Source organism: Helianthus annuus, chromosome 10 (genome assembly GCF_002127325.2).
Source record: "Helianthus annuus cultivar XRQ/B chromosome 10, HanXRQr2.0-SUNRISE, whole genome shotgun sequence".
Lineage (NCBI taxonomy): Eukaryota > Viridiplantae > Streptophyta > Magnoliopsida > Asterales > Asteraceae > Helianthus > Helianthus annuus.
Genome location: NC_035442.2, coordinates 29849585 through 29921673, shown reverse-complemented (window position 1 = coordinate 29921673; position 72089 = coordinate 29849585). Strand labels below are relative to the sequence as shown.

At 38.8% G+C, this 72089-nt stretch overlaps 2 protein-coding genes and 1 long non-coding RNA gene across 3 annotated transcripts; 1 reads left to right on the top strand and 2 right to left on the bottom strand.

Annotated features, from left to right (window-relative positions):
• Positions 1-23146: 23146 nt before the first annotated feature.
• Positions 23147-27379, bottom strand: LOC110884347 (boron transporter 1). The gene is made up of 10 exons (XM_022132053.2): positions 26876-27379; positions 26127-26209; positions 25840-26032; positions 25588-25726; positions 25340-25505; positions 24846-25186; positions 24672-24767; positions 24141-24598; positions 23778-24045; positions 23147-23587 (listed from the first exon to the last, which is right to left on the bottom strand). The coding sequence occupies exons 1-10, from the start codon at positions 26977-26979 to the stop codon at positions 23309-23311; spliced, it is 2127 nt and encodes a 708-aa protein (XP_021987745.1). The 5' UTR covers positions 26980-27379; the 3' UTR covers positions 23147-23308.
• A 3188-nt stretch (positions 27380-30567) lies between these two features.
• On the top strand, positions 30568-31211 carry LOC110881069. The gene is made up of 2 exons (XR_002559576.2): positions 30568-30762; positions 30851-31211. It is a non-coding gene; the product is annotated as an uncharacterized LOC110881069 (long non-coding RNA).
• An 18596-nt stretch (positions 31212-49807) lies between these two features.
• LOC110880906 lies at positions 49808-50560 on the bottom strand. Its single transcript, XM_022129334.1, has one exon. The coding sequence runs from the start codon at positions 50558-50560 to the stop codon at positions 49808-49810; it is 753 nt and encodes a 250-aa protein (XP_021985026.1).
• Positions 50561-72089: the final 21529 nt, after the last annotated feature.

Genomic DNA, 72089 nt, shown 5'->3' with positions numbered 1-72089 from the left:
AAACACCGTCCGACAGTTTGAAAGTTTAATAAATTTGTCAGTTTTAGATTTAACTTTCAAAAACTTGCAAATTTCGACCGTTTATGAAGATTTTGTCAATTCGATTTTTGTTCAGGTTTCAGGCAACGAAGACTCGAGTTCCAACATCGTACGATCGAAAATAAATTAGAAATAAAATCTTTTTGGCTTTTATAAAGTTTATATTAAAACACAGATTTTAGGTGTGTTTTTGAAATTAAAAGACAACAATTTTAATATCCTTTGAGTGTTATCAAACGACATCACCGCTAATGTCGTGCTGATATGCACCAAACGACGAAACTGTTTAAAAGAAACACAATAAAATTTAAGCAGTAAATAAATATATACAAACATTCTTTTTGCGAGTTTCGAGGGTAAGAGAATCATATCAGTGTACGGTCATGCCAAAACACTCTTGTTGTTCAGTTAGTTAACATTAAGATAAGCATCCTATAACAATTATCGGTATTGTTGTCCACTTAAGCTCAACTTATCAGATGTAATCATGTTTAGAGGATACGTTAAGGTATGATTTATACTTACCGACCGGTGTTCATCCACATCACGACACATTCCCGTATCAAGGTATGCACGAGAGTTCATCTTACCGGTGAGTATACCGATTATCATCTGTTTGACCGTATAAATTGTGAGATTCTCACTTATTTTGATTTGAAAACAAGCCCTATGTGATATAATCACTTATTGATGAGGAACTTGAGTTTCAATGCATGAGGGCACAGGAGCAAGTCCGTGAACAGGTCAGTACTTCCGTACAGCAGAGAGACGAACTTGACTCCCGGATAAATGTGATATTTTATCACTTATTTGATTTGGACATGTGATTGTTGATCACTTATTGAGGTCGAATGCAGTATGCAATATGTACACGTATGTATAGTATCATGGAAGATCTTAGACTTAGTCTATTTATAGAAGCAACCATGATACCCAGATGATAAGCAGCATAAAGACCGAATATCTCAGAACCTCGGCAATCTATCAAACGAAATTTCGGTACTAAGACCATATGCCAATGAGTGGTTCCCACCTGGTCTTCAGTCGATTTAAGATTTATATCACCCTGCACACTTTAAAATGATTGTGAGCCTACCGATACATCTTATATAGAGCTGCTTATCGTTTTTCATTTAAGGTTTAAAGAGGTTTGGATAGACCACTGATGTACTATCATTTTCTCTTTTGCTCGCCAGGAAACTCATTTTTGTTTTTCTATTGTTTTTGTGTTTTTGAAATTTTCCGATGTTTTTGGATTTTCATATTTTTGGATTTTGGATTTACTCCCCCTAAAATCAAAAAAACTAAGAGAAATTTAAAACACAAGGTATTTACAAAAATGATTTTCCGATGTTGGTTTTGACTCGTGTTTTACCTCAATGCCGTTTACCAAAATTAATTTTAATCAGAAATGATTTAATTGAATTTTGGAAAAATCAGTTGGCACGTCGGTAAGCAGTGCGGACCATGACAACATCGACGAGTTTCATAAAGAAACAATCACGTGTGAGGTGATATACGAGATCAACGTGTCAGGTCAAAGAGTGTTGTATGAGATGATAATTCATAAAGCAGCTTAAATATCGACAAGCATAGGAGAGATTTAGAAATTCAAAACCGTATCCTGCAACTGTTTCATGCTTTGCAAGGAATCTGAGTGCTCTCCCAAACTTGATATCCACCCGGTGTGGACTTCAAGGTCGAATCTGCAGCTACTGAGAAATCTCTTGACTGCAACAAGATCATAAACCTCCGGGTCCGGCTGGTCTTCCATATTGCACCAGCGAAGGTCTTTGACTTTCTCTTTCAGAAATGGTGTGCGGATGTTCAATCCATGCCAAGGCTTCTGCACACATTTCCTTGTATTCTTTCCTGAAGACCCGATCAAAAACCATAACAACCAACTTTTGGCATGTTCTTCATTTGGTCGAATTCTGCAACTTCATACAACCACATTCTTTCACCAACATCTCCTTCTTCTTTTCTTTTTCTTTCCTCTCTCTCCATCAATGGCAACAACATTCTCCTAGATATATCAATATTTCGGATCCTTATGTCGCCAAACTTGTGCATGGACGCTCCACTATCAACAATCCTAAGACTATCAATAGTTCCTCCTGGAACATCCTGCACACTCATTCAGAGATTAGTTGGAGAGGGGGACCCAAGCCTTTGTGGACTTGGGTCGTCCTTGATCATCAAGGAAAGTGATCTCAATCACTTGATGATTAGGAAAAAGAATTTGTGGTGTCCCCCTTGATTGAATTACCTGTTTTTGTTTCCAAGCTGTTTTTCCTTTACCAGTATTTGTATTAACTGTTTTTGCATTTACTGGTTTTACAGTTGTGGATTTTGCTTGTACAGGTTTTTCTTCTTTGATCTCAGATTTTAAGGCCTTCTCAATTACCTTTTGAGTCTTTTGTTTTAACTTCTTTTCCCTTTCTTTCAAGACACGTGGGTCTTGTTTCGGGGAAACAGGTCGTTTTTGGTAATTGGTTTCTTGGGGAGCACTCATTTTTGCCTTCAACTTTTGCAGATATGGGCAGTATCTTACAATGTGCCTAATTGTTCCACATTCAAAGCACATTCTCCGCTCTACAAGCCTCGGAGAAACATGTTGATGACCAGATGGAGAACCAGACACTGAACTTTGTGATCTAGATGTGCTTGGACCTAAGTCACATCCATTGGTGTGTTGGGTATAATTGTTTTGATCATTTCGTTTTAAAATTCTAACTTGTTTTACAAAATCAATGTTAGATTTATTTTGAAATGTTTCAAGTTTGTCCGTACCCTTTGATCCAACAAAGTTCACTTTCTGTTCTCTTTTCTTAGCTGGAGCCCTTTTGTTTTGCACCCTTTGAACCTTAGGTTGTCCAACCTTAGATTGTTGAATTTTAGGTTGTGCAGCCTTAGGTTGAGTAGCCTTGGACTGTTCAACCTTAGGTTGTTCAACCTTTGGTTGTTCAGTCTTAGGCTGCTGAATTTTTGGTGCTTGAGCATTCTTGTTCTGAGCTTTCTTTCCCTGTACTTGGCCCTTACCATTTCCAGAATTGACTTGTTGTTTTCGCTCAACTGGTAGTTTTTGGTTTCCGTATTGTTTTCTAACTTGTTCACACGGAATTTGATCACATTGGGTTACGGTTACTTTGCTACCCTTGTTTCCCAAAAACTTATCAGTACGTCCTTCAAAAATTTGTTCAATTAAATCTTGATTTACATTTTTAATTGAAAAATCTTTGTCAGAGTAGATCTTGCTATCTCCTTTGAGCGTATACAACAAGTTATTCCCTTCAGGGCTAACTACAAGGGATTCCATTGCCTTTGACTTTTCAGTCTTACTCGGTTTCACTGGAGGATCACACAAAATGTGATTCTCGATAGGAATATCTGTTGTAACCGAGTCAGACTGTTGCTTCACAATTTCATCAGATTCATCGTCCGAAGAATCAGCATCCTCAATAATGGGAGGACTCTGTTCCTTAACACACGATGTATCTGACACATTCTCAGATTTTGATTGCGCCGAGGATGATGTACCAGTTGTGAACCCGAGTCCTGCTGCAAAGTCATCTGGACCGAGTGGCACATTAGGTTCAAAACGGGGCATATCCTCGTCATTAGGCAATTTGGAATAATTGTGATTCATTGGGGGAGGACATGATTTGTAACCAATACATTTGGTATCCCCTTTTTTCCTTTGAACATCAATGATGTGATCCAATACAAAGCGGGAATTGGAATAGCTTTCCAATTTCTGCTTGATTGTCTCACATTCACATCGAGCTGTTGCTAACTCTACCATTTGCTTTTCAATTGTGTCAATAAGATTATTATTAGCATGTTGTTTCCGCAAAACAGCCTTTTGTAATTCAGAAACATCATATTTTAATGACGCAATTGTTTCTTTAAATTCCTTTTCATTTCTGGTTAAAAATAGGTTAGCTTCGGTTGCTTTAGAAAGGTCCACAATGAATTCTTGATTGTGTTTCTGTGTGATTTCAAACAAACTCTCCTTTTCTGCATATTCTAAACACTTTGCACATTCAACTGAAGCAGAAGTGGAGTCAGAGTTAGTATCACATACCTGAGAAGTTTGACCTTCTGCGTGAGCCATAGAGGCTGAATGAAAAGAAAAAGATCCATCTTCAGAGAAAAACTTAGCAAGCTTCTCGGAAGCTCCAGCAGATTTCTGGCAGAGAATAGATCTCCTCTTGCACAACGCTTCAGCTTCAGTCAAAAGCTCCTCAACTTCCAAATCCAAAGCATCACTTGACAAATCACCAGCATCACGTGATTCTCCATTCATGCTCCCACTATAACCCGAGCTATCTTCATCTTCCGAAGATTCACCAGCAGACACGGGTTCAACAACTTTTTCAACCACCTTAGCATAACATGCTGTTCCACCATTTCCTCCTTCTCCGAGCTGAAGACTCCAGTTGCATATCTCATCAGCTTGAACCACTAACCCTCTGTGGGAATTAGTGTTTGTGGATCCAGATGTATTTCCTCCCACGGGAACCATTTGTCTGTCAGAATTGTTGTTCTGTTGTTGTTGAGGCTGTCTCTGATTCCTGAAAGGATTCTGATTGCCTTGCTTAGATGGATTCTGACATTCCCGCTTGAAATGACCTTTTTCACCACAGTTGAAGCAGGTGACAGCATTCTTATCAAAACCATACTTGGTGTTGTTGGTGCTTTCCAAGTTGGTTCTACCCGTTCTCTCCATGAACTCTTTTGCTCTTCGAATAGCACTAGCAAGAGCCCATTTGATATCCATCATCTCAAACTCTTCTTTATCAACTTGTTGATAATCTTCATTGGTTAGATTGATATTTCCAATCTGACCTGCAACCAACCCACAGTAAGCACTAACCAAGGTGTTCAACATCTCCATATGCTCCTTGGCTACTTCCACAGTGACTTTTGAAAAGTTGGAAGTGTCTAATCTGACAGTGTTCGGCTTGGAGGTGGCTTGAAAGCTTGAAGAGCTTCCATAAAACCCTTGCTGTTGCGGTTGTGGCTGCTGTTGTTGAGAAGAAGAGTCTTGTCTTGAATACATCTGCGTGTATGCTGAAGGATCAAACTGGTTAGTTGTGGAAGATCCGGTGTTTGAGATGAAGGCTGTTTGAAGCTTCGCATGTTGAGAGGCTGGTCTTTCTCCACTGATACCTCCTGCAATTCCAAAGTACATTTCTGGATTTTGAGGAGTTTGTGTTCTTTTTGCCTTAAGCTTTTCTTCCACATCTTTGTTCTCTAGTTTCTGAATTAGCTCATAAACGGTGATTGTGTCCAGAACACCATTTTCTTTGAGAATTTCCAGATAACTGCTCCATTTTGCTGGTAAGCTGTCAGCAAATCTCTTCACCATTTCTTGTGGAGTGGCAGAGACTTTAAAGGCGAACATTTCGCTCAACAAGTGATGAAACCTTGTAGATAACTCTGCCAAAGTCTCATTCTCCAAACACGTGAATCCTTCAAACTCTTTCTTCAGTAATTCTTGCTTGATCTTTCTTGATTGAGCATTTCCTTCACATCGTAGCGTGAGCATATCCCACAAGCTTTTAGTGGTTGTGCAATAGACAAACTGGTGATAAATATCTCTGTGAAGAGCTTGTGTAAGAATCATGAATGCTTTCTTTTCTAACTCATATTTCTTCTTGTCATCATTAGACATCGTGCTGTAAGTTTCCGGATTAGATCCTGCAACTTCCAACTCGTTCTCAAATGGAGTAAAGAAACACATCCATAGATCTTGACCTTGCCCCTGAACATAGGTTCTCAGCCTTTCTTTCCACCATCCCCAATCATTGATGTGATTTAGCTTTGGCGGTTTTGTGCTAGTACCAGTTTCAATGTCGTTCTGCATCATTGCTTGAATACTGTTGCTTTGATTTGTGACCAAAGCCCATTGATTTGCAGTTATCATTGCAGCTTGAGGTGGGGCAATAGCTCGCATCCATGCAGCTTTGTCAAAATCTGATGTAGATTGCGTAGCTGACGATTGTGGAGTCAACGTTGTTGTAGTCCACGCAGATGGATCCCACTGACCGTTTGTTCCCATTTTATAAAAATTAATATATCAAGTGAAAATAAATTTAGGAAATTGATTTTCACAAACTATATTAAAACTTGAAAAATGACAACAGCCGAAGGATAAGGATCGAAAGACCTGAAATCACAAACTGTTAAATTCAAACAAATAAGGCTCGAAAGATTGGCCCGAAAGATAACACTGTTCGAAAGATCAACAGTATTCGAAGGATCACTGTTGAGATTCGAACAATAACCTCGAAAGATAGCTTTGAAAGATTCACCTACACGAAGGATCCTTATCTTTCGAAATAAACAGTAACTCGAAAGATGTATCTTTCGAAAAGATTCCTTGACTCGAAGGATACTCACTGACTTCGAAGGATTGTTCGAAGGATGGTTATCTTTCGAATCTCCTTAATCGAAAGATGATCTGTCGAGCTCGAAAGATATCTTTCGAACACACTCTGACACACTGACACAAGGTTGACGGGTAGGTGGGAAAGGTGATGGGTTGGTGCACAACTTTCGGCAGAAGGTATGTGCAGACACAACTTTTCACCAACTTTGAAAAGATTACCCAAAATGGACAACCCTATCCAGAAACACAGTCACCGGAATAATGACCGGAACTTAGCCGGAAATTACAAAGTTCCTTAAAAACAATTTTTAAGTTACCCAACCCAAACTTGAACACTCCCAAAAGGTTTAGAACACGTTTTCCAGTTTAAAAATGCAAGAAAAACTCCAAAAACGGGTGCTAAACCAAATGTCCAAAAACACCAAGAACTTGAACAAAAACCCGGTTTTAAACAAGGTAAAGAGCCAAGGCTCTGATGCCACTTGTAGGTCCCTTTTCGCGGAGGATCGAGAACAAACCTAAACCTTGTTATACAAACTCACTAGCGAGTGCGGAATCCAAGCTAGCGAGCAAACCGAGTTAGTAGCAAGTAGAGAAACAAACACAAAGATTCACCGATTAACACAACTTGTATTAATACGAATGAGGGGTTCGGTTACAAGCTCAATGTTTACAAATCTGTATTGCAAACTCTCTAAAGTGTGTGTGTGTTCCTGGACAGAATGCTCTCAGTCTCTCGAGTGTATCTTTCTGTCACTTGTGTCTCTTACTTATGAACACACATTGCATGGGTATATATATACCCAGCAAAGGTTGCCTGTCCGAAGGATCCGATAGATGATCGAAGGATCATCTATCGATGTCAAAGCTATCGAAGGATCCTTAGGCACCTCGAAGGATGGTGTATCCTTCGAGATCTATTAGTTTCCATCGAAGCATATCTTTCGAGCAGATCGAAGGATCTAAATCATCCTTCGATCTCTTATCCTTCGAGCCAGACAAAAACAACCATAATTCTAACTGTTTGTCCAAGTCAAAGCTATCATGTAACCGGGCCGACTTGTAATGTTTACTACCGGATTAATACAAAGTTTGTTTGTTATCATCTCTCTTATCTCTTCCATCTTTGAACATAAACATAAAATCACGGTTTCGGTCCTGAAACACGGACCTACAATTGGTATCAGAGCCATGGTGCCCGATTTAGTAAAACTAACCGTTTACTAAGTCACATGTGCTCTAGATCTGTGATTTTTGTGGGTTTTTGTTCAAGATGTAAAAAGGTGAAAATGAGAAAAACCCAGATCTGGACCCGGATATCCAGATCTGTGCTAAACCGGGTTTGGTTTTATGTTTTTCTCTAAAACATTCAAGTTATCATCATCAGAAACTGATTTTCGTGAAGTGTTTTCGTCAGATCTGCAGATGAACAGTCCTCCGTGTTCTTGATGTTCTTGACAGCTTCAAATTTCGAAAGATGCTGTTTGTCCATCGAAAGATTGAACAGTTTTTTTTCGAAGGATCAAACAGAATTCAAATTTCAAATTTTCATGCTTCGAAGGATCACTTTTGGGTATTATTTTGAAAGTCAAATCTGCTTGGGAAAAGTTGTTGTCAGATCATACTCTTTTGCCGAAAGTTGGTCACCTACCACATCAACTTTTCACCAACCTGTCGTACTTTCAGTCCTTGTGTCAGAACCATCGAAAGATAACTTTCGATCTCGAAAGATCATCCTTCGATCAAGGAGATTCGAAAGATGAACAGGAGTGCTCGAAAGATCATCAGTTCTTCGAAGGATCAGAAAGACTTCGAAGGATCAACTCTGAAGTGTACGAAGGATCAGCCATGTCCAACTTCGAAAGATGCTCGAAAGATATGTGACATGCGCTCGAAAGACTTACGAAAGATCATCTTTCGAAGCTGTCTTGGTGTTTATCTTTCGTTTGATGCAGATGTTTCGAAGGATCCAGATGTTGTGGAATTTTATGAGCTCAGACAGTTTGTTGGGGTTAATCATTTAATTCACTTGGAGTCGGGTCGGGTGTTCGCAAGGATTATTCAAACCGGGCTTCAAAATTTCAACATCAAAATTCGTACGGGTTTTGGGAACACGCGGGGTGATGCAGCATGATGAACACAAGAGATGATGAAAACTTGATGTTTGAAAAATTGTGGGGTAGTCACGGTTACTGATGCAATGGCAAAAATGGTAACGTGACTATTATGGGCCAAACACAACAGTTCCGCTTAGTGGAGGGAATTGGTGAATAGTTGACGACAGTTTCTTTGAAGTGGAAAGATTCTGTTAAGGTTTAGAGATTTTACCAAAGAAATGGGGGGATAAAAATTTTCATATGTTGAATTTCTTCGGTATTTCTTCGGTAAATTTCTAAACGCAATCATAGGTATGCTTAAAGATCAAGACTTGATGCAGTTGTTATAGAATGGAACCCTTATTAAATGCCGGTTGGAGTATTGGAAGATCAGCGGAAGATCGGTCAATTGAGTCCTTTGAGGAAATTGCACAACACTCAAACACGGATGCGCGTACTCTGAGGGGGAAGCTTTATACAATGAGCGTCGAGATACTACTTACCTGGATCATCGGTCAAGGGGGAATTTGTTTACACAGAAGATGATTACTTGACTGAAGATCGATGATTGCAATTGCATTTTCAGCATTCGACAGCAACGGACAAGGGGGAATTTGTTGATGCAGATTTTGTGTCCGATGCTTGTCGAATAGATTAGTTTTATTTTATGCTGAATTTGTAATAGTTAGTGAAACGGTCAAACGAACGTGTATAGACCCGCTCGTTTGAAGTGGTCAAACGAGAGGGTTGTTGGTTTGACTGTGTGTGTGTGTTGCTAGACAAAGTTGCTGTGTTGTTATTGGTGTCGAAGGATAAGGCATCGAAGGATTATGAATATCCTTCGATGAGCTCGAAAGATACCCATCGAAGGATGGACCTCGAAGGATATCATTCGAGGTATGTGTGTATCTTTCGAAGACTGTCTGATCGATAGATGATGTTTCGACCAGTCAGTCTGATCCTTCGACCTGCAGCCTGTGTTTTGGTATAAATACCAACACTTTGTCATTTGCAACACAAGAGTGAGAGCACAAGTGTGTGCAAGAGAGTGTGAGGAGGTCTGAGACCTCACCGGGAGAAATCACCACTTGGTTTCTCCCCGGATGTATACTTCTTTGGTATTAGTTCGGTTGTCATGTAACCGGGCCGACTTGTAATGTTTACTACCGGATTAATACAAAGTTTGTTTGTTATCATCTCTCTTATCTCTTCCATCTTTGAACATAAACATAAAATCACGGTTTCGGTCCTGAAACACGGACCTACACCAAAGAATTGAAAGCTTCGGGTCGAAACGTCAAAGAACCGAAGGTCAAAGAATCTAAAGTTCAAGAAACAAAAATGAAGCTTTCTCAGGGGCAGAAAGATCGACTGAGGAAAAAGAGAAAGAAAGCGAGAGAATATCTCGAAAAGATTTTGTCCTCGGGTTCACCCGACAGATCGAAGACGAGTGCTGATGAATCAACTCCCTCAACTGCAAAGACAAGCAAAAAGAATTCATCAGATACAAATTTGGGGACAAAAGAGGAGAAGAAAAAGAAGAAAGTGAAGTTTTCACTTCCTGGCGATGAATTTGTTTCTTCGAAAACAAAGGAGCCACATGTCGGCGAAGAATCTGACTTATTAAAGTCAGACAAGCCACAATCAGGCAATGATTCTGGAATGGTAAAGCCAGAGGAGCCATGTGTTGAGGTAAAGGTCGAGAATTCTAGTTTAACAATGGATGAGAAAAATTTTCCACCATTGTTGAACAAGAATTCAAAATCACCCAAGGCTGGTCAGGCTTGGGTGAAACTATTCAAATAGAAAAAACCTGACTTGCCGGAGCTCCCAGGTTTGTAAGAGTGGAGCATGAATCGGCATCTTTTTAAATCTGTTTTTGAAGATTTTGCAGGAATTGCCGGAGATCCCAGGTTGGTAAGCGTGGATCATGAATCGGCATCTTTCTTGAATTTTATTCGGTAACGTCAATCATAAAAACGGTAAAGAGGTTTGGTTGTGTTTGTGAATGTTTTACAAGTGGTACAGAGGATTCTGGACTGCATATGGTAAATCAAGGACATTAACTTGTACTTGGTTTTTCCTATTTTTGTGTAGAAAACAAGATGATGAAGTAACCCCGTACCTAAACTGTTTGGTAAACAAACTAAGTTTTCCGGAAAAGCCATTTTGATTAAAACAAACTTAAGTGTTTTGAAATCACAATGGGAAAATAGTTTGTTGTGAGGGGGAGTTCTGATTGTTTACGCCAAAGTGGATGGAGAATTGAAGTGATTCTCATCAGGTTGTCAAGTTTGTACAGTTTGTTTCAAATTTTCCTAGAAAATCAAAATTGAAACATATTTTGATTTTAGGGGGAGATAAATTTTAAAAAAATTAGAAAATTTGAAAATGTCAAAAACATTAAAAATTTAAAAATGAGTTTTGTTGTGAAAAAGAGGAAATGATAGTAAATCAGTGGACTATCACAGCATGCTAAAGAAATGTAATGTCAAATGTAATAAACGGTCTCACTGATGATGTGACGATAGGTTTTCGTACATTTAGTAGATTTATTCGGGATATAAACCTAAAATTTCAAACTTGTGAAATTCGTGGGGAACACTACTTGGATATATAGGTAACCCCTGAAATCTCGTTTGAAAGGTCTCGTATTCTGATATACTAGGTGTTTATACTCTATGATGTCTGGGGTATTATTCCGGGACTTCTGCTGAACGGTAGTTCTGACCTAGTCCTTGGCTAATACTTTCCACAAAATGCTTGAAATATAGCATAAAGCCCTCAGTTGATTAGACAATAAAATTGATAATCATCTGTTGTAGCTGAAAAGATCCTCTAAAGGGGACACACTGCTAAGTCGAAGCTGATATCTCTCTGCTGAACGGAAGTTCTGACCTGAGATCCCTCAGTTCTCGCATCTTTTCCCTAATTTATGTACAGACATCATTGTAGTGTTCATACCTGTAAGACTGAATATTGGGATTCTGGATACGGGAGTATATTCAAGAGGTGGGACACATGAATTGAACTAAGTTCATAAAATACCTAAATAGTATCCTGAATAGATTGAAAATTGTATGAAAATTTAAGAGGACAATTATATCGTCAATCTACGTGAATCGTTTAGAACTTAAAACGATTAAAAGCTTAACGGTGCTTGTGTTATGTCTCAAAAACTGATATGATCCTCTTGCACAAACTCACAAAAATATATTTGTTTTGCATTTAAATTTTCTGTTTTTGCATTTATGTTTCATATTTTCAAAAATCCAAAAAGATTTTCGACAACTGATGGTGAAGAGCTGATTTTCGAAATCTCAAAGGCTAAACTTGATGAACATACAGGTTGGTTAAGACATTTGAAATGTTTAAAATGATTCAGTAGGTTGAATCAGTAATTGAAATGTTTCAAATTTGTGAAGCAGTGGTTAATTGAAAACGGTATCACATGATTAAGTTGATTCATTAAATTGAATCACAATTATTCTGTTTTGTGATAGAGTGGTTGAGTTTTGCAGGTTTCTGATCCTATTGCTACAGATAGCCAGGAGATATATCAGAACCAGAGATGATGAACTGAACAGAGAGAAGCCAGGAGATAATTTCGATGGTGGTAACAAAATCCCAGACAACTATCCTAGCAGAGTGATAGGGGGAGTCTGATGAAGGTTATAGCCAAAGAAAGTTAGATCCAGGCAGAATTCTTGAAGAAGACCGAACTATATCCGAGAATGTCATGTTGAAGACTCTCACTGAAGATTCTGTCAACATTCAATCTGTTGATACGCAAAGCCAGGTGTCGATCCCAAAAGCACGGAAGCTTGACGAAAGGGGGAGCCTGAAGATTCTGAAGATAGAGAGAGAGAAGCCCAAAAGACTGATAAAGACTGAAGTCGTTGAAGACTCGACACTTTAGACTCGTCAACATCTGAGGGGGAGTCTGTTGGTGCAGTCATCTGTCGACTACGTCTAATGTCGAGTTCGGGTTGCGATGCGGATCTGGTCAAGCATGATGTCATCATGCTTAATGATGACATCATGTGACATCATCAAAAGTCTATTATGCAATGATCATCAACAAACAACTAACGACAAAATATATATAAAGTTGCAAAAGTCTTCATTCCAAGTTGATGTGATTAGACCAAATGATGGTCCAATGAGATGTGACCAACATGAGATCCAATGGGGAGATGTCTATCAAATGACTAATGAGTGAATAGTTAAGCCTTTGAAGTCAACATGGTGCATCGCTTATTCGGACATGTGGAGTCGCTTATACGTCAACCATGTGGAACCGCTTTTATGAACACATGGGAACCGCTTTTACGACAGGAGCTGAACCGCTTTTACGTCACAAGTTGCTGAACCGCCTTTATGTACATGTCTTTCAAGCGGTTCACAACTTGTATATATAGGTGATTGTTCATGTCATTTGTAACGGAGTTTAGAATTGATACCGAGGTGCTGCCGGTATTTCCTCTTACTGTAAACGCTGTAATATTAATATACAAGAGGATTAAAGTGTGATACAAGCTGTGTATACGTCCGTTTCTTTGTTTCCGCCGCTGAAACGGATTTGAGCTCTTCCGAACGACTCATTTAGGTCGAAGTCCGATCCTACAAAAAGGGTGTCCCCTAATTATCTTGTTTGACTGGTTAAATGTCGGGTCAAAGTAGTTTGACGAAAAGTCAAACTGGACAGAATTGACTAAAATGATTAAAATTAATAAACCAGAGGTTCTAAATTATGATATAACAATCTAATGACTCGGTAATGACTATATAAACATATTCTATCAGTCCTAATCCGACAATTAATCATCTAAGGGCAGATTATAACCAAAAGTCGCAAAAGCTTGACTTTTGCTATGACTTTCAGTTCTGACCCATTCAAGCTTATTTCTTCCATGTTTTAAGCTTCCATTAGGACCATATTACATTGTAATATAACTCTCGGAAGTTATATTGCATAGTGCCTAATCGTTTGTAATTTATGCTCTTGATCGTAATTATGCTCATTAATGCCTAAAACGCCCTTTTTGCATAAAACCGAGACTTTTAGCAATATGAATGAACTAAAACCTTTGCTACTGACATTTAGACATATCCCGAAAATTTGACATCAGTTTGAGGTCTAGAATGGGAATTATGCTCAATAGCGTAATTAAGGGACTTCTTAGTAATTAGAAAGCGTAATTAGCATAAGGCCCATCTAAACCCGATTTTTATAACCAAACCCTTTACCTACTGATGTTAAATAATATTTTGGGATTTTTAAAGATTTTTATTTATTTTTAAACTGAACTTAACATAGGATTATAGCTTAGTTCCGGCAATTACCGATTTTACCCTTTTCATGCATAAAAGGAGTTTTACATAATTTTTTTGAAGCCAAACTTTTTGCTACTGATCATAAATGATAAATGTATTATTTTGAACCTTATAAACTGACCAAAATATCAGATTTCCTATTTTTATCATATTAGCCCTTTAAATCGCATATTTAGCGTTTTTAACACCTAGTTTGTGCCAAAACTATATTTATCATTTAAAACTCATAACCTACTGATGTTTTAAAATAAATTACATAATATTACAGTAAGCTAATGTTTTAAACTCAGAAATCTATTTTTAACCCTTAAAAGCCTATGCAAAATTACCAAAATACCCTTATGGGACCTATTTTGGTTTAAATTGTTTTTCGGCATAAATGTTGATATACTACTGATATATTAACACATTATGAGCATAATAATGATTAAGACCTGTTTATAGCTTGTCCGGTTACCCGTTACGCATATACGCGTTCGGATCGGGTTACGTGACTAGTTTACATAAAATAGCCGAAACGGGCTTAACCTTTTCATTAAAACCTCATTTTCCAGAATGTGTTTAGTTTACTCTTAATATACAAGTATTCAAGCTTGTCGGGTCTAAATCACATTCTATTCCGGTTTCCGTTTAATCTACCGGTTAGGTCCGTAAGGTTTCTTTCTAGCTAGTCAGTCTAAGTCTTTGACTTAAGTAAAGACCCGTTAGCATCCTAATAGATAATTAAACCTTCTATACAGATTTATAGCTTCCGGTAAAAAGTATCTTTCAAGAACTTTAGGAATTTACTGCTACAACAGGTAAATACTTTTAACTTATTTTCCCTATACGGGCTTGGGATACGGTATATTAATACCGCTTGGTCGGGTGTGGGATTATTATGTCGGATTGTGATTTAATAAATCCGCATAACCCGTTTTAATCTGTATTGTTTGATAACATAAACATTTGGGGGTTAACGACCGTGTCCTGGATATCCTTGGCTCATTTAAGTTATTAATGGCCACGACCTATGCACGGGGTGCAGGCATGCACCTGACAGATGCAAATGCTATATATTTATTTACCCACAAGTTGGGGATAACTCCTCTGTGGGTTCTATAAGTGGTGAGTCAGTTAATCATGTCCGGTTTGTAAACCGGCCCCACATGTATGACAAGCATGTAAAACTGTATACAAGATTTTAATAAGATTGTCCCAAGTTATAAAAGGTTTTGTGCCTTGTGCACTTAAATCAATTTTCATAAACTCTTTTCAAAACGAGTCAGTTAAATTGTATTTACCAGTGTATACTGACGTATTTTCCTAAAGATTGAATTGACAGGTACTTATCGAAATAGGCTGGAGCTATAGGGTGTTGTAGAGGATCTTGCAAATCCCATAGATACCCGGAGTCTGTAGTTTTTGTTTCTTTGTACTTTATGATCCGCCTGTGGATCTTATTACATTCCAGTCTGTATTATTCTTGTACTCGAACATCGACAGACAGTATGGTTTGTAATAGTTTATTTACCAGCCTTCCGATGTGCTATATATTTGTGTATGTTGACAATGATGATATCAACTACGTCACGATACTCCCCACCGGGCCCACCGGTAATACGTAGAATTATTGGGGTGTGACAAGAAATTAGCCATAAAGTTGCAGTGCATCACCTGTGCAGTGCCTTCTATGAGGGTAACAGTAGCTAATGGTCACCCCATTTGTTGTGGACAAATCTGTAAGAAATTTAAATGGATGATGCAGGGTAGTTGGTTTGAAGCTGACATGTATTTGATTCCTTTGGAAAGTTATGACATGGTCTTAGGTATACAATGGTTATCAGCCTTGGGAGATATTTTGTGGAATTTTAAGAATTTAATCATGGAATTTCAGTTGGATGGTATTAAATAGGTCTTAAAAGGGGTAACCAATAGTGGGGTGAGTTTATGTTCTGTAGAGAAAATGGATCAAATGTTGGGCCATCCTGATCAATTGATTGAATCTCAAATGTTTAGCCTTCAGTTGTTAGCTGTTGAGGGCCAATCTGTGCATACTTCTCAGGTGTCTAATGTAATTGTTGACTCCAGGATTGTTGAGTTGTTAAAGCAATTTGAAGATGTTTTTCAAGAGCCTAAATCATTACCTCCAACTAGGGATTGTGACCATACAATTCTCCTGAAAGATGAGAATAAGGTCATTAATTTGAAGTCTTACAGATATCAGGCTCTTCAAAAGATGTCATTGAAAAAATGACAAATGAAATGTTGGAAACTGGTGTGATAAGGAATAGTTATAGTTCGTTTGCTGCACCAGTAGTGTTGGTCAAGAAAAAGGATGTCAGTTGGAGGATGTGTGTGGATTACAGACAACTAAATGAAGCCACAATCAAGAATAGTTTTCCAATTCCCTTAATTGATGAGTTGCTTGAAGAGTTACAAGCGGCAACTATATTTTCCAAGTTGGACTTGAGGTCTGGCTATCATCAGGTCAGGATGCATCCAAATGACATTCATAAAACTGCTTTTAGGACCCATCAGGGCCTATTTGAGTTTTTGGTGATGCCCTTTGGGCTAACCAATGCACCTGCTACCTTTCAATCCCTAATGAATCAGACTTTTAAGAAGTTTTTAAGGAAGTTTGTGTTAGTATTTTTTGATGATATTCTGATCTACAGTTCAGATTTGAATCATCATATCAGTCATCTTCAGGCAGTATTGGAGATTTTCAAGCAAAAGCAACTGTTTGCTAAGAAGTCAAAGTGCTATTTTGCTGGTCAACAGGTTGAGTATTTGGGTCATATCATCACTAAAGATGGGGTGGGTACTGATCCTTCAAAAATTAAAGTTGTGGTTAGCTGGCCTGTTCCTACCACAGTTAAACAGTTGAGAGGATTTCTTGGGCTAGTAGGGTATTATAGGAAATTTATCAGGTCTTTTGGTGTGATTGCAAAGCCTTTAACTGAGTTGTTAAAAAAAGAGTCTTTCAAATGGAATGAGTTGGCTCAACAGGCTTTTGAACAGCTTAAGTTGGCTTTATGTGAAGCTCCAGTACTAGCTTTGCCTGATCTGAATAAACCCTACATTGTAGAGACAGATGCATCATCAAAGGGCATTGGGGCAGTCTTATTACAAGAAGGTCATCCTTTGGCTTTTTTAAGTAAGGCTCTCTCTCTCCTAGACAGTTGACTTTGTCAATCTATGAGAAAGAATTGTTAGCTATCTTATTGGCTATCAAACAATTGCACTATTACCTTATTTCAAAACCTTTTATCATAAAAACTGACCAGAAGAGTTTGAAGCATTTGTTGACACATAAAATCACCACACCATTACAACATTCATGGTTATCCAAGTTAATGGGTTATACCTATGAAATTCAGTATAAAAAAGGGGTGGATAATGTCACTGCTGATGCTTTATCAAGAGTGGAAAGCTCTACATTTTTTCAATTAGCAGTATCATCTTTTGATCCTTTGTTGTTAAACAAAATCAAGCAAAGTTGGGAGAAAGATCCTGTAATCCAGAAAGTCATTCAACAGTTACAACAAGGGCAATTGGTGTATCATTTTGTTTGGGAGCAAGGGTTGCTTAAGAGGAAAAGTAAATTGGTTGTTGGGCTGGATTTGGAATTAAGGAAAGAAATTATTCACTTCTGTTATACTTCAGCTTTAGGGGGTCATTCTGGGGTCCATGCTACTCATCAAAGAATGAAAGGGTTGTTTTATTGGAAAGGCCAGGTCAAACAAATTAAACAGTTTATTAGAGCATGTTCAATTTGTCAGCAGGCCAAGTATGAAACTGTGGCAAGCCCAGGCTTATTACAACTATTACCAATTCCTTCTGCAGTTTGGTCTGATATCAGCATGGATTTCATTACAGGGCTGCCTAAATCACAAGGTAGAGAAGTTATTTTTGTAGTGGTTGATAGGCTTACAAAGTACTCTCATTTTATGGCCTTAAGTCATCCTTTTTCTGCTGCAAATGTGGCCCAAGCTTTCTTAGATAATGTTTACAAACTTCATGGATGGCCTTCCACTATTGTGTCAGATAGGGACACTATTTTTTAAGCAACTTTTGGAAGGAATTTTTAAAATTACAAGGAATTGATTCAGCCTTATCCACTGCATACCATCCTCAAAGTGATGGTCAAACTGAAGTGGTCAATAGATGCTTGGAAATTTATTTGAGGTGTATGACAATGCATAGGCCTACTTCTTGGGCTAAATGGTTGTCTTTTGCTGAGTTTTGGTATAATACAAATTATCATACTGCAATTAGAACTACACCATTTCAAGCTTTGTATGGCTATCCCCCACCTATTCATGTCCCTTACGTGCATAGAGAATCAATGGTGGAAGCGGTGGATGATTTAATGATGAGTAGAGAAGAGACAATCAAGTTACTCAGAGACACTTTATTCAAAGCTCAAAATAGAATGATTCAAATGGCAAACAAACATAGAAGTGAAAGATCTTTTGAAGTTGGAAACTGGGTTTATCTCAATTACAGAATTATGTACAGAGTTCTTTAAGGGGTACTGCTTACAACAAATTATCCCCTAAATATTTTGGGCCGTATCTAATTTTGGAGAAAATTGGCTCTGTAGCATACAAGTTGGATCTTCCATCTGAAGCTAATATTCATCCTACTTTTCAGGTATCATTGTTGAAGTTAGCTTCAGGGCCACCAGATAGACTCATTCCTCTTCCAACTGCTCCTCGTTTCTCATTGTATCCTGCTGCAATTTTGGAAAAAAAGGGTAGTTAAAAGGAGTAACAAGGCTGCGGTTCAATTTTTAATTCAATGGAAAAATAAACCTTTGTCTGAAGCTACGTGGGAGTTTAAAGATGATTTCATGCTGAGATTTCCTGATTTTCAATTACTTGATCCTTGAGGTCAAGGATGAATGTCAACAGGGGAGTATTGATATGTTCAAGAGTTAATAAGAAGTAGAGGGACTAGTTTGTAATATGGTCATAGTTGTATAAGGATTGTTTTGTAATAGGTCAATAATGTAGGGGTACAATTGTAATAGTTGTAATACGTTACATTTCTGTTATATAGTTAGGCGGGATCACAACAGATCCTAAGATTTGATTTGGTATCATCTTCTTCTTCTGTCCATTCTAAAATGAAGCTATCAGTGTAGCAGTAGAGGTCATGTTTGTGGATCTAGGCTCGAAACCTAAAATCGCTTGCAGCCTCCTATGAAATCGTTGATTTAATTCCGACGGTCGTCACCCAAAATCAGACGTTTCACAGCCGGAATCCTAATTCTATTACAACATGTAACCTTTAATTTCTCTTCAAAGCTTTAAAACAGAGGGTTTTTGGTGACTTGTAAGAAATTGGGGGTTTTTTGGTGATTCAAGAGATGAAGACGAGAGAGAGAGAGAGAGAGAGAGATGTTGGTGGTGGATCTGGCCGGAAAATGCAAAGGTAGTTGCGGTGATGGAAGATTGTGATGATGGGGTGGGTGGTGATGGAAAGTTTTTATGGTGGTGGTAGAAGGCGGTGATGGGGGTGTGTTGGTGGTGGCGGTGGTCAGGAGAGGACCTACATGGTCCGGGTCAGGGTCCACGGACCCCAATCTTTTTTTAGAAAATAGTAGAATGGTACGTTAAATTTTTCAAGGACCCCATAAAATAAATTAGTTGGACCTCATATTATTAAAAGCAAAGATGGTGTGGTGGTAAATCCCCTTGTGTTTCAACAAATAGATCTCAAGTTCAAGTCTTACATCCATCAAAATTAAACTAGTGTTTTAAAACAACACAAATTTGCTTCTTTAAAATGATAAACTGAATGTCGATTTTATTTAACACTTGATTACCAAATAAAACTTCCAACATATAATGTAGTGGTTTCATGTCCACTAAATGATTTTATTTAACACTTGATTACCAAATAAAACTTCCAACATATAATGTAGTGGTTTCATGTCCACTAATTGCTTGTACATAATTTCCTAGCCCTGACCCGACTACGATGACTGATCCGAAAATTTTAATGTTTGTTTGTAAAAAAATCTTACACAAAAAATGGACCTAAATGAAAAAAAAAAAAAAAATCTTGGGTCCGCCACTGACGGTGGTGGTGGTGGGTTGGTGTTGGCGGTGGTGGAAGGTTGTGATGGGTAGAGAGATCTGGGTGGAGTAAGAATCTGCAAACATATAATTATTTTATTTATTTTCTTTTATAATTATCTAATTTAGTATTTATAAGAAAATGACTAAAATACCCTCATGTGGGGTCCAATTGGTTAGACTTAACCATGAAAACTAATTGAGTTATGGCTAAAAGGACATAACGTGTAAGAGTTTGCAAATATCGAGTACGTTTTTTTTTTTTTAAATTTTTGAAGACAAAAAACACACTTCGCAATCTAGTGCTAACATAAAAAACGACTTTTGTAATTTACTTCCATATTAATTTTGCAAAGGGACAAGAAACTAATAAGTGATTAGTCGATTCAAGCGTTTGGTAGTATGATCTTACCCCAAATGATAACATATTCGATTTTCAAAAGAGAGTTGATTTGCAATTTTATCACTCAGTCACCCACTTGCATTTTTTAGGATTCCACTATTCTTATATCCTTACATCTTATTCACATATTCACACATCTTTTTTGACTCTATCTCTCTATATATCTATGTATGTGAAGCGAGAGATAGAGAGAAAAGATATGTGAATATTAATTCCCTTTTTTATTACGAGAATGAGAGGAGTCCCCTTTTAGGTCAGAGGATCTTTGTCATATTGTTAGTTGGTTATTTTCCAACCCAAACAACCTTTTTTCCTCATGGTTACCTTGAGCCCTGATTCTATATATCAATATATGGATGCATCTAACTATCTAAGACTATTTATAGTGGGGTTTTTTGGTGTTTTTCTAAAAAAAAAAAAACACCCACCCATGCCATTTGACATTTGACAGCTCCCATGGATGTTTTTCATGAAAAAAATGGTTGGGGCGTTCCAAATAAAACGCCGAGTCGATAGTTATTGGGCCAATGAAATTTTTTATTTAAATTGAATTTTAATGTGTAATCATTGCAAGGGGCATTTCTTTCACTCACCACTTTTTTTTTTAACGGCAAACCACTTTATATCTATATATAAAGAGCCAGCAAGCCGCTGGAAAGCTACAACAGAAAAAGAGAAAAAGACAACAAGAAAACCAAACTACAGAAGACTAGAAACATCAAAAACGAGCCAATTCTCCCAAGTGATATTAGGGAGGTTGGACCGATGCTTAATCCACAAAAAGGAGTCTTCCTTTATTTTCTCGACCAGCTCGATAACCCGAAGAGACCTTCCTTCAAACACTTTTTGGTTCCTAGCGTACCATATTCTCCAAAAAGTAGCCTTCATCACGGTGTTGACCAATCTCTTCCACTTTTTGGACCCTGGGGCATTATCTAAAGCGACTTTCACTCACCACTACACTTATTTTTAACTTCAAAATCTTTTGCTGACTAGAAGTCACGTATCATGTCATGCCCAAAAGTGAGACATTTGTTTCACTTACCACTAGATATGATATATGACTCTGTGTAACTAAAAAGTGAAAAGTGACTTACGTTCGTAGACATATTGGATGTCTTTCAAAAGTGTTTATTGGTTTAATTAATTATTTTATTAAAATAACGTTTAAATTAAATAAATTAAGACAAAAGTGGGGTATTGTGTAAATATTTGATTGTTTTAGAAAACTAAATTAAAAGGTGAAAGTGAAGGGTGCCAAACGGGTCGGGTTTGCAGGTTGGTGGGTTTAATCAGACCTGAACCCGAAAAATTTAGACGAATCTAAACACGACCCGAACCCGAAAAATGTGTTAGAAACATGAACCTGAACATGACCCGATTCTTTACGGGTTAACCCAAACCTAACCCGTTTGACCCGAACATTTAATTTTTAAATCTGCTTTAAAGTTTTAAAACCATACTTAAAAGTAGAATATAACATTATAACTTATAAACTACCAAAAACACATTCTCCAGAAATTTTAAACTAGTACCAAAAATAATAAGTTGTCTAAAAAAATAAATTTCAACAAAACAAAAATTATGAAATAAAAATATAACAAAAATATAATATAACAAAAAATTGGCGCCAGAGTCTTTGACGCTTCTTAGACTATGGGGTATGAGGCGGGGGTTGGGTACAAACACCCACGTCACCACCCCGGGTGGGCTTGGGTTTCGGCGTGGCCCCTTGGGCGGGGGTTCAGCCCGGGCGTTGGGCGGGGCTACCCACATGACATGGCGGAACCTCATTGGCCAAGAGCACTAGCCCTTTGAAATTGGCTTTTTTTCCACGCCACCCCAGCCACGCCCCATCATACCCCTTTGAAATTGACTTTTGGTCTTGGGTGCCCCATACTCCACGTGTCGCACCATGCCCTCAACCCACGCCCCACCATACCCCACGGTCTTATTGGAATAAAACAAATATGCTAATCACATCATTAACTTCACACTTAACTACCTTAAATGACCAATGAAATCTGCATACTTTTTTAAGAAGAAAACTTTACTTTAACCTATAAAACCCTCAAATATATATACATTCAAAAAATCCACCCTACTTTTTATTTTTATAAATTAAATGGGTCAACCTGCAAAACATGGCAGGTTTGACCCAAACCTGACCTGTTTAGCTAAACGGGTTCATGGTTCGACCTAAAACTGACTCGAACCCGTTTAGGATAAGCCCAAACCCAAAAAATCCGTATCAAGTTTGTGTCGTGTTTTCGGGTCGTGTCAGAAATTCACACTCCTAGGCAAGGGGCATTGCCCACGTCACGCCCAAAGGTGAAAGTGTGTAATAGGAAGTGTGGCGCCAATATGCTGAGGCAGAGCGGGGCGCCAACCCGCTACACTCACCCGAAGAACCCAACAAGATTTAGGGACTGTTTGGTAGCCTCTGAATGGTCATTAAGAGGCTACCTCTTAATGGAACCATTAAAAATTTTACCAATGAGAAGGTAGAAGAATGTGACATGTGATGATTTACCATTCAGAGGTTACCTCTTAACCATTCAGACTTGAGGTTACCTCTTATTCATTCAGAAGTTTTAAACCATTAAGAGATAGCATCTGAATATTATTCATTCAGAAGTTTTAAACCATTAAGAGATAGCATCTGAATAATAGACTACCAAACAGCCTCTTAGAACGTTTGAGTTTGCCCACTACTACCAAGCACACAACATCATCCGCATAAAATAAATGAGTTAGGCAACGGATCCATAACGAAAACATCATTAAAACATATGGACGGTTAATAAATACGTAACTGAAGGCAATCAATTTGGTTTACTTGAAAGTAACTGAAAATTTATTCTAAACAGTCTGCAAACGTTAAATATACATTACTAATTACAACAACAAAAGACAAATTATAGAAATTGCAGGCTACTCACACAAACACGTAAGTAAATTAGAGTTTTCATTTGCGGGGACTTTTTCCCAAAGAAGATGGAACAATGGGACTAAACGGTTCTCTTGCAGCCGATCGAGGACTATGCAATACTCGGAGCTCATTAACGCGAGGACTGTATGCGTTCATCGATAGTCGTGGACTTCTTACGTCTCTTGATGGTGTCACGGTGGTGCTCGTCACTCTTGAACTACACGTTCGCCTGATCTCACCCCGGCTTCTTGTAATCACTTCGTCCAGCACTTCTCCGGCATCCACAGCTGAAGTTCTAGCACCGAATTCTCCCTCCTGATTCGACAAACAAACGTCACAATTACTTTCTTTTCAATCACAAAAAAAAAAAAAAAAAAAAAAACTAATATTCGCTGATAAGGGGTTCCCAAACCGGTCTCAAACCTACGGGTTCAATAGGTTCCAAACCAGTTTGATTTTCGGTTTCGGTTATAACCCGGTTCGGCTTCCAGAACTGGTTTTTTACCTGAGGATAATTGAAAGGTATTGCCGGTGCCTCCTCATACTCCGCAGCATCCAGATCCTGAAGATGCACGCCTTTGAAAAATTTAGGCAAAATGTACTGTCGTACCGGAACTAACAGCATGATCATCAACGGGAACAGAAGTCCGGCGATCGGAATCCACGTAATTCCAAAGCAGATTAGTAGGTATGTCGTTTGGAACAACGTAAACGTAGCAATCGTCTTGAACGGAACAGTTTCCACAAATGTTGCATGGTAATCCTCCAGAACTCTGCAACATCATTTGTGATAATTTGGTTAAAAACATGTAAAATATATTAAATCAGAACAAAATGAAAGAACATTTGATCGAGTTAAACGAATTACTTGAACCGCCGGCTTGGTGCAGTGAAGAGAAGCAATATCCGTTCCCAAAACTGGTTTCCGGGTAAGCTTTCAATCGCCATGAAAGCGAAATAACCCCAAAGAACCGAAGTCGGAATCAGTTTCAATCCCGGCATTGCTGCAACACAACCTCCGACCATACACGATTGAAGCAGGTTACTGACACGTTGTTCTTTGACTTCAACTGGTAAAAGATCGTCGATCTCTTTTTCAACGTCAAATACCGTCTCGTCCACTGGTGCGTCGATGTTCCCCATGCTTGAAGCTAGTTGAATCGTTGATTCTTTTAGCTCTTTCAGCCCGCAATCCGACGGTTGTTGGTGGACTAGCGGAGTTTGCATTTGATGATATGCTTCTTGCATGCTTCCGTATAATTGCCCCAAGCTTGAGTTGTTTTTCATGCTTTCGCGCGCACTCTCAACGAGTCGATTCCTGAGCAACTGCATATAACTTTTGTGTCAGTGTGTTTTATAACTTTTTTGATTAAGGGGGGTGTTTGGTAACGGGTTTTACCTGGTGTTTGAGAGTAGCGAGACTCTTGGTATGCATAGGAGATTGTGGAATGACACCGTTGGACGGAGGGATTCCGAGTAGACCGCAAAGTAACGTCTGCGATGAATGCATAGTTCATAAGAATCTTATACTTAACTAATGGATAATACAAGTCTTTGAAAAGTCAATAAGTACCAGAAATCCTAAAAGAAGCAAGTCGTAGTGGAAAGATGCCGGCTTTCTCAAATTGAATTCTTTCTGTTGAGCAAGTTGAGACGCGACACTGTGGTCGAAGTAGTACAGGACAGCGATCATTGTTGCGGGTACGAAAGCTCCGAATATGAAAAGTATTGGTACATTTAACATATCCTTGATAACTGTCCAGTTGTCGTATGCACCGGGAGACCATGGGTTCGGGCTAAAAAGACGCCTCGGTATTCCTTTAGGAACGCTTGACGCGGGTGCGTACGACACGGCTGTCCAAACTAGGACCATTAAGGGCACCCCGTAATCTGCGATAAGGCTTCTAATCCAACCTGCAAAGAAAAAAGAAAAGATAATAACTACCGGTTCTGATTACTCATGTCCGTTTCACACGTAATTGCTTAAAATTAGACAATTTGTGACGCTCAAACAACCGATTATCCATTTATATGATTATGACTACTTTAAATAGCATACATACATACCGGAACCATATCTCCATGATCTAGCTTTTCGGCTTTTCAATCCGGTCAATAAAAGGCCAAATGACAAAACGAGGGCAAACATTCCATTTGCGAATCTCCAAGAAGGAAGAAACTCGATTAATTTTGCATCTGATCGTTCTGGTATGCGGAATTCATCCACTAGTCCCTGAGTAACATTAAAACAGAATTAAATCCCGTACGTAACTTATGATATGAATATTTATGAAGTGAAATTCAGATATACTTACTCTGATGGCTTGTTGCATAAAGAGCATGGCAATGAGCAGGCCGAAGAGTTCGCCAGCCACACGCGTGAATCGGTTAATAATGGAACATGCTCCTAGTATGGCTAGCATGAACAACAAGGCTGCAGTCCACACACATACCCTGAGATTTGAAGTAAACAAAGATTCATACAACGAATTCTAAACATCAAGAGAACGCGCACACGCTTGCGTAATCACCGAGAACAATATGAAAGAAGAGAGAAACACACTCACCATCCAGTCCATGCAAGAAACAGGTTGTGACCCAATTCTGGTCTTTGTTTAGCAAAGTTATACATGAAGGTGTACATAAGAACAGTAGGCTCTGCAACACCCAAAATCAACAAAGGTTGACCTCCAATTATGGAATGTATAATTCCACAAATTGCAGTAGAAGCCAATGTTTGAACAGCTGTCAAAGCTCCCTCTGCAAGCACCAAAATAATCCCCCAAAGTTAACAAACAAAACCTCAATCAATATACAAATCACTAGCTTGATTTTTTAAATCTGTTTTGCATACCAGTATTTCGTTCCAGTTGTTCCCCAAATGATATAACCGGAATCGCTGAAGCAAAGAATATATACGTCGTTGGAGCCAAAATTCTCCAGTATAAAGATCAAATGAGAAATCAGTATGACATAACATCATAGATCCAAATTGGTTCTTTTTCAGAACCATAATATTAATACCGTAACGGTAACAGCCCAAGTAAACCGTGTCAGAATCGCCTCCGCCTCCAATGGGATGCCCATCAGGAACTCACGGTTTTGTCTTCACCCGACGAATGGGTCCACCAAGCAAAACCCGTCCTCGTACAAAGGTTCCACCCCCTATAACGAAGCCTTCGTTCTTACATCTGAAATTTGTCGGGTGATAACAAAACCAACCGTGAGGCATGAGTTCCGACCCCCGATGGGTTATCCATCCAGGAACTCACGGTTTTGTTTTCACCCGACAAATTTCTCCACCAAGCAAAACGCGTCCCAGTACGGAAGGTTTCCACTCCTTATAAGGAAGACTTCGTTCCCCTACTCAACCGATGTAGTTAAAGAGACATACATTTGAAATTCATCGGTGAAAACAAAACCATGAGTTCCTAGATGTACAACCAATCCGGGACAAAGCAGACAATACTCTGATCTGGCACGTGGGTTGTTGCCGTTGGTGTGTATCTCAGTTAAAGCAAAAATACAAATGCATTATACAGTTTTAGCATTTCTTATTAAACCGAAAGTCATCAAACATAAATGAATGAAAAAAATGGGTACCGGAAACCTGCACGGAAGCCACCGGTCCAGTCCTGCTTGTAACACTTGAGCCGTCCCTCAAGGTCATTTTTAATTCCTTGAAAAGGAACAAAAGTCTCTTCCATGATACACCGGATACTTGTATAGAATTTGTTGTTGGGTTTTGCTACAATTACTTGGTGGCCATTTGTAGAAATGAAGCAGTTGGTTTGATTAAAAAAGAAAAAGGTAATATGAGAAAATGTGTGTTGAAGAAGGAATGAATGGAATGGAGGTGATTTATAGAGATGGGAAGAATGGTGGAGAGGTTGTGGGGTTTGAGATAAAATAAAAGTGTCAAATCGGATGAAAAAGGAGATGTGAAAATGGTGGTCAAAAGGGAAAAGAACATCCACTGGGATGGATCAGAGATGCAAGTATTTTAGTGATTTTTGAGTTGTGAACACAAAGCAGCTTCAAGATTTGGGAAAAAATATACTACTATCTTGACAGACTACACAGCTAGCTGGCTTCACCGCTTTTTTTATACATATTTTTTTTTTCTTAAGAGAGAAGAAGAACAACTTATGTTGCATTTGCCTCCCTCTAAGTTCAACCAACTTGCTATTTCTTCTCTTTGGAATTTTGTTTTTTGTTCTTTTTTTTTTTTCAACCTCTAACAGAATCAATCCCGAGCACTCTCGAGACACCCACTGGACAAACAGAGTACTCCAAAAGTAACCCGAGTCCATCACCAATTCCGGAGAAAATCCGTTAACTCACCTACATTGGTAATTATATATGTATTTTTTTTAGAACGGTACCTTACATATTAACAATTCTGCTATTAAACTATATTCATTTCGTCTGCTATGAGGACATGAATCGAACCTCACCACTTGAAAAGACAAAGTTTTATCTGACACCTTGAATTGCTAAGCCATATGCCATTTGTCAGTACCTCTCTATAGATAACTTGAGCTTTTATAGAGATAGAGCATGCACATCTCATTCTGTATTTTTATGTGAATGAGCTTTGCATATTATAAAAAAGTGGTTGTGAGTAGAGGGGAGATAAAATGTTATTGTTCATCTATTTATTTGGGGGATACTGTTCATCCGTATTAATTTTTAATGTTTTTTGAAAGTGGTTGTAAGTGAAAGAGAGAAAAAAAATAATGATAGAGGTATAAAAATATCATTTAATTGATAAAAAGAGAGAAAATGTATTAATTTTTAATATAATTATAAAATTGAAGATAAAGGAAGAGATATGAATGCTCTAGCTTATACTGGGCTAGGGTATGTAAAGAGTTTAAAACTATAATGAGTCTAACCCGAGCTTATAAACGTTTTACTTCAATTGTTATTGTGTTTTTCAACGTTTACAAAATATGTAGGTGTATATATACGTATTGTGGCAAGCGGATTAGTTTACCTGTTAATCCCTTTTAGGACGAGATTATGGAAGTCTTGCATTGAGCTAACCCTCAGGATTTTTCTATGATGATCAAGTTGGACGAGTGCACAGAAAATTTCAATACTAAAAAGCTAAGAAATTTTTGTGATACATTAAAGAACAATAGTAATATAGTGGAGAGCTCAAATGAGAAGAATCACAAATTAAGAATAAAAAGAATAAAAGGGTACAAAGGTAATTTAAACCAATCATTTAATTAGTCTACCCTTTATTTTTGTTATGTAAATTAATAAACATTAATCATTTAATGAGTATATCCTATAAATTAATTGTGCACCTTACACAATAAAAACATTCATGCACATGATCCTACATATTCAACGTTTTCTACACCATAATAACAACGTTTCCTATACCAAGAAAACAATATTTTAATGTAGGGTACAAAATGTGTAGGTTCCCAACACTTCTAAATAATTTTACGACAAATAATAATATATGTGTAGGACACAACACTTTAAATAATTTAGTCGCTCCTTATAAAATTGGTGTAGGACCCAACACATTAATAATAGTGAAGGAGAAAATTATGGTGGCATTAATGAGATTGGAGTAACCCTTTATAATATTTAATAATGTTATACATCAAATTGTCTATTCTACCCTTATTAATTAAAACATTAATTGAAAGTGGACAACAATAATATCTTGATTCACAACCATTGATCAAAAAAATATAGGATCTAGATTAATTTAGTTTTCTTCTTTCAAGAATATTCTTCTCAAATGAACCTTCCCCAATATAGGGTCTAGTAATATATGTTTCATGGATGTTATTGTTACATAACGTCAATATTGCTGTTAACCTTAGAAATATGATTAGAAATGCTTCTTTATGTGTACATTGATGATACCATTAATTATTGAATTCATGAAATTTAATCATTTGTAAGGGCTTGAGTGAGTTAATGGAGTGAGAAAGATAAAGTTCAAGATGCTTAAAGAGAGCACATGTGATGATTATGTGTTGAGTACTTGAGTTCCTACTAGTATTGTTCATTCAGTAATTCATATATATCGTTTTTTATTCATATTAACACTTGAGAATTGTAACCAAATAGTCATTTTTTTAGAGATGAGGAAAGGCAAAATATAAGAGCAAGTCAGATATAACGAGTAATATACATAGATTTAAAGAACATTACTTGATATCAAATATGACATCTATCTCGATGTAAATTCTAGAATTGATTTGTAAATATGTCATACAATATAGAAAGTACAAAGATCATGATCAAATTTTCCTTTGTAAAATAATAATAATAATAATGATAAAATTAATACGGAGTTATGTTTGCGAGGTATACTATATTGATTGATTAAATATAATACCTCAATCATAACTCATAAAATTTTAAAAAAAAATAAACTTTGTTTTGTATATTCAAATGGCAAGTTGCATCCAGGAATATCCCAGTATAGTTTATATAAATTAATCCAAGATACTCCACCGTTGGTTGAATGCTGAAGTTGGTGATAAAGGAAGCAAAATGAGGTTGGATTCATTTGTTTACGTAACAAATACATAAAGAAATACATAAAAGAATAATATTAATAATGATTCTTTTATGCGGCCTACTTTTCTTTTCATGTGAAGACATGAGATTGAAATATGGTATTTTGACTTGCCAAAATATAATAATTAATTTAACCAATGTAGCTTTGCAGAAACTTCCTAAATTCAAAATAAACAATAAATTATAAATTTAATATTTTTTATTACTTAGGGCAAAGGTTTCTTCAAAAGAGTGCAAGTTACTTATTAGGCAAAACAAATTGGAAAAATTACCAATATTGTGATTTACAAGAACACAACGATTTATGTTAAGTGACCGACCTGCGTACACACATATATACGAACTCTTTTACTATTAATCAGAAATATTAGCTACAATTAAGTAGAGATTTGTAAAAAAAAAAAGTTATAACAAGTACATATCTTCAAGGAAGAGGTGATAATCATGGCCTTTTTTTTGAATTCTAGTCCGACTTGGGTAACAAAAATTTATATGGGTTTATTTGAGTTTAACTCAAATTAGATAACAGGTCAATTTTAATATACTTATGGGTAAAGTGCAATTTGTCACCCTATGATTTAGTTCAGATTCTAAATGAAACCTTATCTTCTAGTTTTTGTCTAATGACACCTTAAGGTGGGTATTTCATCACTCCCTTGCCCTGGGACGTTAGTCAACCATTATGTTGACCATTAGATTTAGGGGTATAGTTGTCTTTTCATCATTGAAGCTTCCTCACCACACCTTACCTACACCCTTGTCTTTACTTCTTCACTTTCTAACATGTCAATCTTTACCAAACATTCTCCATCTTCATCTTCCACTGGCAAACACCCAATCCACTGGCAAACTTCAACACTCCGGCCACGATTCGGTCCAAAAACACCGAGACATGGAATTTACTATAGAGGTGCAAAACGATTCAGTCCATGGTACGTATATCATGTACATTTCACTTGAATCTTCTTTGATTCAGCTCACTGTACATTTTAAGATTACCCTCGCTTGATTCAAAATTAGGATAATGATCAGGGTGGTGTTGCGTTGCTTGAACAATTTATCCTTCAACTTTGGAGTGGTGTTCCCTGCATCACCCCAACAATCATGTCCACCATCACAATCACCACAGAATGCCATGATCCCAGTCTCTGGTCTGACATCACCACCACCATGACCAAAACAGAGCCTCACCTACCTTCACCAAGACTAGTGTAATACTAGTTTGGTTATTGTGATTAAGGTTCAGATTATTATGTTATATGTAATTAAAGAATGTTTGGTTTGATATTTGCTATGTATAATTATTAAAGTAAGTAGGACTAAACTTGATATGTATAATTATGCTTTGGAAATGTTTAAATATTAATCTTTGGTTTGGTTATCATGATGTTTATTGATGATCATTAAATGATTGCATGGATATCTATGATTATGTACTGCTTTGAGGATCATTAAACTAAATTTGATGTTACAGTTGGATATCTATGATTATGTACTGCTTTGATGTTCACAATTGGATATCTATGATTATGTACTACTTTGATTATGATGATGATGACGCTAATGTACATAATTGTTCTGATAATGATGATCATGATTGTGAGTCTGTGTATTAGTGAGTCTATGTTCACGGTTTGCTGATGATATTCACAGTTTGTTGATGATGATGTATAAATATGTGATGTTGGTCATTATGTGAGTCTATGTGCAGTTGGTTCATTCAATGAGTCTGTGGTTTATATGATGATCATGATTATAACAACTCTCCTAAAATTCTTAAAACACCCCTATATGTCCTAAAATACACGCCGTATACGAAAAACAGACCCAAAATACCTCTATTTTTATAAAAATCAAATAAAATCAAGCTGGTGGGCCTTCGCGGGGCGCGACAGACTCTTCTTGGTCCGTCGCGGGGCGCGGCAAGTGATAAGTGGCGGAACCCGAAGGTGCCACGTGGCACGACACCCGGCGAGCCTATAGCGATGACTAACCCAAGCTAGAACCTAGCCCAGGTTCTCGTGGGCCGCCAGAAAGATAGAAGCGGTCGTCGCGGGCCGCGACCCGCTGCTCGATCAGAACTATAAATAGGGGCCTCAGGCTTCAGTTGGAATTCGTTCATTTTCGCAATCTCTCTCTCAATTTCTGAAATAATAGAAATAATTCTCGGGCATAATACCCACTAAAAGGGTGAAGCTCTGCCTCGTTATAAGTATTATAACCCCCGGTTACGTATTAGTTACTCTGCCCGATTGATCTAGAGCTCCGTAACGCATGTCTAGGCTCTGCCCGACTCAGTCGTTGGAGTTCTGTCTCGGGGGGAGGATATAGCTAATGTAAATTGGGTTATTATACTAACGCGTATGCATTGTTTAAATTTAATAGAATATAACCAAGAAATCACAAGGAAATATCTAAATTAGTAAAGTGAGTTAATCCTTCTTTTTGTGTAAACCTTTTTGTGAGTAATTCCTCTTTTTGTAAATTGTTTTACCAAAACCTGTATTTTTAATTACAATTCACAGTGATTGAGTATTTGTGAATCTACAATTATCATCAGTATGTTGGGGTTTTGTATACATAACTTGTTATTACACTGTGAGTAGTAGCATGACCACAAGTCAGGATTGACAATACTGTGGGTGGTAATTAAAGTAGATGTAAACAAATATAATTGCGGGTTGCCCTCAATGCTGTAAAATGATAAAACTTGTTTTGATTAAGCTGGGATTCACTCGGCAGTATTTCTTGCTGATAAAATGTTTTTAAACGCGTTTCAGGTAATAAAATGTGAAAATCAATTAGAAGCCAGCTGGAGAGCACTGAATGTCACACCCCCAAATTACCACTTGCGGAAGCACCGCGGGGTGTGTGACGTACCAGGATCTTAGCCACCAATCACACTGAACTTTTGAGTATATTTAAATAAAACTTTCATTCATTATCATAAAGTGTTACAAAACGTTACATATAATTCATTGTACACAGCGGAAGCATAACTCATTTGTTAAGTGTTTCATAAACCACGCGTACGTAAACCACTAGACTTGTGTTGCGATTCTATGTATCTCGACCCATGACAACTCCAGCCTTCCAGACAGCAAGTTCCATGATAAAACCCTACAGACCTGCAAGCATGCAGACGGTGAGTTCAAAGTTTGTTTACGTGTTTAGTTACCAGTTACCAGATGAAAACATTCACAGATTCATTATTGTTAATCACAGGCTTACCGCCGATGGTTCCAGATTATTTGCCCTAAACCCCAATGCCTCTATCAAAGCAATGGTCAAGATGGGGGTCATTAGTTCACTCCCGACCTCCACGGTGCGGTGTGAGGGTGCCAAACCTAAATAGCGCTATTAACTAATACCCCGTTGCCCTTCAAGCAACAATCGGTGGGAGGGACTTGAGTGATAGATATACGTGTATTAACCAACAACCCAGGTTTAACATTCCAGTCAAACCCATTACCCGACATTCCTTCCCGGAATGCATGCTTGGAAAAAGAGCAGTGAACTCACCTTAGATTTGCTCGGTATTTAACAAGTTACCCGTTCCAGTTAACCAATCCAAATCCTACCGTGGTTACCAAAAACAGTCAGTTTTGCTTACATATAATACACGTATTCGTCGCACACATTACTCAAGTATCAAACAAACAATGCATATATCACTATACTAGTCCTAGTAAGTATCCGGGTTTATGTTGCATTCCACATACAAGTTCATACCATACCCTTTCACATGTCAAGTGGTTCGGTTCGCATTCAAGTGAACATGTTAATTGTGACAAGAAATCATGCAACGTATTTCAGCCGATTGTCCGCATGTAATCATCTAGCAAGTATTTGGGCCTCACACAAGTTTGTTATAAATATGCGGCCCATTGCTCAAATAATAAGTTAACAGTCTATTACACCATTCTAATAAATGTGCGGCCCATTGCGTCTTGTGCGACTCGATGCATCTTGTGCGACTCATTTGGGTTGTGTGACTCACACCACACCCAGCCCAAATGTGTTATGCGATTACCCAATATGTTCGGCCCAGCATGTACAAAGGCCCAAGTGCTTGTGCGATTCAGCCATGTTGTGCAACTGGCTTGTGTTGTGCGATCAATGTGTGTGTGGTTTGACCAATTCCTCCCTCACCATAATCCCCATAATAATTCCCTCCACTAGTTTCGGTCAGTTATGAAATCAATCAGTTGGGCATTTTCCAAAAAGTTAAGATAGTTCCCTAACATATTATAATCAAACCCATTATTTATCATCTCAATTACAATAAACACAATGTTCCTTCTAGTTCGTATGTAGTGCCCAGAAAATAAGAATTGTTAATTTGTTCAAGATAGACATTATATCCCACATTATCATTCATGTACTACACTAATCGAACAATATGATTAATCAATCAACCATTTATCCTCTAATCATATACAATCAGATTTCAATCCCTACATAATCATCTCTTGGTTGAGCACCTTAAGCATCATACAATCATGCACATATACAATTCCAAATCACTGATTCATTCATATACAATTCTAATTAAATATCAAAGAACCCATTTACTGATCGTATACGATTCGAACATGATTTCTAATTAGTCTAAATCATACAAAATCTCATGATCTTCTTTGCCAATCATCCAACAAGTTGCACATAGATGAGAACGAGAAATCAAGAATTAAAACAACATGTTAATACTAACCGAGAGATTGAAGAAGGTGAACTAGAACTAGAATTGAAGTGCTTTCCAAGGGGAAGGAGAAGGCTTCGATCCAAAGGGAGCAGCCGACGGTTTGGAAAATGAGGAGGGGAAGTGTTTTAGGGTTTGGTTGTGTTTGCAAATTATGAGTATGTACGTATACGCACAAGAATAACACCTCGGGCTCACTGTTGGGCTTCATTTGGGCTACGAAATAGAGTATAAGTGATGGGGGATTTTGGGCCGATAACAAATCCATTCGGCCATGGAGTGTGCGGTCAGGAAGGTGATGTGCGATCCTGATACTTGATGTGAGTTAAACATTCATTCTTATGAATTCACATAACTCCCTAATATTCACAATCGTTTACAAACACATCAACACATTGGTCACTACATACATGATTCACGTAGACTATATCACATAACAACATGCAAAGGAAGCAAGTACATAAACAACTCATAAGCATTCAGTTTAAGAATTACCACATTCACCAGTCAAGCGTTGTACATATAAATTACATCAACGCACCACGAAAAGCTCTAAAATACGAGTTGTCACATTATGCCCAACTTGAAAGAAATTTCATCCCGAAATTTGATAAGCAATCACAGAAGGGTGAAAGGATAGATCAGAATGACTGTGGGTTTTTCCTCGGGTGCCACATCATCCCCCAACTTGAAAGGGAATTTCGTCCTGAAATTCGCCAATGCTATCAGAAGTTGATACAACCGTTTGAACAACTGAGGATACTAGAGCTTACTCTGATCATTGCGTTCCCGCGTGAATTCTGGTCCACGTCTTGAGTTCCAACGAATTCTCACGATTGGAATTCGAAACGAAGCTTACTTCCTTGTCTATGTCTTCGATTGGCTCCTCAACAACTGCAACTTGTCTAATAAAGGTATCACAAACGTTTCATCAAACACTGCCTTACATTCGAGGCATAAATGACATTGTGTGCATTACCCAATTCATTGGGTAGCTCGAGTTTGTGAGCTATGTCACCGATTCTTTCCAGAATTAAGCCAGCCATGCTTCGCAAAGCATACCGCACCCTCCCAGGATGAAACTTTCAACATGACTCGCTCGCCTGCAGCGAACTCTCAGTGTTCCTAAACCTAACAGCTTTCCTGGCGGTCACGCGTTTTCGTCAGACAATTCCCGATCTAAGCAATCTTCAAGAGTATCGAGTACAAGTCTTGGACCTGTGATTAGGTTGTCACCCACCTTAATCCAACCAGGAAATTAGCGTTACAACTCATACGATGCCTCACATGGAGCTGTTTGCATACTAATACGGTAACGACTACAGTAGGGCTCACCCAAAGATAAGTGTCCTCCCAAATGTTTACTAAAGTCAATCACACACATGCTCGCAGCATGTCTTCGTGTGTCAGGATGGTTCGTTACTCTGTCCGGTTGTCCTACAGTGATAAATAATGCTCATGTCTAGATGTGAGTCAAGGGTGTTGTGTATTGCCTGTCATAAATCAGGTATAGCTCAAAATCAAAGGTAACAGAAGTTGGCACCCCATGCCTAAAAGCCGTCTCTCCCAGGGGAATATTCACAAGCTGAGAAGACTCGTCAGTTCCCTTGATTGCAAGACGGTGTGCTGGCTACATGAGGCGATCAACGATTATCCATGTGATACTGTTTCCGTCTCGAGTTGTAAGTAAACTAGTGACAAAATCCATGGTAGTCTGTTCTCATTTTCCATATGGGTGTTTCTGGTTGCTGATACTCCATCTTGACTTTCCCATAAGTCAAACATCGTTTACATACTTTGCTACGTGGGCCTTCACGTCTGGTCTCCAGTACAAGATTCATAAATCCTAATATCCCCTATCAAAACACAGACGACTACAATATCGAGGCCGGTGTGCTTTGCTCAACACCAGTTCCCTAAAGTTGTCGTATAATGAGATCCACACTCGTTCCGGTAAGTTAAAGTCGATAGTGAGCTGCAAAGCTCGTGCACGTTCAAGTTTCATCCCCGTAATCATCCAAAAGTTCCATCCAGCGATGCCATAAACCGATTTAGCTCCTTCGAAACCAGGGTACACGGGAGGCTCTTGTGATCGGTCTAAGTAGTACATTTGGTGCCGTCCAAGTAATGCCTCCAATTTACATCCAAGAACCACGGTTTCCACCGCGGGTTATGTGTCGTGTAGTTCCTCTTCGTAACTCCATTACGTAAGTCATCACATTCTCATGTTGCATCGGCGCGTAACTGGGATTCTGATTCGAACCATCATGATATACCACTGGATCATCAGCACTTTCAGATAAAAGCGATGTTCAGTGCATTGCAGAGTTGTGTTTCAAAAGCTGAAAAGACGTCCTCCTGTTTTGTCCCCCATGAATTCACAGCACCCCGCTGTGCTAAATAGGTTACAGCGGCGCAATCTTCGATAATCCCGCGATGAAGCTGTGATAGTATCAAGCGAAACCAAGGAATCGCTGCATCCCCGAAGGAATCTTTGGTGTCGATCAGTTTTAACCAAAATGGGTCTTAGCAAGATCCACGTGTATTCCCACTTCGTTGATTATATGACCAAAAGGTACCTCTCGAATCCAAAAATTACATTTAACAAGACTTCGTGCGGAGTGGCTCCTCCCTCCGGGGCTCTAAAATAAGGTACAAATGCCGCCCATGATGTTCCTTTCTCCTTGAAATGATCCAAAACGTCATCGATAAATACGGTCGATTCATGTGATCCATAAAGTTGCTGGTGTGCTGATTAACTCAATGGTCATGGTGTACAAAGTCGCACTGGCCGCATTGCGTTCGATATGCCGTTCCAGGAACATTCTCCCCTTGGACTTCCATCTGATAATAGCTTGTTCGTTAATCAATCCTCGTATGGAGGCTTGTCCCTCGCAACTGGTCGACAGGATGTCAATTCATGGTCGAGGCAAACGGTTATTGACTGTCACCTTGCTGAGTTCCCGATATTCAGTACACATACGAAAAGGCTTCTCTTCATGGGTATAACTGGGGCTCCCCAAAGCGAAAACTAGGTCCGACAAACTCCTGTCCAACAGTTCCTGTAGTTGATTAGACAATTCTTGCAACCCTCCTGGTGCAAGACGGTAAGAGTACAAGTATTCAGACCTGCCTCTGGCATGAGATCAACTGAGATTCCGACTAACAGTCATGGAGATAATCCTGGAAGTTCTTCGGGTAGCACATTGAGGGTAATCCCGAACAACTGGTGGATCCTCGATCCTCTTAACGTCAATAACAGTTACTATCTTAGCGGGGTAGTCCCTCCTTAGACGCTCCTGGCTTTCATTGCTGAAATGACGCTAACCTTTGCGCCACTCTGACGCGTTAGAACAGATAACGATCCTCCACTAAGGAGAGGGATACGTAAAATTTTCTCCTCACAGGGTATATCTATCAAGAATAGCAGAAGAAAGGTCGATGTCGAACACTTATCCCTAGGGCTGTAAACGAACCAAACGAACATGAACAAGGCCTTGTTCGTGTTCGTTCGTTAAGGAAATAAATGTGTTCACGAACGGTTCACGAACACTTACCGAACGAGATTTTATGTTCGTGTTCGTTCATTAAGGAAATGAGCGTGTTCGCGAACGGTTCACGAACACAAATAAATTTGGCGAACGCGACGAAGGATAAAGATAGATGGCCCAGAGAGTAGCACTCGAACTTGAATCCCTTATTGTGGAACATGGGTCAATCGTATTCGCTGATGTAAATAATGAGAAATGAAAGGGAAATAGTGCACAAACAAGGTGAAAGAGGGTTTCCTAGTTTAATTGTTAGGGTAATAAAATAAATAAAAGTTTAATAATACAAAAAGTACACATAAAATATATCTAAGTACAAAGATCTTCAATTAAAACACAAACATACGAACATAAACGAACGCAAATCAATGAATGTTCATGAACACGTTCACGAACACCTTACCGAACGTTCACGAACACAATCGAACGAACGAGAACTCTGTTCATGTTCCTTCATTTAACTAACCGAACAAAATTTTTTGTTCATGTTCGTTCGTTTATTAAACGAACGAACATAAACGAACTTCCCGCCGAACGGTTCACGAACTGTTCGCTGAACGTTCGGTTCGTTTACGGCCCTACTTGTCCCCACAAGGTCGAGTTTGCATCCCAACGATCATACGAGGCTTCAATTGACTTGCCATCAGCCAATTCCATAACAAGTTCGGTTTCAAGAAGCATCAGTGTTAAACAGAACAGAGACAAAGCGAATAGCTACCCATCCAAGCTACCATGTTGCTATTATGCCTGGCATCGCCTACACCAATCCTAAATGTCCTTCCCTGAGCATCATGTCCGGTGTTGTTGTTTTTGTTACGCGAATTCCCAATACTGTCGTCGTTCCCTTGTTCGTCGTCGTCTTGATTTAACAGCAGCCAATCCATGCCGTAGGCACCTTCGTTTCCATACTGTAGTCTACTACGAGTACCTTGATGTTGTCATAACTGTTACCTTTAGTGTCGTTGCTTGAAACGAAGCCCTGCGATCTTTCACCATCAGGATCCATCTTTTCACGTTCCATGCCTCGTCCCAAGGCACCATCCATTGTGCTGGCGATTGCACTTTCCACACTATAGTCGATTGCCACCGCTCTATGTCCCGATTATTTCGTGAGAGTTGACTCCCATAAGTCGCTGACTAGGGTTAAGGATTCATTTGAAGTCAATCTGCTGGTGTTCGTTGCCGGTAACCATGGTTGTGCTAATACTGATGTTGGTAAGGCACTACGCTCATCCTCTTGTCCATAGTTTTTGCAAGTTGATTGAGTAATACACGGTATGTTGCGAGAGTGTTGCAGAAGTGATCGCACTTCGGGCTCTAAGACGTCAATACGTTAAGTTCCAGCAAACGAAGAAAGGTGGGAAAAGTATAGACCAATCATTCGTCGCTGCGACATCCGACACAGAGACGTTCGTACTAGCACCTAACGTCCTACACAGTTCGCTAGACGTCCAGATGTGTGTTCAGGTAATACTCGATAGCTTCGAGATTCAAAAGAATTCAGAGAGGAGTGAAAAGATCATGTTTGAGTAGGAGGCATTCATTGCTAGGACTCCTATGGGTTGGTTACGTTTTTCACCGATTAAATAACAAAACAGAACCCCCTTTTCACTTGTTAGACCTCACTGGGACTCACATGCACCCCACATTATTATTATGTGTACACCCACAATAATACTGTGACTTGCATGCCCATCTCAGTTCCTCCTAACTCCTGTCAAATGGTTCCTCAAGCTCAGATGTCAAACGGAGGTTATCAAAACATCAAGGTCACAAGAATCCAACTGCTACGACACACTAACAACACATCATAATGCAAACAAGCAATTCATGTAATTATGCTATAGTGACGAGTGTGTGTCCGTATGCTACATCATAAACAGGTGTACACCAGCCATGCAATGTATATAACAGATGAAAGAGACGAACCTTGCAATCTGGAGCTGAGTGTCATGGTCGTATTCTCATTTTCAGAGCTGTTAGGTTATAGTATGGTTTTATAAAAATGTTTTTAAAACAAAGTTCACTGTAACCAGTGGCTCTGATACCAAACTGTCACACCCCCCAAATTACCACTTGCGGCAGCACTACGGGGCGTGTGACGTACCAAAATCTTAGCCACCAATCACACTGAACTTTTGAGTTTATTTAAATAAAACTTTCATTCATTATCATAAAGTGTTACAAAATGTTACATATAATTCATTGTACACGGCGGAAGCATAACTCATTTGTTAAGTGTTTCATAAACCACGCGTACGTAAACCATTAGACTTGTGTTGCGATTCCATGTATCTCGACCCATGACCACTCCAGCCTTCCAGACTGCAGGTTCCATGATAAAACCCTACGGACCTGCAAGCAAGCAGACAAGTGTGTCAGACGACGCTGGTGAGTTCAAAGTTTGTTTACGTGTTTAGTTACCAGTTACCAAATTAAAACGTTTCACAGATTCATTGTTGTTAATCACACGCTTATCGCCGATGGCTCCAGATTATTTGCCCTAAACCCCAATGCCTTTATCAAAGCAATGGTCAAGATGGGGGTCATTAGTTCACTCCCGACCTCCTCGATGCGGTGTGAGGGTGCCAAACCTAAATAGCGCTATTAACTAATACCCCGTTGCCCTTCAAGCAACAATCGGTAGGAGGGACTTGAGTGATAGATATACGTGTATTAACCAACAACCCAGGTTTAACATTCTAGTCAAACCCATTACCCGACATTCCTTCCCGGAACGCATGCTTGGAAAAAGAGCAGTGAACTCACCTTAGATTTGCTCAGTATTTAACAAGTTACCCGTTCCAGTTAATCAATCCAAATCCTACCGTGGTTACCAAAAACAGTCATTTTTGCTTACATATAATACACGTATTCGTCGCACACATTACTCAAGTATCAAACAAACAATGCATATATCACTATACTAGTCCTAGCAAGTATCTGATGTCAAGTGGTTCGGTTCGCATTCAAGTGAACATGTTAATTGTGACAAGAAATCATGCAACGTATTTCAGCCGATTGTCCGCATGTAATCATCTAGCAAGTATTTGGGCCTCACACAAGTTTTTTATAAATATGCGGCCCATTGCTCAAATAATCAGTTAACAGTCTATTAGACCATTCTAATAAATGTGCGGCCCTTTGCGTCTTGTGCGACTCGATGCATCTTGAGCGACTCATTTGGGTTGTGCGACTCACACCACACCGGGGCCCAAATGTGTTGTGCGATTACCCAATGTGTTCGGCCCAGCATGTACAAAGGCCCAAGTGCTTGTGCGATTCAGCCATGTTGTGCGACTGGCTTGTGTTGTGCGATCAATGTGTGTGTGGTTTGACCAATTCCTCCCTCACCATAATCCCCATAATAATTCCCTCCACTAGTTTCGGTCAGTTATGAAATCAATCAGTTGGGCATTTTCCAAAAACTCAAGATAGTTCCCTAACATATTATAATCAAAACCATCATTTATCATCTCAATTACAATAAACACAATGTTCCTTCTAGTTCGTATGTAGTGCCCAGAAAATAAGAATTGTTGATTTGTTCAAGATAGACATTATATCCCACATCATCATTCATGTGCCACACTAATCGAACAGTATGATTAATCAATCAACCATTTATCATCTAATCATATACAATCAGATTTCAATCCCTACATAATCATCTCTTGGTTGAGCACCTTAAGCATCATACAATCATCCACATATACAATTCCAAATCACTGATTCATTCCTATACAATTCTAATTAAACATCAAAGAACCCATTTACTGATCGTATACGATTCGAACATGATTTCTAATTAGTCTAAATCATACAAAATCTCATGATCTTCTTTGCCAATCATCCAACAAGTTGCACATAGATGAGAACGAGAAATCAAGAATTAAAACAACATGTTAATACTAACCAAGAGATTGAAGAGGGTGAACTAGAACTAGAATTGAAGTGCTTGCCAAGGGGAAGGAGAAGGCTTCGATCCAAAGGGGGCAGTCGATGGTTTGGAAAAGGAGGAGGGGAAGTGTTTTAGGGTTTGGTTGTGTTTGCAAATTATGAGTATGTATGCACACGCACAAGAATAACACCTCGGGCTCACTGTTGGGCTTCATTTGGGCTACGAATCAGAGTATAAGCGATGGGGGGTTTTGGGCCGATAACAAATCCATTCGGCCATGGAGTGTGCGGTCAGGAAGGTGATGTGCGATCCTGATACTTGATGTGAGTTAAACATTCATTCTTATGAATTCACATAACTCCTTAATATTCACAATCGTTTACTAACTCATCAACACATTGGTCACTACATACATGATTCACGTAGACTATATCACATAACAACATGCAAAGGAAACAAGAACATAAACAACTCATAAGCATTCAGTTTAAGAATTACCACATTCACCAGTCAAGCGTTGTACATATAAATTAAATCAAAACACCACAAAAAGCTCTAAAATACGAGTTGTCACACTAAAGGCTTGGAAAAGTGGCTATAAAAGTTACCTAAATAAAGAAGATATTTTATTTCAATAAATTTGGGTTTATCCCTATAAACATGTTGTAATGGAAACTCGGGTTTTTTCCATGTATTTATTATTATAAAAATGTGGTGTTTTACTCTGATAAACTATTTCCTAACTACGGTCCTGATGTAATTTCCGCTGCCAAATTAATAAACACCGATACCACCAAATCTGCGTGCCAGGGCCGCCTGCCTCCCGAGTCAGGGGTCAGGGGTCGGGGGTTGCGACAGAAAGTGATATCAGAGCTACAACCACTGATTTCAGCCACAGAAGTGTTCTGCTGACACCAAAATTTTATCCATTATGTTAGGAAATAATCTATGTGATCACGTGCATATCTGTATATTATTATTTTGTGTTATTTGACAATTTGTTAGTTTACAGTATGAGTGATCAAGGTCCGTCTGACGCCTATATTCACCTATCAAGTTCTCCTAGAGATGAAGGAACTTCCTCCCAGACTAGTCCTTCGGGGTATTTAGCTGGCATAGAAGAGGGGATCTTCATATTTAAGGCACAATCCAAAGAACCATTCCCTACGAAAAAGAGATAATGATTCAGTCGGGGAGCACATGAGCGCAGAAAGCGAATAAGGAAGTTACAGCAACAACGAGCTTTAGCAGCAACAAATAAGGAGATAAACACCCAGACCCAAGACATAGTCAATAGGCGATTAGCCAACTTTCACATACTAGCTACCACTGCAGCAGACCCAAACTTAGACCAAATCATTGCACCACAGCCACTACCACTATTCCCAACTCAACCCATGGAAATAGAACCTAACCCAGGAGACCAGATTCCCATACCCGCCTTCGACCCAAACGAAATCCCAAGAATCCCAGCACCCAATCCTCTAGTTTATGATCCCTGGGAAGATGAACATAGAGATTATTGAGAACTCTACCCACAGGAGTAGCCCATACCAAACGCATTAGCACCATATACCAACCTTGACCCTCTAGATCCATACTAGGATGCCGATCAGTATGTTCGGGAAATACTAGAAAACCTATACCCATATGGAGAACCCGTACCACAGTATCCTGACCCAATACCTGCACCACCACCACCCATGAGTACAGAAAACGTGCAGGAACTCCGCACATTTGGTGAGGAGTTAGTGGATGAAGGAGAAAGAATAAGGCAAATAGGGGAAAAGCTCGTGTGGAAGTACGACGAGCGAAATATGCAATACTAGATTAACCCCTAGTCACAATAATATATATATATATATATATATATATATGCGTGTAGTTTGAGAAAAAAAATAGACGAACCAATACCTACTGATGCACAACTACTATGTATTTTGAATTCCAGTTGCAGCTTGTAATATATATATATATATATAGAGAGAGAGAGAGAGAAACGGGATCAGGAGAAAACGCTCAAAAGTGTGAGAATGGTGAGAACGCATCCTGGCCCAACACATGTCACGCGGCATAAAGAAGGGCGGATGGGCTTTTTTATCCTTTTATCTTCTGCTTTTCCAGTTCCGCTTTTCCGAATATTGTTTGAATTTTTGGGGTTTAAGATTTTTGGCGTTAACCAAATTCAAAAATTAATGGCGTTTAATGGTTTCATCGTATTAACATTTTGGCGTTTATGGCGTTTATAACGTTTATTCAAATCGTATGCCATTGTAACCCAGGGGTCAGGAAATCTATTTGAATGACGTTTTTCAAGGCGTTTTAAACAAGTTGGCCCATTGTTCTACTATTTTTTATAAACATTTTGGCGTTTGGATTATCTTGGCATTTTACAATTGTTGGATTATATTTCAGCCACAGTAAAAAAAAATACAAGCGAAGAAAATAAATTAAAAATCCTAATCGGACCTCTCTTCACAATATTCACTGTCATCAGTCTCTCTGTTCTTTAATAGTACAAGAACTGACACCAAAATATGGCGTTTTATGTAAAACTTAACAAACCCATTGGTTTGATTATTTTGCCTGCTCGTCTGTTGAAGTGGCTTTTTTTGTGGATTTTTGGGGACATAGATCTATGACGTGTGGGTGGGTTTTTCGCTTTTTCTTCATGTTGATCTTCATCTTTATAATCATCCCACTCTTCAATGTCATTGATCTCTTCTCCTCATCCAAGCCTTCTTCAAGAACCAAAAATACAAAATGCCATATGACTGGCATCAGTATCTTTTTCTTGAATTTTTGTCCATCTCATGCAGCAAAATCTTACTGTGTTACTCGTCTCCGCTAACAATTCATTCAGTGAAACTTGACGAACAACAATACTGAATATCCAAAAAAGCATATTAGCCATCTTTGATTTTTTTTTTTGGCGTTTTACAGTGAGTGGTATTTAGTAGTAGTGGCGTTTGTTTTTTTATTGGTTTGATCAAATGAAAGTTGCTGAGACGTATCATTTTATAGGATCTCTTTTTGGCGCCTAAGTTAGGCGATGCGTTATTATAATAAAGTATTCGTCTTTTCAGTTACTGTTTGTAATTTTAGTTTTTGACAAGCTTTATCTCTGAAGTCTGTAACACGTCCTATCTTTCAAGTTTGGCGTTTTAGATTCTAATATAATAAATTTTCCCTATCTTCAGTTTTTTTGATCTGAAGTTACTGTTTCTAGTTACACTTTCAAGTTTGTTTTTTATTTTTTATTTTTTTTGGGATTTTTATAATACTTTTTCAAAATAATTTTATTATAGTTTGGGAGTTTTGGGGGGCGTTTAACGGGATGATATCGTTTAAACAAGCATTTTGGCTGTTTTGGCGTTTTTATTATATATGGCGTTTTTATTATACAACAATCAACTGAAAAGGAAAATAAAAAAAAAGAATACATAAAAAAAGTTTTTATATAATACTTGTCCAAAGTAATTTTATGATGGTTTGATAAACGCCAAAGGTGTAAGACATTTGCCTTTTTGGCACTTTTATTAGATATGGCGTTGTTTTTTTAAATAACAATCAACTGAAAAAGAAAATTAAACAAAATAAATATTGATCTTCCAAATCTTCACTGTCACCAGTCTCTTTTTCTTTTGAAGCTTCTTCACTGGCTGTTTCGACTTTCGTATGAAATCAGCCTTTTTTCTATAATTTTTGTCCATCTCATGCAGCAAAATATTATTGAGTTTACACCCTTTCAGCCAAAATGTTATCTTTTTTGGCGTTTTACCGAGAAAAAGAACGCCACAAAATAAACCATCTTAAAACTGTAAATTTGATCATGCTAAAATCAATAAAGTGTTGCTGTATGGTGATGGATAACATTGTTAATCCTCAGTTAAGAAAGATAACTGACAATGTTGTCCACACCATACAGCTACACTTTATTGCAGCCATATATTTGATGTTTGGGTTTTCTGGCGTTTATCAGTCGAATGGTATATATTAAATATGGCGTTTGGGGTTTTTGTGTGTGTTTTTTAATTGAAGGTCTGAGTTGTTGTATATATAGGATTTTTTTGGCGGTTTTTTTAGGCGAGATTTTACTATAATTAAGTTTGGCGTTTTATATCTAATGGCGTTTTTTTGTAGAATGCCGTGTGATTTATGTTTTGGCGTTTTATTTTCATGGGATGTCGTTTTGTTTGGAGTAGTCAAAAAGACGCTTTTACCCTTAATGAAGCGCGTCCACGTAATAAAATTGATGTTATTTACGAAAATACCACCGCGCTAATCTAGTCCATATATTGTTTTGATCGGACGATCCATAAGCGTTCTCACCGTTCTCACACTTTCTACCGTTTTCTCTAAATCCCGACCCTATATATAAATATATATATATATATATATATATTGTAACACTCCACTCGTTTTTATAATAATTTAACATAAACTAAGCATTTGTAAACCAAAACTTTGATTTACATATCAAACATAAGGAAATTTTTCATCAAGTTAGCATTTTAGATAAGTACTACTAGTTTAACAACCCCGAAATAAGTATTTAAGTGTTAACTACATAGTCATTGTTTTAAACATATTTAAGTAATCGCGGAAGCTTCAAAAGATCGTATTCGGTTCTTGTAATCGTGCTTGATCGCCATCCGGATTAAGTCCATCTTCACCTACGGTCAAAACCACGTAAAATGTTAGTTTTGACTCTTTAAAATCAGTTAAACACAAGTTCCTACGCGTCCGTAATTAAATTACCAATGCATCTATCAAGATTATTAAATCAAAAATTGGATGTACGGGCTGAAAGTCTATAAATGCCTTAGGTATTTATTTGACCCGTTTAGCTTTTGCGTTAACTTAACCACTAACAAATTTTATGTCTGCAAGTCGTATTTACCCAACATCTGGGGCTTATGATCACCGGCGTTTCATTACCAAATCTATGGTTTCACGCTCTTGTAATCCGTCATTGCCAAATTCTATTCTAAACACACCCTTACTACTTACTAAACAATTATTCGACCCGTTTGGCTCATTTATGGGATCCTCCATTTCTAATGACTACCAAACGCTTTCTAATCTAATTTTAACTCATTACATCAAGTAGTGAACATTGTCACTTCAACTAATACCACTCTTTATTCTAAAACACAACTTTGAATGATTACAATATCTAATTTGCGTAATGTAACGAAACAAGTTACATACTTGCATAATTCATCAACATTAGTTTCTAACCATAATTACCCATTCCCGGGCTTGTCAACCTTAGCGTATCACCTCCATTCCATGGTTTACGCTTTTGTAACTCAATTTTTAATGAGTGACGTTTTAGTCACTTTAACACTACAAATTCAACCATTGTTCGACCCGTTTGGTTGTTTAATGGAAACCACCATTTACAACACACCAAACTTATTCTAACCAATATTTGACCCATTTATTTATCTAGTGATCTCCGTCACTTCAACTAAATACCAACTTCATATATTATGCTATTTTAAAGTCTACTAACGAAAATACATAATTGAGCATAACGTAACGAAACCGTAGTTACGTACCTTTAGAGCACACCCTTTAAACGCGTATCTCCTCCGGCTTGTCCACTCAACGATCCGGATTCCTTGTCTAAAGAGTTCAATTCACAATCAATTTAGAACCCTTTTCGCAATTATTAACGCATAATTTGCTATAACAATCAAGTATGCGTTTTCACCCGATTTTTAACATATTAATCCTCACTTGTGCATTTTAACAAACACCTAGCTGGTCTGATTTTAATCTAACTAGAATCAAGTTCACAACTTGTTATTTTTGCTAAATTAACATTAATCGGACTATCTCATATAAGTTAACATCAATAAATGTGGAATCACTTCGCAAATATCTGATTACACTAGAACAATAACCAAAATCCTAGTGTTTATCTAGTTCTACAAAAACCCATTAATCACCTTCAATGGTGTTCATGGATTTTACTAGAATTAAGCATGATTTCAACATATACTTGTCTAGGGTTTACTCCTAGACACTACAATGTTCCTATTTCATCAATATAACAATCATGCATTAACGATTTTCGAATTTTATAAATTCATCCAGAAATCAAAGTAGAGATTTCCTTCAAGATTCACATACCTTATGACCCCCTTGCAGTGGAGATCACCCATCTAAGCTTTAATTTCGTTTTGGAACTGATCTTTGCCTTCAATTCTTGAGTTTTTATGTAACTTAGGGTTTGAAGATGAGCTTGGGTCGCCCCCTTCTCTGATGATCGACCAGACACACCTTTTTGTGTGTGTTTGGTGTGAGTTATTTGTTTTAATTAATTTAAGTTTCAAGTTTTACAACACAAGCCCCTCAACTTTTGTTTAGTTCTTACATTTAGTGTTTTAACCCACTTATACATCACTACAAGACTTTTATCTAACTAGGTTATTTTTAATCCTAGTTAGTTCACTTGTTTGTTCACCGACATTATATTTAAAATAATTGATTTACAATTTCGGGGTGTTACAAGTCTACCTCCCATAAAAGAGGTTTCGTCCCGAAACCTTCCTTAAGTAGTTCTTTGATTTGGACCAAACTATCTTAGTTTCGTTTTTAAGTCATTGTTTCTTCTAGTCAAAAGTTATCATACGCATGCGTCTTTCACGAGTAAGTCCTCATGGACTGTAACTTGTATCTTGTATTTCTTATTTTGTCACCTATTTGACCCAATTGTCAATTAACCACTCAATAGTATGAGTTCATTGACATGTTTGCCCCATACTAATCTTATATTGACAAGTGTTTTGTATAAATCAAGTCACTATTTTGATTCTGGATGGTCTTGTCGGCTAGATTGATTAAGCACGGTCATTTCATGCCCCGTTATTCGGGTCTTTCATATTGCCATATTCGGCCTCACATGAGTTTATGATCTCTTATCCCATAACTCACGTTACGACATGATTATTTTCTGCATTCCTATATCACTCTTGTGACTATGATTATATCACATCACATTATGTTTAAGTTTTTATAAACTTTTCATTATCACGAATCTTCTCTCGAACATAGCGTCTCACACCTATCGGTGTTGAGACCTATATTCTTTAACATTAACTATTTTCTAATCTCTCTATAATATTCATATTTGTTAAACGCCACTTCATACTAAAACTGAATTTTAGTTAACATCTATCTCTTTAACTTATGTCAATTACTCATATCCGGAAATTGACAATAAGAATTTATTCTTTTTCGTTATTATATTGCACGGGGAATCGTAACCAGTCCCCATGCTTAACCCCAAGTGACCCGTAGATTCCTTCACTTTGCCTCGTAAGCTATTTTATTAGATCTTTACCTTTTTAAGGTGAGACCCTATAATTTGTTTCTTTGTACCCGAGGGTCATTTTAGTCACGTAGACCTTTATATTGATTATAACCCGAAGGTTATAGTGATCCCGTGGATCACCTTCTACTCGTGTCTTTATTTAATTGTATATATATATATATATATATATATATATATATACATATGGCGTCAAGGCACCCCCTTTTATGTTTAGAATAATTTATTTTTGCTTTTGAAATTTATTTGACCTTAACCGTAGTCTAAGGCTACACTCATTTTCTTTTGGCTTATCTTTCGGACTCTATGACTTCTTACGTCGTTTTCGCGTCGGTATATCCCACTCGTTCCTTTATTTGGTTTATGCCCCTAATTCCTTTCAACTCGTTACCCGCGTTCTTTATCTTAATGTTTTTAACACTTCGGTTTCATTGGTTTTACATTTTCCTTCCCATACACTTTTACGACCTATCGCATAGATTCAGTAATATTTCGCACTCAAATCGAATAAAATTTGTGTTAAAATTAAATTCACAAGAAACATACCCGAAATGACATCAGGTTCTATCTTTACTTCGGTTGCGGTTAATTGGAAGGATCTGGCCCTTGCCTTTTTTGCCTCCATCTGAACATCCTTCTCATTCCTTTTCCCGTCCAATTCCGAGCACTCCAACTTTTTGTGGCCCGGCTGATAGCACTTATAGCACACCGAAACTTTCCCGGGACATAGCGCGGTCGTATGCCCTGTCTTTCCGCATATGGGGCATGGTTTGTCTTTAAAGCGACATTCACCCTTTTGCCCCTTTCCACAAACTTTGCAACTCGGTGTTGCACCCTTCGCATCTGTCTCCTTTACCGTCTCAGTTGTTCGAGCCTTCTTTATAGGGCTCGAGTTGACATCCATCGCCCTTCGTTCGCCTCGTTCAATTTGCTTCTTGAGTTCAATTTCTCTTTCCTGAGCCGTATTTATGATCTCGGTGAGCGTCTCATACTTGGAAGGAGACATAAACTCCAGATATTCTGCACTTAACATATTATAATAATAATATATTTTATGCTCCTCGGTAGTTACAAGCTCATCGCAGAATCTCAGCTTATCCATGAAAATACCCGTGATTTTATCAATCGTTTCACCCTTTTGCCTTAACTGGATGAATTCCTCCTTGATTTTGTTGATGACCGCCTTGGGACTGTGGTGTTTAAGGAATGGTACCTTAAACTCGTCCCACGTCATAACCCTTGCCGCTTCGGCTCCAATCTCATTCTTTTTGTTATCCCACCAATCCTTGGCTTGACCCCTTAATTGACCCGTTCCGTAAGCCACATAATCGCTTACGGGTCACAGTGGGTCCTTTCAAATACCCCTTTGCATCACTTAGCCATCTTTGGCATATTATCGGGTCGACCTCGGCTTACACGCCATAAACTCCTTATACGAACACCCTTTGCGTTCTCCGGATTTTTCTCTCATAAGGTTGACATTATTTTCCAACCTTTTAACTCATTCTTCAACTAATGATAACACCGTGTTTTGAATTTTGTCTATGAAACCGGATAGACTACCCTCAATTGTCTTCCCCACTTCTTCGGCAATTAACTCTTTCATTTGTTCGGCGCTTGTCGGCACCAGATCATCATGGTTTCTTTCTGTCATCTTGAAATGGAAATGTTTACATCAATTATTAAACATTTCATTTACAACATAGCTTTATTTGCTTCGGTTTAGCCAAGTTCGTAACTTGCTTTAACCGTTCACATTTAGTGCACTTTCCGGGTTTGAGTGTGTTAACACGCTCTTCCCATGCACATTAATTCACATCTTGTTTCTTACATAAGATAAAATCTACTAAAATAATTAATTAATTCTTACCGGACGATCAATCAAGCTTGAACCGAACACACTTTGTTGACAACCTTGAGCTCTGATTACCAACTTGTAACACTCCACTCGTTTTTATAATAATTTAACATAAACTAAGCATTTGTAAACCAAAACTTTGATTTACATATCAAACATAAGGAAATTTTTCATTAAGTTAGCATTTTAGATAAGTACTACTAGTTTAACAACCCCGAAATAAGTATTTAAGTGTTAACTACATAGTCATTGTTTTAAACATATTTAAGTAATCGCGGAAGCTTCAAAAGATCGTATTCGGTTCTTGTAATCGTGCTTGATCGCCATCCGGATTAAGTCCATCTTCACCTACGGTCAAAACCACGTAAAAGGTTAGTTTTGACTCTTTAAAATCAGTTAAACACAAGTCCTACGCGTCCGTAATTAAATTACCAATGCATCTATCAAGATTATTAAATCAAAAATTGGATGTACGGGCTGAAAGTCTATAAATGCCTTAGGTATTTATTTGACCCGTTTAGCTTTTGCGTTAACTTAACCACTAACAAATTTTATGTCTGCAAGTCGTATTTACCCAACATCTGGGGCTTATGATCACCGGCGTTTCATTACCAAATCTATGGTTTCACGCTCTTGTAATCCGTCATTGCCAAATTCTATTCTAAACACACCCTTACTACTTACTAAACAATTATTCGACCCATTTGGCTCATTTATGGGATCCTCCATTTCTAATGACTACCAAACGCTTTCTAATCTAATTTTAACTCATTAAATCAAGTAGTGAACATTGTCACTTCAACTAATACCAATCTTTATTCTAAAACACAACTTTGAATGATTACAATATCTAATTTGCGTAATGTAACGAAACAAGTTACATACTTGCATAATTCATCAACATTAGTTTCTAACCATAATTACCCATTCCCGGGCTTGTCAACCTTAGCGTATCACGTCCATTCCATGGTTTACGCTTTTGTAACTCAATTTTTAATGAGTGACGTTTTAGTCACTTTAACACTACAAATTCAACCATTGTTCGACCCGTTTGGTTGTTTAATGGAAACCACCATTTACAACACACCAAACTTATTCTAACCAATATTTGACCCATTTATTTATCTAGTGATCTCCGTCACTTCAACTAAATACCAACTTCATATATTATGCTAATTTTAAAGTCTACTAACGAAAATACATAATTGAGCATAACGTAACGAAACCGTAGTTACGTACCTTTAGAGCACACCCTTTAAACGCGTATCTCCTTCGTCTTGTCCACTCAACGATCCGGATTCCTTGCCTAAAGAGTTCAATTCACAATCAATTTAGAACCCTTTTCGCAATTATTAACGCATAATTTGCTATAACAATCAAGTATGCGTTTTCACCCGATTTTTAACATATTAATCCTCACTTGTGCATTTTAACAAACACCTAGCGGGTCTGATTTTTATCTAACTAGAATCAAGTTCACAACTTGTTATTTTTGCTAAATTAACATTAATCGAACTATCTCATATAAGTTAATATCAATAAATGTGAAATCACTTCGCAAATATCTGATTACACTAGAACAATAACCAAAATCCTAGTGTTTATCTAGTTCTACAAAAACCCATTAATCACCTTCAATGGTGTTCATGGATTTTACTAGAATTAAGCATGATTTCAACATATAATTGTCTAGGGTTTACTCCTAGACACTACAATGTTCCTATTTCATCCATATAACAATCATGCATTAACGATTTTCGAATTTTATAAATTCATCCAGAAATCAAAGTAGAGATTTCCTTCAAGATTCACATACCTTATGACCCCCTTGCAGTGGAGATCACCAATCTAAGCTTTAATTTCATTTTGGAACTGATCTTTGCCTTCAATTCTTGAGTTTTTATGTAACTTAGGGTTTGAAGATGAGCTTGGGTCGCCCCTTCTCTGATGATCAACCAAACACACCTTTTTGTGTGTGTTTGGTGTGAGTTATTTGTTTTAATTAATTTAAGTTTCAAGTTTTACAACACAAGCCCCTCAACTTTTGTTTAGTTCTTACATTTAGTGTTTTAACCCACTTATACATCACCACAAGACTTTTATCTAACTAGGTTATTTTTAATCCTAGTTAGTTCACTTGTTTGTTCACCGACATTATATTTAAAATAATTGATTTACATTTTCGGGGTGTTACATATATATATATATATATATATATACAACACTAAAAAAGTGGGGGAAAGTGGGGAACCGACTCAAACGAACTCCGATTGGATTCATTCCAGCGGCGTTGGAACCGGCTCGTCGAACCCTAACTAGGATCTCTTAACCTTAAACCCTAAATCATAACCCCTAAACCCTAAATATATTAGGGTTTGGCTTTTAGGGTTTATCTTTAGGGTTTGGCTTTTGGGTTTAGTTTTAGTGTTTAACTTTAGGGTTTAGGGTTTAGCTTTAGGGTTTAGGGTTTTTCTTTAGGGTTTAGCTTTAGGTTTAGCCTTTAGGGTTTAACTTTTAGGGTTTATAGTTTAGATTTTACGATTTAGCTTAGGTTTTAGCCTTATTTTTTAGCTTTAGGGTTTAGAGTTTAGGATTTAGGGTTTAGGGTTAAGAGATCCTAGTTAGGGTTCGACGAGCCGGTTCCAACGCTGAGGGAATGTGTCCAATCGGAGTTCGTTTGAGTCGGTTCCCCGCTGTTCCCCACTTTTTTAGTGTTCCCCAATGAACCTTCCCCCATATATATATATATATATATATATATATACACATCTGAAATAGAGTAAATGTCGCAATGCTGGACGGTTTTGACCAATGTGTTTGTTTGTGTAATTGTTGGCATTAAATTTTATCCTGTGATATTAATACCTGATAAATGTTTATAATCCAGATGGACAACGAAGTGAATCAGGAAAACCAGAATAACGATAATAATGGAAACCAAATAGATAACACTGTCATCCAACATATAGTGGCACAAGGGATAATAGACGCTATGCCATATATTATCAAGACTGTTAAAGAAGCGAAAAATAATAAAACTAATAGTGGATGTAAACGACCACCTACAGAACCCAGTCACAGCGTAAACAATGGACCGTTACTTCAATTGCCTATTCCAAAAAGAAGAACCATGTCTTATGGTTGTTCTTACAAAGAATTCTGGTCTTGCAAACCAATAGAATTCTCTGGCAATGAAGGAGCCATTGTAGCTCTACGTCGGATAGAAAAGACTGAGGCAGTCTTAAAAATAAGCAAATGTGCAGAGGATGATAAAATCATGTTTGCTTCCAATCTTTTTAAGAATGCAGCTTTAGAATGGTGGAACACTATTCTCCAGTCTACGGGAAGTGACAAAGTTTATAATATAGAATGGACTGAGTTTAAGAAGATGGTCGAAAGAAAATTATGTCCTCCCAATGAAAAGGAACAAATAGCTAATAAGTTCTTACACCTTAGAATGCCGGGAGTAAACTGTAAGGGTTACACTACCATATTCTTTGAATATGCTAGAATAGTGCCCTAGCTTCACTAGAACCAGTGTTAATCTCTCGTTACATCTGGGATTAATAAGTGAGATTAGACATGTAGTCAAGGCAGCTAGACCACAAACTATAGAAGAAGCAGTAGAATTAGCGAATACTTTGACTGATGAGCTAGTACATACGCAAGAAGAGAACCAGAGAAAGAACCTAGTCCAAAAGCTTACCCAGGAATTTCGCTACAGTAATTCCAACCGTGGGAAAAATATAGGTTCTACTTCTGCATACTGCAACTTCTGCAAAATACCAGGACACAAGGAAGAAGACTGCAGGAAGAAACCCAGTAATGGAATATGCTTCAATTGTGGAGAAAAGGGGCATATTAAACCGAACTGTCCGAAACTAGCTCCAGCCATGAATCACAAAACTACTAACAATGGTAGAGCATTTGTTCTGACAGCTGAAGAAACATCGGGGCGCGGCACTGAGCGAAACAGATTGACCAAGAGAAATTCCATAACAACTACTTTACCGAATAATTAAATATTATGTCCCATACCATAACCTATTAAGCAAGTAAAGTTATTACAGACAACGATATCTCAAAGTCAAATAACATGTTCCGACAACTCAGAATTTAAATAAAAATAAGATAAATTGTCTTTGTTTCTAGACTCTCAATCCTACTTGATTCCATGAAAAGCAAGCAAAAGCACAGCATCCTAAGCATCTCAAATACCTGTCACATACGTTTAAATAAAGGTCAATAAACATGGTGTACATGTGAGCATACAAGTTTGATAATAGCATAATAGAGTTTGAAATAGTTTACGCATAACCAACATGTAACATGTAAAAGTGAAGGCAAGTAGGTTATCGACAGAGAAATATGCACAGATGTGACTGCGAGCTGTAGAATGCGCAACACATATCCCCACTAGTACACGTGAAGTAAAGCCCTTAACAACCCCTGTCCATGATAGGTGCTGAGTCCAAACTATAGTACTATCGTTGCTAAGGTGTCAGGCAACAATCACTGTGTTAACATAACATACAAGCATTCATCGAATAACATGTAGCATGCAATAACGGTTAGCGTATAAATAGTGTTTGCATTGTGTGTCGATTGTGATTTCAGTATAGATAATGTATGTAACACCCAAAAGTGCATAAAGCAAAAAGGGATCGAGTATACTCACAGATTATGTTTAACAAGTAAACACGCTCTTGGATTAAAGGGAGCGCTGAGAGTGATTAGCCTGAACAGTTATCGATAGCGTAAACGATAAGCGGTGCGTAAAATGGTGCTATAATACCAAGTGTCGGATGGTAATCCGATCGGATGGCAATCCGATAGGATGGCCATTCGATTGGATTGTCATCTCGTGTGGTGAATATGTGTTTGTGTATGATGGTTTGTACTTTGAAGTTTTCGGTGTAGCATTTTGAAAACAGAGAAGTATCTCTACCTTTCAGGTCGGTCGATCGAAGGCAGCTCGATCGGACAGCGACCTGTTCGGCGAGACATTTCTCAGAGAACAAGTTCACAACAGTGTTGTCACTCAATCGGATAGTCTACCGATCGGGTGGCAATCCGTTTAGAACTGATAGTGCATTGAATATGTTGAAAATTGTTTAAGTGTTGAAGTTCAAAACATCACATGGTCGGATGATCGTTCGATCGGACGGAAATCCGTTCGACGTTCCAAACTTTGAAAAGGTGAATAAATAATTTAAGTGTGGGGCCAAGGTGCAAGCCAATCGGATGGCTGTCCGATCGAATGGCAATCCGATCGGACGGCGATCCGTCCGTAACCTGATCGTCTTGTCACCTGGGCGTTTCGGTAGTTTGTAGTTTTGATTCGAGACGATTTGATAACGTGCCAAACAACAGAACCCTTGTCAAGACTCGAGTAACCCGATCGGATAGGAATCACCCTAGTCCGGTCAGTAGACTGTTTGAGACGGTGATTCATGTTTAACCCGAAATCGGTTGTCTCTTAGGTAGAATTCAGGTCTTGAACCGACAAATCACTAAGAAAGAGTAGGAGTTCAGAACAAGCTCTGATTCTATCGGTTTTGAGTGCATTGAGTGTAAAATAGTTGAAAGAAAGTTTGAAAACCATCTTTCAATTCTTTTCATCATGAATATGTTCAGATCTATGCAAGATCTTTGTTTATTCATGTGGAAATCGTCCAGATCTAAGTTGTTCTTGGTGGATTGAAGCCATAACATGAAGTTCATAAGGACCCCATGATGACATCATCCTAGAAGACCTCAAATCTAGTGATTTCACGGTGAAAAGTTAAGATTCAAAAGATAGAAAGGTGAAGGAGTGCGTGTAGATCAAGGAAGTACAAGATTTAGGTTGAAAACTTACAAGAATCGCGAGAAATCGATAGAAAGAAGCTTGAGAGCGGCTGGGTCGAGCAGAGGGAGCTGTCACATCATAATGATGTGACAGGAGGGTATTTATAGGGTTTCCCCAAAAGGAAAGCGCATAGGATCGGGTTGGTCATCGATCGGATGGTTGTTCGATTGGGTGGCAATCCGATCGGATGGCAATCCGATGGGTTGACCATCCGATCGAGCAGTCACTCGATCGAGTGGCTACAGCGTTTGAGTTTCGGTGTTTCGTTTTGTTTCGTGCGTTGAGCTTTGTGATGCGATAGAGTTTCCCATTAATCCCAACTACTATATCTAACATACAATCATCCTAGTTAACTTGCGTTTAGCGCCTGCGATTCGATTGCGATAGCATTGCGATTGCGTTTTGATTAATCACCACAACATAAACATAAATAAACACGCACAAGTAACACATAGATAGCACACACACGTAAAACAATATCCAGAATGCATAATTCGGGTTGCGAATGCGATTGCGATAAGCGACAAAACAAGCGATAAATAGCGATTAAACCTCGATTATTAACAAGTACTCCACATAATACAACTAATGCGATAAAATAGATAGACTATCTACAAGTCAAAGAAGTCAAAACAGTAGTTGAGCAAGGAGTGACAGATCGCAATTAGCAATCTTTTCTTCATTTGAATTCAATCTTGACTTTGACTTTGACTTTCGAAACACGGGGTGTTAAAGCCTCCCCCTCTTAAGGGAATTTCGTCCCGAAATTGGGCCTTAGCCGTAACAAACAACTGCGAGTACTTCACCTTCATGTCGCTTTCGAGTTCCCAAGTGAACTCTGCGCCTCGTTTGCCTTCCCATCGAACCTTCACAATGGGAATGCGAGAGCGTCTGAGCTGCTTGGTTTGGCGGTCCATGATCTCGACAGGGTTCTCCACGAAGTGTAGTGTTTCGTTCACTTGAAGATCTTCCAGAGGTACGTGCAAATCTTGCTCAGCCAGGAACTTTCTGAGGTTCGAAACGTGGAAGGTCGGGTGGACGTTGCTGAGTTCCTCCGGTAGTTCGAGTCTGTAGGCCACTTTTCCGATCCTTTCCAGAATCTTAAAGGGTCCAATATATCGAGGCGCGAGTTTCCCTTTCTTGCCGAATCTGACCACACCCTTCCAAGGTGATACCTTTAGGAGTACGTGATCGCCAACGTTAAATTCAAGGGGCTTGCGTCGTCTATCGGCGTAACTCTTCTGACGACTCCGAGCTTTCAGCAGATTGTCTCGAATTTGGAGGATTTTGTCAGTCGTTTCTTGCAATAGCCCAAGACCGGTTAATTGCAAGTGTCCGATCTCGTGCCATACAATAGGCGATCGACATCTTCTTCCATATAATGCCTCAAATGGTGCCATTTGATTGCTGGAATGATAACTGTTATTGTACGAGAATTCGACTAAAGGTAAGTATGCGTCCCAATTACCACCGAAATCTATGACACACGAACGGAGCATGTCTTCAAGGGTACGAATCGTTCTTTCAGTCTGACCGTCGGTTTGAGGATGAAAAGCGGTACTTAGATTAAGTGTAGTACCGAGAGCTGTTTGAAACGTTTCCCATAGACACGAGGTAAACCGAGCATCACGGTTAGAGATGATGTCGCGAGGCGTCCCATGTCGACAAATGATCTCATTGGTGTAGATTCGGGCTAATTTTTCCACCTTTTAGTCTTCTCGTATCGACAGAAAATAACCAGATTTGGTCAAACGGTCAACGACAACCCAGATGCTGTCGTGACTTGATGGCGTGCGTGGAAGTTTCGTTATAAAGTCCATAGCTATACTCTCCCATTTCCACACGGGGATCTCGGGCTAGACGAGTAGGCCAGAGGGTCTTTGGTGCTCGGCCTTGACTTTCGAGCAAGTCAGGCACTTCGAAACGTAGAGGGCGATATCTTTCTTCATGCCCGGCCACCAGTACTTGTAGCGAAGGTCCTGGTACATTTTATCGGCACCGGGATGAATAGAATATCGGGATTTGTGGGCTTCGTCCATCAATATCTGTCGTAAATCGGTCTGTTTCGGGATCCAAATTCAGTCCAGATAATGGAATATCCCATTCGACTTATTCTCTAACTGGGCTCCATCGTTGAGAATCCTTTCCTTCTTTAAGGTTCGCTCGGTAAAACAAGCATGTTGGGCTTCGCGGATGAGAGTTTCGAGATGATGTTGGGCTTGAATATTACGAACGCTATGCAAATAGCTTCGTCGGCTTAGAGCGTCGGCAACGACATTTGCTTTACCAGGATGATAACGAATCTCCCAGTCGTAATCGTTGAGAATTTATACCCATCGGCGTTGACGCATATTAAGTTCTTTCTGGCTGAAGATGTGCTGCAGGCTCCTATGGTCGGTGAAGACCGTACACTTTGTACCATAAAGGTAGTGTCGCCAAATCTTCAACGCAAAAACAACAGCGCCTAGCTCGAGGTCATGGGTTGTATAGTTCTTCTCGTGGATCTTGAGCTGACGAGATGCGTAAGCGATAACCTAGTCTCGTTGCATGAGCACATAACCAGGACCTAGGTTCGAGGCATCGCAATAGACAACGAAATCGTCGTTTCCGTCGGGTAAAGCAAGGACGGGCGCATTGCAAAGCATATGCTTGAGGGTTCGAAAAGCAGTCTCTTGTCCAGTTCCCCAAACAAAAGGCTTGTCTTTATGCGTGAGTGAGGTAAGGGGCACAACGATTTTAGAGAATCCTTCGATAAATCAGCGATAATAGCCCGCTAGTCCGAGAATAGAATAGACTTCAGACGGGTTCTTAGGCGTAACCCAACTCTTAACAGATTCGATCTTCGCGGGGTCGACGTGAATACCTTGATTATTGACAATATGACCGAGGAATTGAACCTCCTCCAGCCAAAATTCACACTTGGAGAACTTAGCATAGAGTCGATTCCCTTGGAATAGCTTGAGAACCAAACGTAGACGCTGCGCGTGTTCGGCTTTCGATTTGGAATAGATCAGGATATCATCGATGAACAAGATAACGAAGCGGTCAAGAAATGGTTTACACACGCGATTCATCAGATCCATGAAAACCGCGGGTGCGTTGGTTAAACCAAAAGGCATAACAACGAACACATAGTGGCCGTAACGAGTGCGAAAAACGGTTTTGGGTATATCCTCCTCTTGGATGCGTAATTGGCGATAGCCTGAGCGTAGATCGATCCTTAAGAAACATGAAGCACCTTTTAACTGATCAAACAATCATCGATTCGAAGCAGGGGATAGCGATTCTTGATGGTCAGCTTATTCAATTCCCTGTAGTCGATGCACATTCGGAACGACCCATCCTTCTTTTTGACGAAAAGGACCGGTGCGCCCCATGGATAGGGGCTAGGGTGAATAAAGCCTTTATTAAGCAATTCCTGGAGCTGACTCGAGAGTTCGCGCATCTCGGATGGAGCGAGTCGATAAGGAGCTTTAGCAACATGTTAGCTCCAGGAATGAGGTCGATATGGAAGTCGATATCACGACTTCGAGGCAGACGTGGAAGTTAATCGGGAAATACCTGAGGAAATTCACAAACCACAGGAACATCGTTCACTCCAGGATTACCTTTCTTTTCCTTCTCGGCTACTACAATGTTAGGCAAGAAAGCTCTGTATTCCTTGCGGAGATACTTGCTAGCTTGGACACATGACATGAGCTTGAGACCTTTCGAGGGAGTTTCACCATACATACAAAGTTGATCACCATTAGCGAGCGAGAATCGGATCATCTTATCAAAGCAAACAACTTCAGCATGGTTTTCACGAAGAAAGTCCATGCCTACTATGATGTCAAAACTACCGAGCTGCATCGGAATAAGGTCGATTGGAAAGATGTGATTGTTGACTTTGAGAGTACAATTACGAAGAACAGAATTGACAGCGACGGTTCTTTCGGTGGCAACTTCAACATCGAACGTCGAGGGGAGATGGGAGCGCTTACGATTAAGGAGCTTCTCGAATTCAAACGACACGAAACAGTTATCGGCTCTAGTATCAAACAAACACGAAGCATAAATACCATTCACAAGGAACGTACCATTAACCACATTGTTGTCAGCCTGATCCTGGCGCACATTGATGTTGAAGGTTCGGGCGTGAGCTTCTTGTTGCTGCTACTGTTGTTGGGGCTGCTGCTGTTGTGGCTCTTGCTTCACCACCCTGTTCGGGCACATGTTCGCGAAGTGGTTGGGATCACCACACGCGAAGCAAACTCTAGCATTGATCGTGGGTGCCGGAGCCGCTTGCTGGCCTTGAGGAGCGGGAAGTAGAGCTTGTTGAGTAGTAGCTAGAGATGGAGCTTGTCGAGGACCTGTACGGCAGTTGGCGGTGAAGTGGCCGTACATGTTGCAATGCACACAATACTGATAGGCGATCCCTACTGGATGATGATAGGTACATGTCGGGCAGGCAGGGCGAGGACCAGTGCAAGCACGCTTTGCAGGCGGTGCTTGAGTAACTGGTGCTGCAGCCGATCGGTGTTGAGGGTGCTGCTGAGCTGGTATAGCTTGAAGCGGGACAGCGGTGGTGACAGCACAGTTCTTGTTGCTGGAGTAACTATTCTTCCTCTTGCGACGAGAGGACTTTGAAGACTGAGGAGCAGCGGCGGTTTCAGCAGTTGCGGCGGTGGTAGCTTGATGCAGATTCTTCGAGGCTTTGTCCCAAACACCAGCCTTGACTCGCTTGTCGTTGATTTCAGCGGCGAGCAGATAAGTTTCCTCGATTGTTGCTGGTTTTGTAGCTTGCACAAAGTCTGCGACACAATCCGGCCACTTCTTGACTGTCACATCGGGAGTCTTGACTTGATCAGGACAGATTATGCTTAGCTGCTTGAAGCGAGCAGTTAGAGCAGCATTGTCACCATCCTTCTGCTTGATATGCCAGAATTCGTTCTCCAACTTTTGGCGCTCATGGGGAGGGCATAACTCTTCCAACATGACGTTCTTCAACTCATCCCACGTCAAACCATAAGCTGCATCATTTCCGCGTTTGTTCCTCTCGGCCGTCCACCAGCCTAAAGCGCGGGACTGGAAGACGCCGGTAGCGTTCAGAGTGCGGAGATCATCAGGACAGCCACTCTTGCGTAGGGTGACCTCGATTGAATCAAACCATTGAAACAAAGCCATAGGGCCATCTTCGCCAGTAAATTCTTTCGGGTCGCAAGCTTTGAACTACTTAAAGCTAAAACAGACTTTGGCGAATCAGTCCTGGACTCTTCAGAAGACTTGCTGGTATTCTCGTGTAAGTCGCTAACGATCTGAGGAATCACCTTCGCTATCTGTTTAGCGACGAGAGCAGCAAGGCGTTTGTCTTTCTGGTTTCAGCGAGCAGTTCGGGAGTGAAGGGATCCAGATGACGACATTGTTTGCAGCAGACATCGCCATAGGATTCAGACACGATATAATCGAATCTCACCTCACACGTACTACTAAAGCTCAGGAACACGAATAATCACATAACACATAGGCACATAATCATATAATCACAGAACACATAAACACATATGGCACATAGGGCACGTAGAAGCATATAGAAGCAGTCAGAATACAGAAACCTATCATTCAAAGTACGCGCGTTCGAGAATAGCGATTGCGATTAGCGAGTACACATCGAGTAGCATAGCATGCGATTACCCATAACAACAACAATTTGTTAGCGTGTTGAGGTAGATGGGCAGTGCGGGCCGTGTGTATCAATCAAAGCGGTAAGCGAAAAGCGTGTAAATCACCAAAATCGAAAACACATAAACAGGTAAAACCACATAAAACACACAAAATCCATATAAAATCGACGAATATCAGAGTCGGCAGTTGCGAGCTCAGAATCGAAACACATAAAAATCGAGAATAGATAGCTGTGGCTTTCGCCGAGATACGTCTATCAGCCGAGATACGTGTATCAGCCAAGGACTTTTGGTACACACTTTGGCCTTCAGTACTGTGCTCTCGCCTCGAATTTGGGCGAATGGCACGCATCCTTCCAGTTACAGCGTGACCTCAAGTCGTTGGAGTCCGTCGAGACTTTGGTGAGAGTTTTGTAAAAACCAAAATAAGGATCAGAACAAGTCATCAAGGTTTGGGTTTCACCCCTAACTTAACGACCTTATTCCTGTTTTGATAAAATAGAGAAGAAATTTGCGTTGAAGTATGGATTTCACTCTGGATTCAATGCAAATTCTCGTGTTTATAGATAAAAAATGCGGGTCGAACAAGCAATTTAGTTGAGAGTTTGTGGTTTTTGCACCTAATCTCGACCTTATTGCTCGTTCATTTTTGAAAATTAAAGTGCAGTGATAGTGTGGCGTAAGCGAGAATAGCGAGATATAACAAGTAAGCTCGTACAAAACCCTTAAGGGTTTGTACAAGTCGCTCTGTTGGTACTTAGAATATAGACTAGGTCGTTTCTAAGACATCGACCCGGACTAGGTCGAGTCTTGCCTAATTCCCAATAGGTATGGCTCTGATACCAATCTGTCACACGCCAACTGATGGCGGAAACATCGGGGCGCGGCACTGAGCGAAACAGATTGACCAAGAGAAATTCCATAATAACTACTTTACCGAATAGTTAAATATTATGTCCCATACCATAACCTATTAAGCAAGTAAAGTTGTTACAGACAGCGATATCTCAAAGTCAAATAACATGTTCCGACAACTCATAATTTAAATAAAAATAAGATAAATTGTCTTTGTTTCTAGACTCTCAATCCTACTTGATTCCATGAAAAGCAAGCAAAAGCACAGCGTCCTAAGCATCTCAAATACCTGTCACATACGTTAAAATAAAGGTCAATACATCTGGTGTACAGGTGAGCATACAAGTTTGATAATAGCATAATAGAGTTCGGAATAGTTTACGCATAACCAACATGTAACATGTAAAAGTGAAGGCAAGTAGGTTATCGGCAGAGAAATATGCACAGACGTGACTGCGAGTTGTAGAATGCGCAACACATATCCCCACTGGGATACGTGAAGTAAAGCCCTTAACAACCCCTGTCCATGACAGGTGCTGAGTCCAAACTATAGTACTATCGTTGCTAAGGTGTCAGGCAACAATCACTGTGTTAACATAACATACAAGCATTCATCGAATAACACGTAGCATGCAATAACGGTTAGCGTATAAACAGCGTTTGCGTTGTGTGTCGGTTGTGATTTGAATATAGATAACGTATGTAACACCCAAAAGTGCATAAAGCAAAAAGGGATCGAGTATACTCACAGATTGTGTTTAATAAGTAAACACGCTCTTGGATTGAATGGAGCGCTGAGAGAGATTAGCCTGAACAGTTAACGATAGCGTAAACGATAAGCGGTGCGTAAACGTTGACATAATACCAAGTGTCGGATGGTAATCCGATCAGATAGCAATCCGATCGGATGGCCAGTCGATCGGATGACAATTCGTTCGGATGGTCATCCGATCGGATGGCCATTCGATTGGATTGTCATCTCGTTTGGTGAAGAGGTGTTTGTGTATGATGGTTTGTACTTTGAAGTTTTCGTTGTAGCATTTTGAAAACAGAGAAGTATCTCTACCTTTGAGGTCGGTCGATCGAATGGCGGCTCGATTGGACGGCGACCCGTTCGGCGAGACATTTCTCAGAGAACAAGTTCACAGCAGTGTTGTCACTCGATCGGATAGTCTACCAATCGGATAGTCTACCAATCGGGTGTCACTCGAACGGATAGTCTACAAGAATCGCGAGAAATCGAGAGAAAGAAGCTTGAGAGCGGCTGTCATAATGATGTGACAGGAGGGTATTTATAGGGTTTCCCAAAAAGGAAAGTGCATAGGATCGGGCGGGTCACCAATCGGATGGCTGTCCGATCGGATGGCAATACGATCGGATGGAAATCCGATCGGTTGACCATCCGATCAAGCAGTCACTCGATCGAGTGGCTCCGATGTTTGAGTTTTGGCGTTTCGTTTCGTTTCGTTTCGTGCGTTGAGTTTTGCGATGCTATAGAGTTTCCCATTAATCCCAACAACTATATCTAACATACAATCATCCTAGTTAACTTGCGTTTAGCGTCTGCGATTCGATTACGATAGCGTTGCGATTGCATTTCGATTAATCACCACAACATAAACATAAATAAACACGCACAAGTAACACATAGATAGCACACACAAGTAAAAAATATCCAAAATGCATAATTCGGGTTGCGAATGCGATTGCCATAAGCGATAAATAGCGATTAAACCTCGATTATTAACAAGTATTCCACATAATACAACTAATGCGATAAAATAGATAGACTATCTACAAGTCAAAGAAGTCAAAACAGTAGTTGAGCAAGGAGTGACAGATCGCAATTAGCAATCTTTTCTTCCTTTAACTTCAATCTTGACTTTGACTTTGACTTTCGAAAAACGGGGTGTTACAAAGATGATCGAGGACGTGATTGCCGGTACGTTTTTAGTTAATGATGTTTTTGCTAGAGTATTATTTGACTCTGGTGCGAACCAAAGTTTTATTAATACTTCCTTCTGCAAAACTCTTAATCAGCCATTAACCAAACTTCAACAAGAATGTTTGGTCGAAACGGCAAATGGAGAATCCATTAAGATCACTGAAATCTTGCAGGGAGCAAGAATAGAAATTTTAAACCAAAAATTTATTGCTAATCTTTACCCAATGAATATGGCCGGATTTGATATCATATTAGGAATGGATTGGTTAGTAGCCAATAAAGCCAGTATTTTATGTGATCAAAAGTCAATACAAGTAAATTCACCAAAGGGTGAAAAGATCACAATTAAAGGAGATAAGCCAACTAGATCTACAAAATCCATCTCTGTGATGAAAACAGCGAGCTATGCAAGGAAAGGATCACTAGTGTATATGATTTCCATAATCATTAACACTAAAGGAAATGAATTGAAAGATATTCCCGTAATATCTCAATTCTTAGATGTTTTCCCAGAAGAATTACCGCGATTACCGCCAGATAGAGAGGTTGAATTCGGAATTCACCTACTACCAGGGACATCACCGATTGCCAAGGCACCTTACCTTCTGGCACCAGTAGAGATGCAAGAACTAAAGAAACAGTTGGACGAACTACTGGAGAAAGGATTCATACAGCCTAGTTCATCACCATGGGGAGCACCAATCTTGTTTGTCAAGAAGAAAGATGGATCAATGCGCATGTGCATTGATTACCGAGAACTGAACAAGGTTACGATTAAAAATTGGTACCCATTACCGAGAATCGATGATCTGTTTGATCAACTGCAAGGAGCTCGATTCTTTTCTAAGATCGATTTACGCTCAGGATATCATCAACTGAAAGTACAGGAAGAGGACATTCCTAAAACTGCTTTCAGAACAAGGTATGGTTATTATGAATTTACAGTCATCCCATTTGGTTTAACCAATGCCCCAGCCGCATATTATGGACATGATGAATAGAATATGTAAACCATATCTGGATGAATTCATAATTGTCTTTATAGATGATATTCTCATTACGATAAGAGTAAAGAGGAACATGCAGCGCATCTGCATGCACTCCTTACATTATTGAGAAAAGAAAAACTTTACGCTAAATTCTCAAAATGCTAATTTTGGTTACAAGAAGTGCAATTCCTTGGACATTTAGTCAATCATGAAGGAATTCATGTGGATCCCACAAAGATCGAGGCGATTACTAACTGGAAAGTCCCTGAGTCACCAACGGAGGTGAGAAGTTTTCTTGGACTAGCAGGTTATTATAGACGGTTTATCCGAGATTTTTCTAGGATAGCCATTCCCTTAACAAAGTTGACCTGCAAATCAGTTAAGTTTGAATGGGGACCAAAACAGGAAGGAGCCTTTAGAATCCTTAAGCAAAGATTAACCAATGCACCCATACTAGTGTTACTAGAAGGAACTGAAGACTTTGTAGTCTATTGTGACGCTTCTAAGTTAGATTATGGATGTGTGTTGATGCAACGTCAAAAGGTTATAGCCTATGCCTCTAGACAACTTAAGAATCATGAAGAGAACTATACAACCCATGGTTTAGAGTTAGGAGCCATAATTTTTGCCATTAAAATTTGGAGACACTATCTTTACGGTAGTAAGTTTACCATTTTCACCGATCATAAGAGTTTAAAATATGTTTTCGGGTAAAAGGAGTTAAATATGAGACAAAGACGCTGGATGGAAATTCTTAGTGATTATGATTGTAGTATCCAGTACCATGCAGGAAAAGCTAATGTAGTGGCAGATTCTTTAAGTAGAAAGTATCATGAAAAGCCAAGACGAGTACGTTCTCTCAAATTAAATCTGCAGGTAGATTTAAATGAACAAATTAGAGACATACAAGAATCAGTAATCAAGGACGATACTGGAAAATTAAAAGGAATGATTAAGGAATTAGAACAAGGGACAGATGGAATTTGGAGATTCCATGAGAAAAGAATTTGGATACCCAAACGAGGAAACCTACGCCACCGAATATTAGAAGAAGTTCATAAGTCTAAGTATACGATACACCCCGGTGGTGATAAGATGAATCAAGACTTAAGAAAGAATTTATGGTGGATAGGAATGAAAAAGGATATAGCAGCATATGTTGCCAAGTGTCTAACCTGTTCATAAATTAAAGCTGAACATCAGAAACCCTCAGGTTTATTGCAGCAACTAGAAATGCCAATATGGAAATGGGAATTGATAACATTGGACTTTGTTACCAAATTACTCAAGACAAGAAAAGGAAATGACACAATCTGGGTGATTGTAGACAGATTAACCAAGTCTGCTCATTTCTTACCGATGAAGGAAACTTTCAGTATGAAACAGTTAGCCAAGTTGTATGTAAATGAAATAGTTTCATTACATGGAATTCCTTTATCTATTGTGTCTGATAGAGATAGCCATTTTACTTCTCATTTTTGGACTAGTTTCCAAAAAGCAATGGGAACCAAGTTAAATCTAAGCACTACTTATCATCCTCAAATGGATGGACAAAGCGAAAGGACAATTCAGACAATGGAAGATATGCTTAGAGCTTGTGTAATTGATTTCGGAAGAAATTGGGACGATCACTTACCATTAATAGAATTTTCCTATAATAACAGCTATCATACCAGTATCAACGCTGCACCATTCGAAGCACTTTATGGACGAAAGTGTCGGACTCCATTCTGTTAGGCAGAAATTGGAGAAAAGCAACTGATTGGACAAGAGATAGTACAAGAAACAACGGACAAGATTATTCAAGTCAAGGAAAGACTAAAAGCAGCACGCGATTGACAAAAGAGTTATGCTGATAACAGGCGAAAACCATTAGAATTTAAAGTAGGAGATAAGGTGTTAATAAAAGTTTTTCCATGGAAAGGAGTGGTCAGATTCATTAAGAGAGGAAAGCTAAGCCCCAGGTATGTTAGACCTTTTGAGATAATTAGAAGAATAGGACCAGTAGCTTACCATCTACAACTGCCAAAGGAAATGGCAGGAATACATGATGTATTTCATGTATGCAATCTCAAGAAGTGCTTAGCAGATGAATCATTAGTAGTACCTCTTAAGGATATAGAGGTAAATGAGAAACTTAAGTTTGTAGAGAAACCACTACAGATTGAAGACAGAAAGATCAAAAATCTCAAACACAAAAGACTAGTTCTAGTCAAAGTAAAATGGGATTCCAAGAGAGGACCAGAGAACACCTGGGAGCTTGAATCAGAAATGCAGAGGAAATACCCACACCTGTTCCAGTAAACCTCGAGGACGAGTTCTAAAACAAGGTGGGGAGGATATAACAACTCACCTAAAATCCTTAAAAACCCTTATATGTCCTAAAATGCACCCCGTATACGAAAAACGGACCCAAAATACCTCTATTTTTATAATAATCATATAAATCAAGTCTGGTGGGCCCTCGCGGGGCACGACAGACTCTTCTTGGTCCGTCGCGGGGCGCGACCGAGTGATAAGTGACCGAACCCCAGGGTGCCACGTGGTACGACACCCGGCGAGCCTATAATGGTGACTAACCCAAGCTAGAACCTAGCCTAGGTTCTCGTGGGCCGCGAGAAAGATAGAAGCGGCCATCGCGGGCCGCGACCCGCTGCTTGATCAAAACTATAAATAGGGGCCTTAGGCTTCAGTTGGAATTCGTTCATTTTCGCAATCTCTCTCTCAATTTCTGAAATAATAGAAATAATTCTCGGGCATAATACCCACTAAAAAGGCGAAGCTCTACCTCGTTGTAAGTATTATAACTGCCAGTTACATATTAGTTACTCTGCCCGATTAATCTAGAGCTCCGTAACGCATATCTAGGCTCTGCCCGACTCAGTCGTTGGAGTTCTGTCTCGGGGGGAGGGTATAGCTAATGTAAATTGGGTTATTATACTAACGCGTGTGCATTGTTTAAATTTAATAGATTATAACCAGGAAGTCACAAGGAAATACCTAAATTAGCAAAGTGAGTTAATCCTTCTTTTTGTGTAAACCTTTTTGTGAGTAATTCCTCTTTTTGTAAACTGTTTTACCAAAACCTCAATTATTTTTAATTACAATTCACAGTAATTGAGTATTTCTGAATCTACAATTATCGTCGGTATGTTGGGGTTTTGTATACATAACTTGTTACTACACTGTGAGTAGTAGCATGACCACAAGTCAGGATTGACAGTATGGTGGGTGGTAATTAAAGTAGATGTAAACAAATGTAATTGCGGGTTGCCCTCAATGCTGTAAAATGATAAAACTTGTTTTGATTAAACTGGGATTCACTCGCCAGTATTTCTTGCTGATAAAATGTTTTTAAACGTGTTTCAGGTAACAAAATGTGAAAGCCAATTAGAAGCCAGCAGGAGAGCACTGAAGGCTTGGAAAAGTGCTATAAAAGTTACCTAAATAAAGGAGAAATTTTATTTCAATAAATTAGGGTTTATCCCTATAAACACGTTGTAATGGAAACTCGGGTTTTTCCCATGTATTTATTATTATAAAAATGCGGTGTTTTACTCTGATAAACTATTTCCTAACTACAGCCCTGATGTAATTTCCGCTGCCAAATTAATAAACACCGATACCACCAAATCTGCATGTCGCGGCCGCCCGCCTCCCGGGGCAGGGGTCGGGGGTTGCGACAATGATCATGATTTGAGTCTTGGTATTAGTGAGTCTATGTCCAGTTAGTTCATCTAGTGAGTCTGTGTATTACTGAAGGTTATTAGGCACTTGATTAAGTGTATCTGATCCATTCAGTGCAGGTCATTAGGTGCAGGTTTGGACCGTTTGGTTTAGTGCAATTGGAAACAGATTGATTTGCTAGTCATCTAGCAATTGGACACAACTCTAGTGTAGAATCATTAGTGCAATTGGTCCATCGATATGTGCAGACTAATTAGTCATTGGCTTTAGTTATTACCTTTGGTAATTATGGAGTTGGCCAACTAAAGTCAAAGAATAATTAGCTTCGGTAATTGGTGAAGTGATAACCGGGTTAATTATACTACATCGTTAACTTAATTCATGAACTTAATTTGGTTAAAGTCAAACCTGAATTATACTACATTGTTGACTTCTAAAGTCAAAACTAGAAAATGGGTTAACTAGGTTTCAAATTTTGGAGGGAGTTTTGAATTTGATATAGTGCAAAGGGCAAAATAGTCTTTTAACATCATGTATTAACAACCTTTAACCAAGTCACATGGAAGTTTTGAAATCGGAAGATCAAATTCAAGCCAACTAGTGATCGCATTCCAATTCCTAGCAGTAACCTCACACTCACAACCAAATGCCACAACGATTCAGACTCCAACGAATAGAAAGGACAAAGCACCAAAAAGACATCTATCCTGCAAGATGCTAGGTTCTAAGCCACCACTGAACCCACCAACCAATCATGAGAATAGCTTCGACCCCCAATTTCTTTGGATTATTTAACGAGTATGAACCCATCCATCTAACAATGCAAGTGACATGGAAGTTTTGAACTCAGAAAATAAAACCCAAGTCAGTTAGTGATCGCATTCTGAATCCAAGCAGCAAACTCACACTCACAACCAAATGCCCCAACGATTTAGACTCCAACGAATAGAAAGGACAAAGCATCAAAAGGGAATATATCCCACGGGACACCATGTTAACTCTCGTGGGACCTGTGATATTGATTAATATGTTAAAACCATGAAAGCGGTTGTAACGTTCCCAAAATTTTAAATTTAAAATAAAGTTATTACACGAATAGGTCATGGGTAAGTTGACTGCTAGGAACCGTCTAATAACCATAATAATAAAAATACATTATATTTGAACCTACTCCGTTTTTAATTAAACTTGGTTCAAAATGTAGATAAGTTTATTCTCGTTCTAATGACATATTTATTGTTTTATAAAATGTCATATTTTAGAAGTTGCCAAATAAGTGAAGCAGCTGAATTAATTATAATAATAATAATAAAATACTAATGTTAATTGTTGTTGTTTACATATGTTGTATGAATGCATGCATGGATAAGAATAATTCACCTTTAATATAAAAGGTATACGTGGATGAAGGAAAGTCAAAATGCTTGGCCTGCACTCCAACTTCATTTCAAAATGTAGTATAAATAGGTGGCTTCATTCTTTTCTTCCTTGTCCACCTTATCTGTGTTCGCCAATTTCCTCTCCTTCTCTAAAATATTCTATATTATTTATTTAATAATAATAAAGCCCTGCTCCATTTTAAGTGTTTTAATCCCTTTTAACTTATACCCTGTCCGATTGATCTGGAGCCCCGTAACGCATGTCAAGGCTCAGCCTGACTATGTTCATTGGGTTCTGTCTCGTGACGTAGGGATCAAGTTGAATTGGGTTACTATACTTAATGTGAGTGCATTATATATTTTATTTAATAGTTTAGGAGTTATACCCAAAATATAACAACACTCCTAAAATATTTCTGACACTCCTAAAATATTTAGAATATCCCAATACGTCCTAAAATACACCCCGTATACGAAAACCGGTCCCGAATACCCTTATTTTTGTAAAAATAAAATAAAAACAAATCTGCAAGCCG

Excerpts from the sequence above, each read along its gene's own strand:
- LOC110884347 (XM_022132053.2), bottom strand. The coding sequence starts at position 26,979 with ATGGAAGAGACTTTTGTTCCTTTTCAAGGAATTAAAAATGACCTTGAG. Across the intron at positions 26,210-26,875 it reads GGCTTCCGTGCAGGTTTCCG|AATTTTGGCTCCAACGACGT; the intron begins GTACCCATTTTT and ends TTTATACTGGAG. Across the intron at positions 25,187-25,339 it reads ATCATGGAGATATGGTTCCG|GTTGGATTAGAAGCCTTATC; the intron begins GTATGTATGTAT and ends TTTTCTTTGCAG.
- LOC110880906 (XM_022129334.1), bottom strand. The coding sequence starts at position 50,560 with ATGACGTGGGACGAGTTTAAGGTACCATTCCTTAAACACCACAGTCCC.